This window comes from Castanea sativa, chromosome 6 (genome assembly GCF_040712315.1).
Source record: "Castanea sativa cultivar Marrone di Chiusa Pesio chromosome 6, ASM4071231v1".
NCBI classification, from domain to species: domain Eukaryota; kingdom Viridiplantae; phylum Streptophyta; class Magnoliopsida; order Fagales; family Fagaceae; genus Castanea; species Castanea sativa.
In genome coordinates this window covers 42216095-42287615 of record NC_134018.1, presented here as the reverse complement: position 1 = coordinate 42287615, position 71521 = coordinate 42216095, and the positions used below count along the sequence as shown (strand labels likewise).

The 71521-nt window shown below is 38.3% G+C and overlaps 5 protein-coding genes across 9 annotated transcripts in view; 3 read left to right on the top strand and 2 right to left on the bottom strand.

The window, feature by feature from the left end:
- Positions 1–1847, bottom strand: part of LOC142639993 (uncharacterized) — a 4391-nt gene extending 2544 nt beyond the window's left edge. The window contains exons 1-3 of the mRNA XM_075814110.1: positions 773–1847; positions 507–682; positions 328–401 (exon numbers count right to left, since the gene is read on the bottom strand). Coding sequence (XP_075670225.1) covers positions 328–401; positions 507–682; positions 773–1847 — 1325 coding nt within the window. The remainder of the gene's footprint in view (positions 1–327; positions 402–506; positions 683–772) is intronic.
- Positions 1848–19306: 17459 nt separating this feature from the next.
- On the bottom strand, positions 19307–20602 carry LOC142640666 (uncharacterized). Its single transcript, XM_075814854.1, has one exon. It carries the CDS (start codon positions 20551–20553, stop codon positions 19489–19491), a length of 1065 nt encoding a protein of 354 aa, XP_075670969.1. The 5' UTR covers positions 20554–20602; the 3' UTR covers positions 19307–19488.
- An 8143-nt stretch (positions 20603–28745) lies between these two features.
- Positions 28746–34797, top strand: LOC142641613 (peroxisomal nicotinamide adenine dinucleotide carrier). Of its 2 annotated transcripts, none has more exons than XM_075816083.1 (11): positions 28746–29143; positions 29291–29368; positions 29609–29683; positions 30627–30757; positions 30984–31038; positions 31831–31947; positions 32989–33057; positions 33124–33231; positions 33328–33396; positions 33997–34051; positions 34284–34797. In XM_075816083.1, exons 1-11 carry the CDS (start codon positions 29063–29065, stop codon positions 34472–34474), a joined length of 1029 nt encoding a protein of 342 aa, XP_075672198.1. In that variant the 5' UTR covers positions 28746–29062; the 3' UTR covers positions 34475–34797. The 2 variants fall into 2 exon arrangements, with proteins under 2 accessions (XP_075672198.1, XP_075672199.1); XM_075816084.1 differs by having other exon boundaries at positions 28997–29127.
- Positions 34798–35949: 1152 nt separating this feature from the next.
- On the top strand, positions 35950–40119 carry LOC142641033 (signal peptidase complex subunit 2). The gene is made up of 5 exons (XM_075815387.1): positions 35950–36268; positions 36393–36544; positions 36667–36748; positions 39487–39629; positions 39771–40119. The coding sequence occupies exons 1-5, from the start codon at positions 36164–36166 to the stop codon at positions 39865–39867; spliced, it is 579 nt and encodes a 192-aa protein (XP_075671502.1). The 5' UTR covers positions 35950–36163; the 3' UTR covers positions 39868–40119.
- A 5396-nt stretch (positions 40120–45515) lies between these two features.
- On the top strand, positions 45516–51069 carry LOC142639039 (uncharacterized). Of its 4 annotated transcripts, XM_075813132.1 has the most exons (6): positions 45524–46087; positions 46226–46275; positions 46447–46562; positions 48153–48201; positions 49068–49291; positions 49522–51069. In XM_075813132.1, the coding sequence occupies exons 4-6, from the start codon at positions 48174–48176 to the stop codon at positions 50872–50874; spliced, it is 1605 nt and encodes a 534-aa protein (XP_075669247.1). In that variant the 5' UTR covers positions 45524–46087; positions 46226–46275; positions 46447–46562; positions 48153–48173; the 3' UTR covers positions 50875–51069. The 4 variants fall into 4 exon arrangements, with proteins under 4 accessions (XP_075669245.1, XP_075669247.1, XP_075669246.1 ...); XM_075813131.1 differs by lacking the exon at positions 48153–48201 and having other exon boundaries at positions 45973–46087; positions 49048–49291; XM_075813130.1 differs by lacking the exons at positions 46226–46275; positions 48153–48201 and having other exon boundaries at positions 45516–46087; positions 49048–49291.
- Positions 51070–71521: the final 20452 nt, after the last annotated feature.

Genomic DNA, 71521 nt, shown 5'->3' with positions numbered 1-71521 from the left:
TGGAATATGGTCCCAAAATGTCAGCATGAATCAAATCAAATCAAAGCAAGATAAAGAAGTGCTGGAAGAATGAGTAAAAGGCAATCTGTGCTGTTTAGCTAAAGGACAAATGTGACAATCAAAAGGCGTATTTTTATTGCAAGAATTGATTTCAGGTACAATATTATTCAACAAAGTCAAATTTTGTGCAGATGGATGACCTAATCTATAGTGTCATAGCCTAAAAGCACTATCAGAAGAATCAAGACTACAAGAATTAACATTTTTTATATGAAAACAGGATGACAACATTGACAAAGCCTCAGAAACAGAATTTGGTAGAATGACCTGTGGAGTGCACTGCAGTGTGTAAAGACCTCCTTGCTTTTACCCAACCCAATCATCTTCCAATGCTGTAAGTCCTGGAGAAAACAATAATTGGAAAGAAAGATACAGCAACAAGAAGGATTCTAGATCAGTTTGCTAATAGAAATAAGATTGAACGAAAAACTAGGAATGCAAAGAACATTCTCTAAGATTAAGGAGGCAGAAACTTGAACAGTGCCTATATGAGTCACGTTGACCATATCACCATTGGGTAATCTAACAGAAATATGAACAGAAGATGTAATGGACTTAAAAAAATGAAGAAAGTGAACCATGTGGTCAGTAGCTCCACTATCAAGAATCCAATCAGTGGAGCCTATATGTGAAGTATTGACACTTGAAGAAAAAACTGAATACTCAAAGGATGGATAGAACCAAATACCTGACAGCTCTTGACCTTAAGAACCAAATGGAAGTTGAGAACCAAGAGAAGGCTGAGTTATGATGCTAGCAACCTGGTGAGTAGTGGTCAAACTTGCTTCTGGTGGGGCTTGAGTACCAAAATGACATTGTGAATTCAGCAAACCAACCAACTGTTGATACTCAGCTCTAGTGAGGGAGACAGGTTCATTGGAACTATCCTCAGTTGCAACCAGATTGCTTGCAAAGGTGTGAGACTTGTTCTTGAACTTGTACCCAGGAGGATAACCATGTAGCTTGTAACACTTATCAACTACATGTCCCATGGCACCACAGTAAGTGCATTGAGGTCTGCCACCAGCCTTTGACTTATTGAAATTCTTGGCAAAACTACCAGACTTAGATCCCAATGCTGCCAATGCAGCTGCTGTCTCAAGCATAGCCTTCTTACCAGAACCAACTTTTTTTTGCTTCTCATCTTGAAGTAAAAGAGAGAAAACTTTACTCAAGGAAGGTATAGGATCCATATGAAGAATCTGACTTCTGACAGCTGCATAAGTCTCATTCAACCCCATTAAGAAAGACATAGTACAATCCTCTACTTGATGTCCACAGGTACAAGTCCTATAATTGGTAAATTCATCCCAAAGACCCTTAAATTTGGTGTAGTATGCATTAATGGTGAAGTCTTCTTGAGTCAAAGAACTGATTTCTTTTCTCAACTCAAAGATTCTAGGCCCATTGCCCTGCCCATATCTGTGCTGCAAGTCAATCCACACATCTCTGGCAGTCTTGAAATACACTATACTTGGTTGTAAATCCTTAGAAACAGAATTAAATAGCCAAGCCAAGACAGTGTTGTTGCATTTACACCAGGCTGTGTAATAGGTATGATTAACAGATTGAGGTTTAAGAATAGAGCCATCAATAAATCCTAATTTGGTCTTGGCATCCAAAGAGATGAGGATTGCCCTACTCCAAGTGTTATAATTCTCCTTAGTAAGAGGTTGAACTACCAATGAAACACTAGGATTATCACCACTGGATAGGAAATATGGACTGGAAGAATTTTCCCAAGGTTGAGCAGTACGAGCCGTTGCACTAGATATACTTTCAGTCATACTTAGCGCAATGATGAAGATACAGATTCCCAAACCAGAATTAACAAAGGTAAAGAAACCAAAATTGACTCTCTATAGAGTTCTTTAAGAACAAGAACCAAATCAAATCAAGATTCAATATACAATCTTGATGAAATCACAATAGAGAACTGCAAAGTGTGAATTGAAACCCTAAGATTGAAGAAATTTACAATCTTGATGAACACACCGCAAATTGGGAATTGAAGCCCTAAAATTGGAAAGAAAACAATGTCCAATTACAAAGAAAGAAATCTAGGTTTCAATATGCTAAAGAAGACAAAACCTAGAAGAAGATGAACTTAGTGCAAGAATCAATTAGAAACACAACGAAGAAGAAAAAAAATTCTAATTGATCTGAAAGAAGCACCAAGAAAGAACGGAAAGATGAAAATTGAACTAGGAAGAATCAGAGAATACCAGACTTGAACGATTCCCTGAACTAGTTCAGCTCTGATACCATGTTGAAATCAAGATGCAAGCTCGAAGGTTCATCAATGGAGGAAATGACAGACATGCAAAGAGAGAGAGAGAGAGAGAGAGAGAGTGAGTGAATGAACATTACGGAGCTTGAGAGAATGATTTCTGATAATGCGAAGAAAATCAGTAGGCTAGATGCTTCGGACTTGAAAGGACTACTTACTCTTTCGATGGCCTGGAAAAGAAAGAAAAACGATCAAAGGTGACCGGGGTTGCCGGCCAAGAACCCTCCGATGACAAAGTTAGTTTTCTCTCTATATCTTTATATAGTGTCCTAAAGACAGTTATCAAACTTGTAACCTCCCCTGGATTCAAGGAAGTGTGAGGGTTCAAAGATAACTTCCATAACTGCTTAGGAGTTATATACTTCTCACATAACGGTCACTGGAAGTTATACGTGTGATAAGGAGTTGTAATATACACTCGGAAATTTTCCTAAATGTGACAGCCTCATCCGAGGATCTTCCTGTCAAGCGTACCTAGCTTAGGAATAAGGGTCGTTCCTCCTATGGACGGATTTTGTTCAGGACAAGCTTTACGACTCTCTAGGATGAGGCGACTTGTTCCCTGATCATAAGAACCTCGTCCAAGCTTCTTCCTTCATGGATGAGGTAGTTATTAGTGAGGTTTTCGGGGCCCTTGCTTCGCTGGCTTTGTCCTGGACGACCTCTATGGACGACGTCGGGGTTGGTACTTTATCATACCCTATCAATTTCTATATGTTATAAATATCTGACTCTGTTTCTTTATATACCAGAAACAGAACAATGAAAGTCAACTATTACAACCAATACAACCATGACAAATGGCAGATGACAAACTAACTAAAAATGTTCTGTAAACTACACCCGTACTAATATATACAACACTATGTTACTGTAGCTTAGTACTATTATATACAAAATACAACATAGAACCACTAAAACTAATATCTACCAGATATTCTATGCTTATAACAAATATCTACAAGACACAAATATCTACAATCTACAAGATATTTAACACAATCGAATACTAGGAAAAATCAAAACAAAATAAATTCAAACTCATTAGTTAATATATATGAACAAGAAGCTCTAACCAAGTCGTATGAGTCATTAAAAATTTAATGTAACTAAAACTACATGTAAATGGTCTTTTCAATAGTCACATAACGAAATGGAAAAAGATAATTTCTAACCGATCTTAAGCCGAACTTTTTCCCAAAAGAATAATTACTTTTCATTTCTTTCTCGTTTAAATATTTTAATTCTTTAGTTAAATGTCATACCTAAACCTATAGTCACATGTGATATGGTTTGTTAATCCGTTTGATGCAATAAAAAGTTCTATAGAGATTATATAATTAGATTCTCCAAAAAAAATGTTAAATATAAAAAGTCAAATATAAAAGAATTCATATAAGAGATTATATATAATTTAATTAGCGTTTGTCTAGGATTCTAAAGAGGACCAAACGTATTTAATCGGAAATTTTTTAATGTTGAGTTTATTTAGTCCAACAGTGAGTTCTATTAGTAACAATTTGATACTCTTCACAACTTTTAAATTAATTATATATATATGTATATATTGGTGGGTTTTTTTTTTTTTTTAGGAATATATCGGTGGAGACAAAACTGAATGTAGGAAAGAGATTAAAAAAAATATTAAAAAATTATATTTGACTGTTATATTGCTAGATTTGTTACTTCTACGGTATGGTTCATGCTCTTTAGAATCACATCTTATTCATGACAAGATTAATTTAATATTATTATGTTATTTAGGCCAATAGAATCACATACACGCGTATTCATAGATTTAAACCACACACACATCTTATTCATTCGTTGGACCCCTCCCAACTTTCCACGGTACAAGGTCAAATTTGATGGGGCCACTTTCTCTAAGATTGGAGCTGCCGGTTTGGGTGCTGTTGTGCGAGATCACTCAGGAAGCGTTATTGGTGCCATGACTGAAAGAGTCCAACTTCCTTCGTCGCCAGCTGTGGTTGAAGTTGAACTGTGCATCTTTGAAGTTTCTGTCGATGGTGATGCAGAGGTCATTATAAAGGCCATACTAGCAGGTGACACAGCCAATCCGGAATATGGTCATGTGATTAGTAACATTTTGTCTGTAGCTGAAGATTTTCGTTCTTGTAATTTTTCTCATGTAAAACGTATAGGCAATACTGTTACCCATTTTCTTGTCAAAAAGTCTGTTTTTGCGTTTGAATTGAATCCTCTCCTGATGATATAGCTCATCTAGTTACTTGAGACTCATTGTAATCTGTTTGAGTTTTATGAATTTTCTTGGCCTTCAGGTCTGGTTTCTCAACAAAAAAAAAAACATGCGTTACATAAAGTTAGTGTTTTCGATTTTTTATTATTTTCTTTTTGACCATATCAAGCCCGTGCCATTCTCAAGCCTAAGAGCACTTGCAGCAGTGGGGCTAAATAGCTATATAGCTATTTTAGCTTCATCAAAACATCAAAAAGAAGCATGTAGTAGTGGAGCTAAATCTATATTTTTTTAGCTCATTGCTACAGTGCACATCTATCTATAAATGTGCACTGTTCATGAGAGCTAAAAAAAAATTTAATTTTTTATTTTGTGTTCACATTACCTTTTTATTGTGGTGTTTTTATTGTAGTAAGATGTATTATTTTATTGTGGTAGATATATTATTTTATTGTGATGTTTATATTATTTTATTGTGTTGAAAGCTAAAATAAATCCACTGCTGCAGCATGTGTGTAGGTAAAATAAATAAAATAACTTTTGGTGGAGCTAAATTGCTAAATTTTTAGTTCCACTGCTGTGAATGCTCTAATACCACAACTAATCTTGAGAAATTCTAAACGCCCCATAATAATTTTATGTTAAGTCATATTATAATGTGTCAAAATATAACAATTGAAAGCTTTTGTGGGGTTCCCTAAATTTAAAATAAAATAAAATAAAATAAACTTTTGAGGGACTAACTTATGATAGGACCACTTCTCCAAAAAAAAAATTATGATAGGAGCAAACTACAAGAGATGAAGTTGTGATGGAAAGTGTAAGGACCAAAAGCTCATAAAATCAATCTTCGAAACGTTATTATTGCTCTATTCACTTAAGAGTCCTCATACAATACATTTGGTAGAGAGGGTTCAACAACAAAAAGCCTCCCCCTCGTAATCTCTTGATTCCTATTTATACTATTCTTTGCTTTCATCGTAGCCTTACACCTTGCAATCTGCGGTCCTTTTCCCGTGACACTTGTCCGTCGGCAATGGAACAAGATTCCACTTTGCATCCCTGTACTGTTCAGGTCATGTCCACATTAATGCGACGGATAGAGGAGATGCTTGCTAATTAATGCGGCCAGAATGGTTGTTGCCCAGCATTTAATGCAACTTTGCAACCTTCCAAATCAGCCTATTACAACCAGATATTTGTAACATGCCCCTTATTTAGTTATCGTCCACGCCACCTCATCTTCGGGCACACCTGGAGAGACCTCATCTTTCATTCTAAATGTTGGCCTTCCTTTCTTCGGGTCTTCGGGTTCTCAGGTCCTCGGGTCCTCACAACAGCCCCTTTAATACTTGAGTTATGAATCATGTATTCATAACTAAGTTTTAACTTCTTATACACGCTTCTTACCCATTTTTTGCTTTCACACGTACATACGTCTCTTCACTGCCCCATGATCCGCATCTGGCGCCTCGTATCCCACGTTGAGGCATTTATGGTGCCTGACGCTTCTTCTCCCGCGCACGTTCTACGGTTGGATGAGAAATGTACGGTTCAGATTCTGCTCTTAATTATGAGCGGGAAAGTTACCGCTCTTATTATTTCTTTTTACCCCATTACCTCCACTTCCCCCACCCCTATAAAAGCAACTTTTTACGCTGGATAAAGCTCATTTTGCCATTTCGAAGGATTGAAAGAAAAGTGAGCTCCCGAGGACCATCCTTAAGCGATCTTCAGAGGTGTGTTCATTTTCCTTTCCTTTTGTCTCTCCTTGCTTACTTTTCTCCTCTTGCAGCGGGGGTTAATGGGTAGATACGCTAAGTTAGTGAATACGGATGAGGCGAAGGCCGCTTTTAAGGACCAATATCAGATCCCCAATGACGTAGATATTACGTATTGTGAGATAGAAGATATTCCACTGGTGTCTCGGCCACCTGAATCCGTTTTGATTCCGATGATTGCATTTATTGAGGGGGGTATGGAAATTCCTATGGGTAGAGTAACTAGGGATTTTCTAATAAACTATAGACTTACCCCTTCGCAATGCTCCCCAAATGTCCTTAGGATTTTAGGATGCGCGGATGCCCTTAATCGAAAACTGGGAACCAACTTGACTTGGCAGGATGTAAATTGGGTATATAACTGCCAAAAAGGGGATAGGACTAAATACTATATGAAGTGTAGAATCCCTTCTGTTAGGCTGATTTCCTGTTTACCCGATTCAAGCAAAGGGATGGATGAAGATTATCTCGTCATCTCGGGCAATTGGCATGACGGATTGCATTGCCCTACCCGAGAAGGGGTACCAGGTAGGGTTCCCGAGGACTAACCTAGCACTTAGGACTAACCATATTCTTTTCTGTGCTTTACACCACACTACGTATTTGTTTAAATGACTTCATTTTTATTGCAGACGATTACCATACTGCCCCGAATCTGTCTGCCGTGAACCGTGCTGACTTGAACAGGATTCTTCGATCGGAGATATTCGTTCATAGGGACGGACAGCTCCGAGCAGCCCACCTCATCCTCGGATACAACCCCTCTACTAAACGCTTCCAAAGCCCGAAGAACGTGATAAGAGCAAGAGATTTAAGGCTAGCTCAAATTGACGTTGCCGCCCCGGGATTTTTATCAGCCGTACCTCCCCCTGCAGGAATTCAGGACGCACAACTCCCTGCTTCACTCGCCGCCCAACTGATCCATCCTCCTTTGGAACAAGCTGCTAATCCTGACGTCGAAGAAAGAGCTGCCACGCTCGAGCTCCCTTCTCTCGAGGTGACAGAGGAAGACTTTGAGGTGTTCTACCGCCCAGACGCTCCTTCCAGTTCCCAACCGTCCACCAGTCAAATGGGTTTCCAAGAAAAAGAGCCCGACCTGTTGGCCCTACTACAGGCACATGCAGGCAGCTCCTCGCCAGCCGTGTCGGTTCCTCCTCGTCCCGTTACTCCAGCTGTTACTCAGGCACCCCCCTCGGAGGCAACAGATAAAAAAAGCAAAAGGGGTCAGAGTAGTAAACATGTCATAGACATCGAAGAGGGGGAAAACCTTGACCCCTCTGTTAAAGATACCAGGGCTACAAAGGCCCTTTCCAAGAAAGTTGTTCCTACTGGTTCGTCTAAGGACCCCAGTAGTGAGCCTACAAAGAAGGCGTTAGCCTGGCGACCCAATTTCACTCTCAGTTCGGGCAGCCCTGTCATGGATGACGCGAACCTGAGGGACCCGAAGAAGGGAAGCTCGAGCCTGGTGGCCGAGTGTCTAGAGAAGGCTCTGTGCCTCCCCGAGGATATGGCAGAGTTACGATCCTTCCGTAAAAGGGAGGTTTTCTTGTCTTTGAAGCAGGACTTGGCCAAGGTATTTTTAAGCCTTTGCACAGTTTATACATAAGTTTAACTCTTTATTATGGCTAACTCTTCTGTTTGTACTTGAATACATCATAGGCGGTCCAAGCTTCATTTATGGCTGAGGAATGGGTAGATCATTCACTGGATCTTGCCCGCAAAGCTGATCAGAATGCCGAGGCGGCATTGAGGGCACAAAAAGAAGCTGAGTTGAATTTGAAGGAGACCCTCACTCACCTGTCCGAGGTAGAAAAGGCTCACAAGAATGCTGAGTCAGCCCTGAAAAGCTACGAATCTCAAGCAAACCTTGCTCTTGAGGCTCAAAAACAAGCCCAAAGTAGGCTCGCTCTAACTGTTGTTGAGCTTAAGCAAACGCAAGAGAAATTGGCCGCCAAGGAGCAGGAGCAGGCAGTAGCAGAACAAGCTGCGTACGATGCAGGAATAAAAAAGGCTTCGGATAGCCTGACTGCCCAACTCAAAGGGGTTGCTAGGGCGTTCTGCTTGGAGGTATGGGGTCAGGCCTTGGACGCTGCTGGGGTAACTGCCGATGCTGAACTTCGAGCCCCAGACAATGTTTACTACCCCACAGCACTTCGGATTGCTCCTGTTCCCCCTATGCCACCAAGTGAACCAGCTGAACCTATTCCTGTTCCTGATCCTTCTGATGCTGCAGCCTCAAAGGGCCCTTCTCCCACAGTACATCCAGTGGAAGAAACAATCATGGGTGATGTGGCCGAAGAGCCAAAAAAGAAAAAGAAAGACAAAGAAACAGAGAAGAGGAAGGACAAGCAACATGTCGCATAGTCAATCTATCATAGTTGTCTCCTTCTTTTGTTGTTGTTGCTGTTTTGCTGTTTTTTTTTTTTTTATACGGATGTAAGGGGCTGTATGATTGCCCCAATTTTGTAATGAATACTTATTAAGGAATTAACATTTGGCTCTTCTCTTTTTGTTTCACATACGAGTCTTACTACAATATGCTACCATCCGATTATCACTTTACACGAATTCATAAGCTTACCTTAAAAATCATAATACTACTTTAAATTGTTCATCATACTTGTGATTTGAAGAAACACAAAAAACTTAACCTGGATACCATAATCCCACTACTTAATCTTTTTTGACATTTGAAAGAGCAGGCATGATAATGAGCGACGAGGCTTTATGATTCATTTGTGCTAACGCTTTAGATGTTTGGGATCCTTTAGCCCGAAAAAGAACAAAAAATCAGTTTAGCACTTATGCTCTCGTAAGCGTTTTAATTCCTCTTAGACTTGTAGTCCGTGGAGCCGAACAGGCGCTAAGGTCAACTTTAACACTTATACTTTTTGCAAGTGATTAATTTCTCTTAGACTTGTGGCCCGAGGATCCGAACAAGAACTAAGGTCAGTTTAACACTTATGTTTTTTGCAAGTAATTAATTTCTCTTAGACTTGTGGCCCGAGGAGCCGAACAAGAACTAAGGTCAGTTTAACACTTATGCTTTTTGTAAGCGATTAATTTCTCTTAGACTTGTGGCCCGAGGAGCCGAACAAGAACTAAGGTCAGTTTAACACTTATGCTTTTTGCAAGTGATTAATTTCTCTTAGACTTATGGCCCGAGGAGCCGAACAAGAACTAAGGTCAGTTTAACACTTATGCTTTTTGTAAGTGATTAATTTCTCTTAGACTTGTGGCCCGAGGAGCCGAACAAGAACTAAGGTCAGTTTAACACTTATGTTTTTTGCAAGTGATTAATTTCTCTTAGACTTGTGGCCCGAGGAGCCGAACAAGAACTAAGGTCAGTTTAACACTTATGCTTTTTGTAAGCGATTAATTTCTCTTAGACTTGTGGCCCGAGGAGCCGAACAAGAACTAAGGTCAGTTTAACACTTATGCTTTTTGCAGGTACGGAATTGAAATGAACAGAAGCTTCATATAAAAGGAAATTCTTTTCTTAATAATAATATCGTCGTAAGTTATTTACATTCCAAGGGCGAGGAATCACCCTCCCATCCAGATCCTCTAAACGATAAGCCCCTACACCTGTTACTGAGGTAATTCTATATGGCCCCTCCCAGTTAGGACCCAACTTTCCCCAGGCAGGATTCTTTGCTACCCCCACTACCTTTCTTAGTACCAAATCTCCTGGTACCAAGGGCCTGGTCCTAACTCCCTTGTCATACGTCTGCTTGAGCTTCTGTTGATAGTTGCCCATCTTCACATTGGCTATTTCTCTACTTTCCTCAATTGTATTCAAACAATCATTCATCAGATCATGATTGCTTGCTTCGTCATAATGGTCGGTCTTCAGGGTGGGAAAACCTGACTCTAACGGTATTATAGCTTCCATCCCATACGTCATTGAAAAGGGAGTCTCGCCTGTCGATCTTCGGGGTGTAGTGCGATAAGCCCATAGTACATGAGGTAATTCTTCTACCCAGCCTCCTTTAGCGTCATCCAATCGTTTCTTCAAACCTGCCAAGATGACTTTATTTGTTGCTTCGGCCTGTCCATTTCCTTGGGGATAGTACGGTGTGGAATATCCATTTCTTATTCCCATTTCTGCGCAGTACCGCCGGAAAACTTTACTATCAAATTGAAGACCATTATCAGATATCAAGGTGTGTGGGACCCCGAAGCGAGTTATGATATTTTTCCAGATGAATCTTTTTGCATCCACATCCCTAATGTTGGCTAATGCCTCGGCCTCCACCCATTTCGTGAAGTAATCCGTGCCGACGATGAGCCATCTCCTATTACCTGTTGCCCGAGGAAACGGCCCGACGATATCTAAACCCCACTTAGCAAAGGGCCATGGGCTGGACAACGGATTTAAGTTACCTCCTGGTTGATGTACATTGGGTGCAAACCTTTGACATTGATCACACTTCTTGGCATACTCTTGAGAGGTTCTCTGCATGCTTGGCCACCAATACCCTTGGGTCATGGCTCTATGAGCTAATGATCTTCCTCCAGTGTGGCTCCCACACACACCCTCATGCAATTCTTCCAGCAAAGGTTCCACGGCTTCAGGATGTACGCAAAGGAGGTATGGACCTGCATAGGAACGCCTATAGAGTTTTTTCTCCTCCGATAGCCAGTAACGGGGTGCGCTTCTTCGTATCGACTCGGCCATCTTTCTATCCTCAGGTAGTATTCCGTGCTGTAAGAAAGCTATAATTGGGTCCATCCAGCTTGGGCCTACATGAATGCTGTGAACCCGTACTGCCGGGATGCTGGTTAAGCTAGAAGACAGCAAATCCTCCACCATAACCATACGCGGTAACTTCGATCCCAACGAAGTGGCTAACATTGCTAATGAATCAGCATGAGAGTTATGTCCCCTTGGGACTTGCTGTACCTTGAAACTGTCAAACAAACCCAACACCCCTTGGACTCGTTTCAGATAACTTTTCATCCGCTCATCTTTTGCCTCAAACTCCCCATTAACTTGCCCGACCACCAATCGGGAATCACAGAACACCCTCACTACTTTTCCTCCCAAATGTTTAACCATCTGGGAGCCCACTAAGAGAGCCTCGTACTCGGCCTCATTATTAGTTGCTGGGAATCCCAACCTCAATGACTTTTCAATGACTAGTTTCTCGGGGGATATTAACACAACTCCAACCCCGGCTCCCTTTCGATTTGATGCCCCATCCGTGTAGACTTCCCATGGAGTGATGTTTTCCGTTCCAATGGACATTATTGACATCACGGCATCTTCGGGATAAGCTTGACCGTCCGTGAACTCGGCTACGAAGTCGGCAATGATTTGCCCTTTGATAGCCGTCCGGGGCATATACTTGATATCATAAGCTCCCAGCTTGGTTTCCCACTTTGCTACACGACCCGTATAATCCGATTTCCGTGTGATAGCTTGTAGAGGCAATTGAGTGAGTATCACCACGGTGTGAGCTTGGAAGTAATGAGGCAATTTCCTTGTTGCATGCACCACGGCTAGAAGCGCTTTTTCCAACGGTAAGTATCGCTGTTCAACTTCTTGCAAGGACTTGCTGACATAATATATTGGTTTCTGGACCCCGTCATCATTCCGTATTAAGACAAGACTTACGGAATGATTTGTGACGGCTAGATAAGCATATAGCACTTCTTCCTTCTCGGGCGTTGAAAGTATCGGCGGTCTAGATAGGTATTGCTTTAAATCCTCAAAGGCCAAATTGCACTCGTTAGACCACTGGAAATCTTTCCACCTGTGCAAAAGGCGATAAAATGGGCGGCACCTATCTGCCGACCGCGAAATGAACCTATTCAAGGCTGCAATCATGCCAGCTAACCTCTGCACCTCTTTAGGGCTCCGAGGAGGATGCAACCCTAAGACAGCCTTAATTTGGTCAGGATTAACTTCAATTCCCCGATGAGTAATCATGTACCCCAAAAATTTTCCCGAGCCCACTCCGAAAGAACACTTTGATGCATTCAAACGTAATTTATACTTTCTTAACACCGAGAAGGTCTCCTGCAAATCTGTCAAATGGTCTTCTGTCTTCTTACTTTTGATTACCATATCATCGATATAAGCTTCCATGTTACGCCCTAACTGCGCATCGAACATTCTGGTCACCATTCGTTGATAAGTGGACCCTGCATTCTTCAGACCAAAGGGCATTACTCGGTAATGGTAATTACCATTCAAGGCACGAAAAGCTGTCTTCTCCTGATCATTCAGTGACAACGGGATTTGATGATACCCTTGGAACGCGTCCAAGAAGCTCATTCGGGGGTGCCCTACAGTTGCATCCACCAATTGGTCAATTCTAGGAATAGGGAAGGGATCCTTGGGACATGCCCTATTCAGATCCGTAAAGTCAATACAGACTCTCCATTTTCCATTCTTCTTTTTCACTACGACAGTATTAGCCAGCCATTCAGGATAGAAGATCTCCTTGATCGCACCAGCTTGCTTTAGCTTACCAACCTCCTCTTTAACTGCCTTGGCGTGCTCGAGAGATGCTCGCCGAGGAGGCTGCTGTCTAGGCGTCGCATGAGGGTTAACATTCAAATGGTGGCAGATAACTTCTGGATTAATTCCTGGCACATCATAAGTCGTCCATGCAAAAACATCAATGTTATCTCGCAAGAATTGAACTAACTCTTCTCTTTCCTGTATCGGCAACTTGGATCCGACCTGAAAATACTTCTCTTTATCTTCCCCAATAATTACCTTGGTTAGCTCCTCGGCAGACCCTTCATCTTCAACTGGGCCGACTTCCCGAGCAGCCTCCTTTAATTGCTATGATGTCTCAGGAACTTCCGCCTCCAACGAACCCCGTCCTGTGCGAATAGTGGCAGACATTAGACATTGCCTAGCCACCGTTTGACTGCCATGTAACACTCCCACGCTTCCCCCTGTAGGGTACTTCACCATCACATGTAAAGTTGATGAAACTGCCTCCATTGCATGCAACCAGGGTCTAGCCAAAATGGCCGTGTATGGAGAATATGCCATAACAACTATGAAGTTTACCTGTACCTCGGAACCCTCCACCTGCACGGGCAGCCTAATCATTCCTCGTGGGATCACCTGGTTTCCATCAAAACCAACCAAGGGATGGTCGTATTTTTCCAAGTCTTCCTCTTTCAACTTTAACCCATTGAACAGGTCCGGATACATAATCTCGGCACCACTTCCATCATCCACCAATACACGTTTCACATCATATCCCCCAATACGAACCATGACCACCAAGGCATCATCATGGGGTTGAAATGTTCCCTCTTTATCCTTATCAGAAAAACCCAAAGTAAGCGCCACCGAGGATCTGAGTCTTTTGTTTGTTTGATGATTCTCTTCCACGTCTTCAGCCCCACATTTGTTTTGAACGGTCATAACCCGAGGAAATTTCCCAAAGTCTCCTCTTGGCTGGGTCAAGATAACGTTAATAGTGCCTAAAGATGGTTGAGGGGCCTGACCCCAATATTTCTGAGTATCTAGTTGTTCCTGATTCTCATTCGGCTTTGCCAACAAGTGATTGATCTTCCCGGCCCTAATCAATTGATTTAAATGGTCACGCAACGTCCGGCATTTCTCCGTGGTGTGTCCCTTGTCCTGGTGGTAATGGCAGTGGAGGTTTTGGTTCCTCGTAGATGCATCTCCACTCATTTTGTTTGGTGGCCTAAAATAGGGCTCATGCCGAATTTTCTCCAGTATGTGATGCACAGGCTCCTTAAATAGTGAGTTAACTAGAGGAGCCTCGGCGGTCCTCGGATGGCTTGTAAAGTCTCGCTTAGGCCGAATACCTTGAAACCCTTCCACCCGAAGATCTTTCCTCTCTAGATACCCTTTCATTTTGCCTTTGCTTTGCATCTGATCCTCTTCCACCCGCTTATATTTATCTATCCGGTCCATAAGCTGACGCATGTCTACCGCAGCCTTCATTGTCAAAGACTTCCTTAACCCATGTTCCGTGGGAAGACCCACCTTGAAAGTTCTCACAGCTACACTCTCCACATCCCCATCGATTTCATTATACGTTTCCCAGTACCGGTCAGAATAAGTTTTGAGTGTTTCACCGTCCCTCATAGACATAGACAGTAGAGCATCCAAAGGTTTTGGAATCCTAGTACAAGTTATGAACCTTGCTCCAAATGCCCTAGTCAATTCCTCAAAGGACCTCAGGGAACCCTCTGCCAAAGCATCAAACCACCTCATAGCCACGGGCCCCAGGCTGGAGGGAAAGACTCTACACATCAATGCCTCATTATTCGAATAAACGGCCATCTTCTGACAAAAATGACTAACGTGCTCTACAGGGTCAGTCCTTCCGTTATACACAGTAAAAAGGGATTGGGAAAACCTACGAGGTAGCTTTGCTCTGTTTATCCTTGTCACAAAAGGGGATTTGGCAATTTGTCTCAGGGCTTTACCCATTGCATCACTCCCGTCCTCGCGATATATTCCATCAGTATCGGGCATCTTCGTCACTTTCAGCTGCTTTGCCCTAACACCCGAAGACACACTAGCACGGGTCATACTTCGAGTAGGCTCAAACATTGGGGGATGAATTCCTCCTGGGTTCGCTTCCGAATTATCACTGGAAGAGCTAGCATCATCCTTGCGTCTCCGCTTCTTACTATCCAAACGCTTGCGTAAGTACGCTATCTCAGATTGCATCTGTCGCAACACGTCGTCGCGAGACATATGCCCCTCAGTTAACGATCGTTGCTCAGCCCTATGATCGCCATCATATGCCTTCACCACCCCCGAAGTATGTCCTTTCCCTTTATCACGTTGGAGACTAGCAGCTACGTCCCCCCCTCGTGAGCTTACTGATTCTTCCCCTTCCAAATACACCTCCGCCATATACTTCTAAATGGAATATGCTACGCTGTTGTTGTTCCCACAGACGGCGCCAATTGTAAGGACCAAAAGCTCATAAAATCAATCTTCGAAACGTTATTATTGCTCTATTCACTTAAGAGTCCTCATACAATACATTTGGTAGAGAGGGTTCAACAACAAAAAGCCTCCCCCTCGTAATCTCTTGATTCCTATTTATACTATTCTTTGCTTTCATCGTAGCCTTACACCTTGCAATCTGCGGTCCTTTTCCCGTGACACTTGTCCGTCGGCAATGGAACAAGATTCCACTTTGCATCCCTGTACTGTTCAGGTCATGTCCACATTAATGCGACGGATAGAGGAGATGCTTGCTAATTAATGCGGCCAGAATGGTTGTTGCCCAGCATTTAATGCAACTTTGCAACCTTCCAAATCAGCCTATTACAACCAGATATTTGTAACATGCCCCTTATTTAGTTATCGTCCACGCCACCTCATCTTCGGGCACACCTGGAGAGACCTCATCTTTCATTCTAAATGTTGACCTTCCTTTCTTCGGGTCTTCGGGTCTTCGGGTTCTCAGGTCCTCGGGTCCTCACAGAAAGTTATTCAACAAAATAAATAAATACAAATTTGTAATGGCAAATTTGTCCACAAAATCTAAAATATGTTAATTTGAACAAAATTGTAACAATTTCATTTTAGTTCAATTTGAGCATTTAAGGCAGGTATAACAATTTTTCTTCACTCCGTAGAGGTGGTGGTGCAAGAATTTTTCTTTATACCCCAGGACAAGGTAGGTATAAATTTAGGCTACCTCGTCTTTTATATATTTACAAAAAATTTCCATGTGCTATTAATATTTAGTCTCTCTCTCTCTTGTGGACAGTCGCATGGCATCATCCATGGAATGGAGGAATCCACCTACAGCACACAGGCCCAAGGAAGTGCTATGCTGATGGGCTGAGCTCAAAGATCGATATATATATGCACTATCAATACATGACTATTGACTCCCATAAAATAAATTAAAAATACTACAAGACTGTAGACTGTAGTGCATTTATAGGGGATAGGTTTTTAAGTATCTAACTGGACTAAGCTAGGCACCGGGCAGTCCAGCCCAACCAAACTTGTACAAAGTTTACACTAAAGTACATTTTGGCCCTTCAAGTTTAGGGTTATTCTCATTTTAATCCTACAAGTTTCAAAATTAATTTTTTCATTTTCATATTGACATTGCCCTCTATTTCCATTAGTAGGAGGGGAGACATCCTATAAACCAACAATTATAACCTTTATTTGCAAATTTTAAAGAAAAAAAATTATGCAGTTTTTTTTAAGAAAAAAAAATTATGCAGTATTTTTTTTTTTTTTTAAATTGATATAAATTGAGATCATAAGCACAAATTTGATAATATGTAATGTTATAATATATGTGGAACCCTCCCCACCAAATTACTTACAATTTCAAATAACTTAAAAAGAGAGATTTGGAATTGGAGGGATAAGATACCCCCTCCAAACCCCTCCTCATTAAAAATATTCAGATAGGTTCCCTCCATTAAAACAAGCTGGTAGTGCTTACAACAATCAGTATCACTGGCAGAGGGAATTCAGGTCAAACACTGGCCAAAATCTACAACTTTATATGCTAATTATACCTCAAAACTAAAATAAAGATCAAACAGTATGTGGAACTGGGTTTATGATGGAGCCGGCCATAGGAATCATGAGTCAAATTTACAACCCTTTGGATTAGCTTTTTTTTCCATTTAACTTTAAGCTTTTTTAAAGCCTCCCCCTGTTTTTTCAAGGTACAATTGCAAGTACTTTTATCAACTTTCAGCAAAGAACGAACTTAAATAATTGTCTATAGGGTGTGATCTGAGTCATCTGACCTTGGGCTGAATCAACTCAATTATGAATAGCTGAGTTGTCATCACCAGCTTTCAGAAGCCCGTGCCCTCACATCCATAATAATTAAATTACTGAGCAGTATAATCCTATAGAAAAAAATTATAAAGTTGTTGATAGCTAAGAAATTTTCCAATTCACACACCCAATCGACACCAACATCAAAAACTAAACCAGTCCATTAATTCTAGAGCTCCATTTTCATCAACATCCACAATTAAATTACAGAGCATTATAATCCATTTAAACTCTTTTACAAAGTTGTTGATACCTAGGAAATTTTCCAATTCAGAAAGACTACTGCCCCCAACATCAAAATTAACTCCAGCCCATTAATTCTAGAGCTCAATTTTCATCATCCACATGCCTAACAGTACCCCTTCTGCCCTGACTTGAAATCCCATTATATTTCAAGCTTTCCCTCAGGATTCCATTATTCATACCAGTCGGCCAGATAAATACATTCCATTATTCATAGCCTGACACTAATATCAACAATCTTCCTATCCTTGTAAGACATAATACAGGATCCATTTGGTAAAATAAAACATTTTAAGTATCTAGACCCAGCGATACATGTAGACAAAACCCTTTCTTGAACTCTACACAACCTTTGCCTCCATTTCCATCTTGTATTGCTTTTAAGCAAATTTGGCAGTGGCCCAGACCAACATCACTAAACTACATTAAAGATTTTGGACATATCAGCAGAACAGGAATACAGATAGGCTGAGAATAGAGAGGGACTAGAAAGAAAAGAGAAGGGGGGAAGGGGCCAAGATACAGCAAAACTGTAGTTAGGATATCATATGCATGAACAAATTTCAGGTGCTATTGCAATTTTAGTTCCTGGGTGTCAATTCCACAGTAGCACAATAAATATAAACGTCGCTTCATTTCTTGAGCATTGCCACTACTTCAAAACCCATAAACACAGAAAGTCCAAACTACCTGCTGCAAAGTTGCACAGCAGAAGGTATAGCTATGGATCAAGAAATTACCAACGCCACTTTTTTTTTTGACAAGTAAATTACCAATGCCGCATTTGGTGGAGGTGGAATGCGCAATACATATATATATAGACCACCCAACCTAACATGACAATCTAGTAAACTAAATCTAATTATTAATTGCAGGATTTAGATGAATTAGCAGTCCAATATACAAGTAAAGAGTCACTTTCATACTTTTGTTTCAAAGACTCATGATCTGGCATGTGCAAAGGCACTAATTAACCTATTATTTTATATAGAAAATCACCCTTCTAACTTACTGATGAAGACAAAAAAAGTTAACCAAATAAATATAGGTGCAAAACCCATCAGCAAAGCACATAAAACAGAAAAGAGGAGACCTTCAGGAAGCTTTAAAGCTAGGAAGCACGGACATGGAGACTATACAATGACACAAGCAATTTTTGAAAATTCGAACATAACACAGAGGGTACAACACCGGTATGACACAGGTACGGCACCCCAAATGAAATGTCCATGCTCTCTAGCTTTAATGCATCTATAGCACTACTTAGTTCAGATATTGAACCATGGTGGCTCAACGAACATAGCCATTCCTTTCCTCATGGACTCATTATCCAGTTACTTGAAAAATCATTCTACCTAAGTGGAACTCAAAGTCATCACCCACCCAGGTTTAAATTCCACACAAATCCGCGGAAGACATGTCTTCCATGTTCTTGTTCAGTCTTCAACTCAAAAAAAGGAATCAGAGTAGTAGACTCCAGAACACAATAATATTTTTAACCATCACGATTTCCACTCTTCTTGTTCCCTGTCAAAACACTAATCCAATAATGCCAACTTCTGTTCTCATTTTTTGAAGGAAAATAAAACAAATGCTAGGAGAGAATAAACGAGTTCGATGAAAGTGATCCCACTGCCAATGTCAATTTCCCAGCTTCATATAAAAGTAATGCCATCGGCCAACCGATGGCAATAGAGCCTCATTGTCATTTTTATGTTCTAAAATCAAACATAGTAACATCAGTAACAAAGCATATCTTTAATTTTTAATTTTTGAATAAACATAATAGAATTTGAAACCTATGACCAAGTTAGGCGGGATTCGAACTTATCAGCTTGAGCTTAACTTGATCACACACAATATTCTAACACAATATCCTAATCCTTCTTGTCAATCCAGTGCTTCTAGCATTAACAAATTGGTAACCACAATAAAATAGAAGATCCATCATCATTTATTTACTAGACGAAAATTCAAATACTCAATCCAGCAATAAAAAAAAAAAGTAGTTGAACTAGAGAGCAAATTCAACATCACATATATATACATATATATACCGCGAAATCACAAACCGGAATTCAACTTATTTTAGCCTCTCACCGATTAAGGTCATTCAATAATCGGCACGATAGTCACTTCTGTAATCGCTGTAATCGTCGCGAGCAGCCATGTCATTCTCAACCCTGTCAGCGATCTTCTCCTCTTCGTACTTCATTCCCTCTTCCAAAGCGAGCCCACCGAGCGCTCCAGCCACCGCGCCCACAGCCAATCCCGTCCCCAACCCGAATTTGGAAGATTTGGGCTTTTGATCATAGGGCGAGTAATCCACTGGGGCAGATGGCCCACTGGGCCCGCCAGGCCCGTAATTCACTGGCCGATCGAAGAAAGGCCTGGGAGGTAGAGGCGGTGGCGGAGCACTGGAATAATACCCAGAATAGTAACCTGAATAAGCGTCGGGATACTGAGTTGGGAGCGATGACGTGTACGGCGGGGGAGAGTATCCTCTGTAGTCGCGCGTAGGGGGAGGGGCACAGGGGTAATAATAGCTTGGCGGAGGGGCAATATGGTAATCCGGCGGAGGCGGTAATGGCCGTTCGCGGAGCGAGAGCTTTACCCGGATCTTCCCCTGTGGACGACCCGAAGGGCGCGTGAGGACGAACGTTCGGATCCGGGTCGGGTCGTCGCTGTTGTCGATGTCGCCGAGCGAAATGCGGAGAGTGCCGACCAAGGGCTTGGGGGTCTCGGAGGGCTTGGAGTGGAAGATCTCGAGGGTGAGGAACGACTCGTGGAGCGGGAGCGTGAGGGGGAGCGTGAACCGCTCGTTCCAGACGGGTCGGGTCGACCCGGACTCGTCAGATTTGGTGGCGAGGCGGCGGTCCGGGTCGATCCAGAACACGGCGTACGGCTTGAGATCGCCGTTCTTCCAGTTGACGTTCTTCAGGTGCTTGGCGGAGACGATTGTGAGCTCCAGGTCTAGAAGCTTGGGCGGCGATGGGCGAGACGAAGCCATTTTTGGGATAAAAAGCGGTGCTAACTTGCGCCGTGTGGGTAATAGATATTTATGAAGAAGATATAAAAGAGGGTGAGATATCAATGTTCTGATTATCGGTCCTCTGGAGTAATAAAGGGGAGTAGTTGGCTGTGTCATATGACGATCTTGGCCTTCATTGCTTTGCATATCCTACAGTCCATATGTCCCAAGCTTTTGTTTTTTTTTTTTTTTGGTAAACATATGTCCCAAGTTTGTGTCATTACCCAAAAAAATAATGTTTAATGTTTAATCCTTATATTTGACCATAGTCTAAAATCCAGTGCATAACATTTTTTTTTCAACTAAACAACAAAAAATTGCCAGTTGCATAACCAATTGCCACTTGTTTCTATTAAAAAATAAAACCAATTGCCCTTCATTCCTTTCATGCAATAGTTAGCAATATACTAACTATTGCATCTTTTGTAGCTAAATAACTATTTTATTGACCACCGGGCCTTGTAGCCTAGTGGTACCTGATTCCATTGTAACCTTGAGCTCGGGGGTTCTATCCCCTATAATTACCTAGCAAAAAAAATAAAAATAATTACTTTATTGCTCAACGGGGAAAATACAAAAAGGTTTTAGGCCTAGAACCATCTCTATCTAGAGCATTCACATTTAGAATTTACTGAAAATTATATTTTACCATCTTAAAACCCACTTTATCATTTATATCATACCATTTTTCAACACACTTTTATTTTCTTATACAATACATTAAAATAATATATCTACACAATAAAATATATTATCCAAAAAAATAATCTCCTCTATCTAATTTGTCTTTCTTCCTCTCTCTCTCTCTCTCTCTCCACCGCGAACAAACCCAGATCAGTACCACAGCCACCTCCTACACCCAACACCAATCACTTACCCAGTCCTCTGCCCAGCAACAATCACCCACAACATGGACCCAAATCACTGCTACATCACCAGCCACCCCAGCAAATCACAACAACAATCTCAAAACAAAAATTTGAAGAAAAACCCACCATCAGCAATCCATGTCGATCTTTAAAGTGATCGGACTTGCCACTACCGCTGAACCCCAACAAACCACCACCACAACCAAACTCACCACCAACAACCACAAGAAACAACCACCAAGAGGAAAAGAAACACAAAAAATTGTCAAAAACCACCATCACCGATCAAGGAAATTGCCAAAAAATTGCCAAGAAACACAAAAAATTGCCAGAAACACACCAAGAGAAAAAGACACTTCAAACCCACGATCGAGGAAATCACTTCAAACCCACCATGCCGACTCGCCGATCTCCACAAGCCACCGATCAACAACCCCTAGCCACCAATTAGCAAACCCAAGCCATCAATCAGCAAACCCAAGCCACCGATCAGAAACCCACGCCGCTGATTTGAAACCTAGGCCGTCGAAAATACCCAGAAAAACGCCATCACCGCTGTGAGAAACGCTATCACCGCCAAGCCTTCGTCGGACCTTGCTTCGACCAACAGTGAGTCAGAGAGTGAAAGATGGTAAATGAGAAAACAGAAAGAGAGAGTTGAGAAAGAAAAAAAGAAGACGTCTCAGCCCTAGAGAAAAAGAAGACAGAGGAGAGAGAGAATAAAAGTGATTAAAAAATGTATACAATAGTGCTACAGTGCCATTCTACGTGTAGAATGGCACTGTAGCAACATTGTAAAAAATTTTACAATTGTTCCCATTTGAAAGTCCGGATGCTGAGCTCCTTTGGGCCTGAAATGCCAGATTTTCCTTACATTTGGCATTTGCTAGGCCAAGTGCGAATGCTCTTAGAGCAAGGAGAATTCACAACCGAAGCAACTAGCTAGACCAAGAAACTAAATCAACTCATTGTGCAAGGAGATGAACATGGACATTCTCCTTTCTATTTACATGAGAAAAAGAAACATTTGCAAAAGATTTAGCTAAATACAAAATATTATCATATATGGACTTGATATTCTAGTGAGATATAAATTCTAAGTTATTGAAGAGCTCAATAACATTTAGAGCATCACCTTCCAATATTATCAAGGGTGGAGCTAGGGGGTCGAAGGGGGGCAGTTGCCCCCCTGGCCCTCCCAAAAAATACCCTTAGTTATTATAGCTAATACTTATTAAATATCTCTAATCTACTTTTTGTTTTTGGGTTTATTAAATGTCACTTTGTTTCTTTAGTCTTGTAACAGAGCGCAACTTCTAAACGAACCATTGAGGAACCTTAAGTCCTCTACTAACATGTTTTGTACTGAATTTTTTAGTTTGTCCCTATCATATTATAATTTGAACCTTTTATAGGTCCACATTAACCAAAATAATATAAATTCACATATATTACACTTAGTATTTATCTAACTAATAATAGTTTCATTCATAACTTGAATTTTGGCTCTAAAAAAAATTAAAAATAGATCATTCATGTAAGAAATATCTCAATAGATAAATACAATATTATGAATAAGCATTTTTTTGAAGAGTTTTTTTTTTGTATAATTACATTAAATATCACTTAGTATTTAAATGAATAGTTTTTAATTTTTCAAATTGGTCTCAAATATTATATATTCACATAATGTGCATAAATGCGTGTATCATGTATAAAATTTGCCCTCCCTCAACTCAAATCCTGACTCCGCTACTGAATATTATATTTCTATAATTTTCCTAGAAACACATGTGATAGCTATATTATATTTCTACTAACTATTGCACATTGTCTTAATCCTATTTAACTAATTTATAAAACAATTTCTCTTTATACTTAAATAAAAATCATACTTCTAAGAGATTTTTTGTTCTTTATCTCTTTGTTAGAAAACCTTTTTTTTTTATGATGGTTGGGAGGGGATATTTTCAAATTTTGAAATAGGAAGCTTTTTTTTAAAAAAATTTCAAATTATGCCTTTTAAGAAATGGTAATAAGTTTGAGGTAAATTTGTTAAATCAAATCAAAGATAGTAAGAATTTACAAGCTTCTACATAATAGGGCATTGACTATATATATATATATATATATATATATATATATATATATATATATATATATATATATATTTTTTTTTTTTTTTTTTTTTTTTTTTATAACAGGCCATTGAATATTTGAATTGCAATCGGATTGGATTGTGATATATATATAGTAAGATATAATTTCATTGAAAGCCAAATCTTCCATTATCATTAAGAGAGATTTGTCTTGATAACTTTCTCAAAAAAAAAAAAAAAAGTTGTCTCGATAAGGACATGACAGATTTTAACAACAAAATTCGTCATTGGTAATAATCATGAGTTAATAACTTCTTTCTTTTCTTTTCTTTTTTTCTTTTTTTTGAGAAACACACACACATATATATATAGGAGTAATAACTTCTTTCTTTATAGTAACATTTTTATAAGAGAGGTGCTACGTCCACAACATTTTTACAACAAATCATAGGTGGTTAGTTGTTATTGGTTCAAATTTGAACCTAACACTTAGGATTTGTTGTAAAAATGTTGTGGACATATCATTTCTCTTTTTATAATTAGCATTTACACGCATACAATATTTTATTTTATATGTACCTTTACATATATGTTATTGCTTCTACCAAGAGTATTATAATTAGGGCAAATTACAACTTACCTACTTGTGGTTTGGCCGAAATTTAAGTTGCCTACCGATAATTTGAAATTTGACACCTTACCCACTTGAAGTTTGACTGAAATTTAAGTTACCTACATGTAGTATAAAATCACAAGATGTAAATGTTCCATTGGATTCTTTTTTATCTCATTTGATCTTATATTTTTATGTTTTTTTTTTGTGATTTTAGAGGAGGGGACATAAAAGTGGAGCAAAACTACATATTTAGCCATGTTTTTAACAGATATGGATTACAAAACTCTAACTAAGATAACCTTAAGTGGGTAAAGTATCAAATTTCAAATCACAAGTAGGCAACTTAAATTTTGTCCAAATCACAAGTGAATAAGTTGTAATTTGCCCTTATAATTATAAACGCTTAGAATTCAAACATTCCATTTCTTTTAGAACTATTGAATAAAAGTTTTTAATTTTCTTTAGTTATTATAACAGTAGGGTCACGAGTTGGATTCTAAACCTAAAAGGTAATAGGATTAAGGCCCAATGAGGCCGACACAATGAATTTATAGAGAGTGGATTGGAAATTGGGCTTTGATAAGTTGGACAACAATTATAATGAATCCATATGACAGGAAAAACCAAGATAAATAGGTTTATATGCAAAATAACTCTTCCTCGACTAAGTCCAAGGAGAATAGCCCTTGTATATGTCTCTCTTGAGCTCGATTACAATTTCAGTTTTTGTTGCTACAATGTTTTCTCTACAAATTCTCAGATAAATCTCAATCCTGGAGGATCTCTTACATTATATAGCCCCTTTTCTTTTATCTTGGCCCTTCATTTGTTGATTATGTAGGCCACTACTCTAGTGTTTATCCCATCAGACGCCCTCCCAAATCTTTTGTGAGTTGCGCCCTTCCAAATCTTCTCCACATAAATGCGGCCAGGGGTTTGGTGGGGTGCATTAAATGTGGTGGCAGCTACCATCCCTCCAATCATGTCAAGGCTAACCCTTTCTCTGAAGTTCTTTCTCTACAGTGTGGTCTCCTCTAGTGATGTGCCATTGACGTGGCCATGGCTCGCCTCTCTGGCCTCACTATCCAAGGGTATGGTCTCCTCAGAACTGCACTGGACTCCTCGGCCTTGGGCATAACATGTGGCATTACTACCTTATTAAATTGTTGTATCCCACAATAGCCCCTCAAAACTCCATTCTTTCCCTCTTGTCCGAGGAGAAAAATGGGGTTTTGACCTTGGGTAATTTGTTCCACACACTTCTTTGAATTTCCCACGTGAGAGCGTCACTTCACATGCCCTGTAACTGCTCCTGGCGTTTTGGAGTCCGTAACGTCTCATTTAATACTCCAGGCGGCACCTTGTCCCCCACGTCCTACGGTGAGATGAAGATCCTTACCCCGCCCAATTCTACCTCCCATATAAGGTGCCTAGGGGATTCATTTCTCCCATTTTCCAAACCTTTAAACTTTCAAGAAGCTCCTGAAGTAACTCTTGTCATTACTTTCGTAAGTTCATTTATTCTTAGGTTCTTTTATCCTCGGCTTTCTGTTTTCTATTTATTTCTTCGTAAAATTTCTTCTCATCCTCCTTAGTCTGCTTAAATGGGTAGGTTTGCCCACTTAGTAGATACCCTCGCAACGATGGAGGGGTTTAGGGCCCTGTATCATATTCCCTGAGGTGTCTCCTTGCGGTATTGCCCTCTAGGTGGGTGGCATACCCTCAGAAAAGAGGAGGAGGTCGTTATTCTCATCATCGCCTTCATAAAAGAGGGAATGAGGCTTTCCATGGGTAGGGTAACCAAGGACTTCCTGATTGTCCATATGATATGCCCTCATCAATGTGCGCCCAACTTGTTTAGAGTCCTAGGTAGCATAGATGCTCTTAATGAGCAAATGAGATTAGGCCTCACCTAGCACGACGTTGTCTGGATGTACAAGTGTCATCTGCTTGCAGATTCTAGCTATTACCTTAAGTCTAGGTCTTCTGACGTTAAGCTTATCTCGTGTCTCCCCAAATCAAACAAGGGCATGAAATATGACTTTCTGATCGTCTTGGGTGAATGGCATGACAGTCTTCACTACCCAACCCAAGAGTGAGCACTAGGTGGGGTACCTTAGGTTTAGGTCCTTTAACATGAGGATTAGTTTTGTAGTTTGTTTCCTTCTAACTTATGACTTGTTTTTTTAATTGTGGTTTTGCTTCTCAGGTTTTTTCGTAGATAAAAGATACATAGCTCCCAATCTCAACTTTGTCAACGTTCCAGATCTCAACCAAATGCCGAGGTCCGAGGTGTTCATGAGCGATGATAGACAACTGAGAGCTGTCCACCTTATCCTTGACTTCAAACCCCTGTCTGATAAGTTTCAGGACGTAGGCAACGCGATCAAAGCAGGTGATCCTCTGTTGGCTTAGATTGACATTTCGGTGCTCGGAATCCTAGCCCGAGAAGGTATTGTGAGGGTCAAGCTGCCCTCCCATCGTTCTCCTCGTGAAGAAGTGGTTCCGAGAGAAGAGACAACTTCTTCACACCTATCACTTGAAGCGAAGATAGAACAATTTCAGCTCAAGTAAAAGAGGAAGGAGCAGGGAGAGCCTGTGATTCAGGTCTCGAATTCGGAAGACGAGCTCGACAGATCTTCGGGCATTCGTGCATCTAAATTCATTGTTGAGCGTGTAGCTAGCAGTTCGAAAGAAGAAGAAGAAATGCTGTTGGAAAGGAAAAAGGGGTCTCCATGACTCCTCGCGGGTAGGGCCAAGGGTTTGGCACCCAAGGATGCCTCGGGGTCTCAGCTTCCTCCTTCTTCTCCAGCTAACCCCTTTGCGCCTGCCAATCTGAAGAAGAGGAAGAAGGACAAGGAAGTGGCCGAGGAATGGGAGTTGGTCCCTCTTGATGAGGGGGTTCTTCTAAAGATGCCTAAGACGGCCAAGGGCAAGGGAAGGGCTTCCTCGGCCAAGAGTAAGGAGGATCGGTACGTGGTCGAGGTTCACCCTCTCAATCTGGTATGGAACCCTCAGTTAGAGCTGGATGGGGTAGCTATACCATGGAACTCCACCATTAGGGAGTTCTAGAGAGGGAATGCCCATTACCTCGCCAACTTTCTAGAGCGCCCTCCTTAGCCTTTTTCAACTTTGCCTTCAGGTCCACCACCTGCTGCTTGGCCATGGCCAGCTCTATCTCTGTGTAATTGAGTTTTTAACGCTGCTCCTCAGCTTGCGTCTGAGCGTTTTTTAGGCCAGCCTCAGCGCTTTTCCTCCCTATCTCCTCAGTAGTTAACTTTGTAGTAAGCTCCTTGTTCTTTTGCTTAATGGTGCCCAAAGCCTTGCTGGTCTCTGCGCGAAGGTTGTCCACAAGCCTAACCTCGTTCTGGGCATCTTTCACCCACTCTTCGGCCATAAATACCTCCTGGATGGCCTGGACAAAAACAACAAAGGAATGCTCTATCAAACAAGAAAAATATAACCTAGCAAGAAGTTAGTAAGGCATGGCGACAAACTTACTAAGCAAATTGTAGGGTCACGAGTTGGATCTTAAGCCTAAAAGGTAATAGGATTAAGGCTCAACAAGCTCGATACAATGAATTTATAGAGAGTGAGTTGGAAACTGGGTTTTGATAAGTTGGACAACAACAATAGTGGATCTAGATGACAGGAAAAACCAAGATAAACAGGTTTATATGCAAAATAACTCTTCCTCGACTAAGTCCGAGGAGAATAACCCTTGTATATGTATCTCTTGAGCTTGATTACAATTTCAGTACTTGTTGCTACAGTATTTTCTCTATAGATTCTCAGATGAACCTCTTTCCTGGAGGATCTCTTACATTATATAGTCACTTTTCTTTCATCTTAGCCCTCCATTTGTTGATTATATAGGCCACTACTCGAATGCTTGTCCCATCAGACGCCCTCCCAAATCTTTTGTAAGTTGCGGCAACCAAGACAGCACTATTCAGAGGTCTTCTCCACATAAATGCGGCCAGGAGGTTTGGTAGGGTGCATTAAATGTGGTGGCAGCTACCATCCCTCCAGTCACGTCAGGGCTAACCCCTTCGCTGAAATTCTTCCTCTACATTGTGGCCTCCTCTAGTGACGTGCCATTGACGTGGCCATGGCTCGCCTCTCTGGCCTCACTGTCCGAGAGTATGGTCTCCTCGGAACTACACTGGACGCCTCGGCCTCGAGCATGACACATGGCATTACTATCTTATTAAATTGCAGTATCTCACAATAACAATCACTAGTATCCTAAACACAATTCATATGGAAAATTTCATCATATCAAAACCACCTCATCATATGTGTTAGGATGACTAGATTTTTCTTGACATCATTTTGCCTAAACTTAAGGAACACCCTAAGAACACAATTGAAAATGAAATCCACAACACATGAGAAAATAAAATGATAACATGAGAAAATAAATTTTTTATAGAGTTTCAACCTATGACGTTCATTTAATATCTGCTTCTAATAAATGTGCTCTTTATCATCAAATCAAGACGCTAATAAGTTTTTTTGTATAGATCGAAATTGAACCTCAAATTTCTTATTAACAATAAAATATTTATCTATATATTTTCTAGAATCAAATAATTATTACTTTTTGGTTTATAAGATATATTTGTGAACATTGTTTACTATATGAGTGTGAAAATTTTTGTATTATTTATAAAAATTTTCATTAAAAAAAAAATCACAAATACCACCGGACAAGTTTTTATTTAGCTAGAAAGTAGGAACTAATAAATACTTGCCAACTCACACATTGCTAAAAATGTTTTTAGTACGTTTGAAGCGGAGATCCAATGAAGGCTAAAATAGTCAAATCAAAGATCATTTGCTTTCTTGAACGGAACAACAAGCAGCCCATGCCTTTGAGACTTTGAACTCTGATGGCGAACGACCTCAGAATGTGTTAAATACTTCGCTACAGCCAAATCTGACATAGTCCCTCAGACTCTCTCTCTTTCACTTTGTTGTTTATTTGATCTTTTTTTCTTTCAATGCCTTAAAAATTCATCTTTCCCGAGAAAATAACTTCCCAAACAAAACATTTTCCCGAGAAAAAAATGTCTGACGCTTTGATCAATGGACTCTCCGGAGCCGGAGGCGGGATCATTGCTCAGCTCATCACGTATCCTCTTCAAACTGTACAAAATTCAACATCTCTCCGATTTTCTCGTTTCGTTTTTCAGTTTTTCAAAGCTTGACTTTCTTCTTCTTCTTCTTCTTCTTCTCCTTCATGTAGTTTTAGTTTTGATAAATTTAGCTTTTTGTTGTTTTGAATTGACTTGTAGGTGAATACTCGTCAACAAACAGAGCGTGATCTGAAGAAGGAGAAGAGGAAGCTCGGAACAATTGAAGAAATGTGCCAGGTCTCTCTCTCTCTCTCTCTCTCTCTCTCTCTCTCTATGCGGTTATTTAAATAATTATATAATTATGCTGCTTTTGGAAAATTGTTTTGATTTGATTTCCGTGAAAGTGAAAATAGGCTTTGGTTTCGTTTTCCCTACTTTCTTGGCAACCAAACAGAACTGTACCTTCAATTTTATTTAAATTTTAATTGTTTCATTTTGTTTAGTTTGAATTTTACTTGTAATTTGGGAAATTTGTAGGTGGTAAAACGTGAGGGATGGGGACGATTGTATGGAGGGTTAACACCATCTCTAGTCGGCACCGCCGCGTCTCAGGTGAGATTTCTTGTTAGCTTTTTCTTTGAATTAAGCTTTGGTTGCTCTGCTTCATCATGATTTTACTACTGTAAAACTGTAATATTTTTTTTTGGTTGTGGAACCTAGCAAATTGAGTTGGTTATGTTATATTAGAAAGTAATTGGGCTTTTTAGGCATGAACTTGTTAGTAGTACTAGGATGTGTATTGGGGCAGGATGGGGATAGAATAGATAGGTGTATTTTGTGATTTCCAAAGCATATGGTATCAATGTGGTCCCATGGACTCTGTGGAAAATGTGCCGGTGTTGCGATCATTTTCTGTAACATGTTATCTACACTGCCCTTGGCTTTTAGTTTGTCTTGTCGCCTGTCGGCCTAAAAGATTGCTATCCATAACCAATCATAAATTTGTTATTAGATTGTTGCTTAATGTTAATCCCCAGTGTGTTGCATCTTAGTTTTTTTAGTTTTAATTAGCTGGTACTATTTGTTTCCAAAGAGTTGGTTTCAAATTCGACTATCATCAGGCATTAAGATTTTAATGAATTGGAGATGAGTACCTACAGTTGTATAGCCCATATGTCTAGTGGACCTCCAAACTTTATATCATGGACTTTACGTTGTCTAGTAATGGCTATCTAAAAGCGGAGAGAGCTCATTTTAGCTAATTAGTATTAATAATTTTGGGCAGTTTGAATAACAAATTTAACTGCCATTTTTTCTTAATACAATTGAAAATTTGTTATGAAGACTACCCATATAATTTTATTATGTTTTATTTTTCCCTTGCATCTTCCATGGCAATCTTAACTTCTCTAGTACCACATGATACAGAACATGTTAGATCCTTTTGGCTCAAAAATGAGTTTCTAACTTTGTATATTGACCTGCATTCCATAAATCTGCACTTAATGGTTTTAGAGTACTGGCTTCTTATATACTTACAATTTTCATGGTACAGGGTGTTTATTATTATTTCTATCAAATATTCAGGAACAAGGCTGAAGCTGCTTCACTTGAACGTATGAAAAAAGGGGTCGGGGATGGATCAGTTGGAATGCTTGCATCACTTTGGGTGGCTGCTTTATCAGGGTAATTGATTTAGTTTACAGACTCCCAATATCTTCAGTTCTTTGTTTTCCTGTGAGTTCTATCCCCCCCCCCCCCCCCCCAAAAAAAACAAGCATAGCAATCAAGTCTTAGTTGCCTCAAATTTGATTTTGTATGATAGTTGTTGTATTGTCATCTCCCTTCCGATTATTTGTTTGAATTCATGTGATTTGCTGTGTAATAGTTGCTTGGAAATTTCCTTTTGTAGGTGTGTGAATGTGCTTTTGACAAACCCTATATGGGTAGTTGTCACACGCATGCAGGTAAAAAGCAAAGTGACATGAGCCTCAAACTTTTTATTCTTTAAATGCATTAAAATATGAAAGTGAAACAAAATTTTGAATTCTTCATATTTTTTCGTAGCCAACCCCAAAAATTATAGGTCTAAGCCTTGTTTGTTGTTGTTGTTACTTTTATAGAAAGTTACATTTGAAAATAGTATCGGAAGTACTTCTGATTAAGTTTTTCCATGCCAACTTCATAGCACTTCACATGACCATTGAAATAATATTCCTGATATCTTTGTAAGTATAAGAAGTCTACTAGTGTTGGTTATATCATGGTTTCTGTTTCCTAGGATAATGTTATGTTGTACTGATGGTTGGAAACTCATATGGGGCAAAGTCTCATGAATTTAGCAGGGAACATTGAGCTGTAGATATAAATCTCCCCCCCCCGGGTTAAACCTTGTCTAATTGCAAAAAAGCACTGCAGGATAATAGCCTAAAAAAATATCTTTAATTCCTGTTTTTAAGTATTAACCTATATATATTTTTTGTTTTTATATTCTTTCAAAATTTCTAAAAATTCCGTATGAATTAATAATCATTTTTTGGTTGGATTACTAATGTCACAAGGCATACTCTTGTTTCAAAATTTAAATCTTATGATATGTATTTTCTCTGATTTAAATAACTAATTTCATCAAGCGCACTCTTCTCCGTGATTGGAACTAATTTGAGCAAACTGAAACATAATCTCTTCCCCCAAAACTCTGAGCTAGTCTACAACTTTGGTCTTTTTAATTTTATTACTTAACTAATTTTTCCCAGCAGACGCATACAAAAACCTCAAAGAAGATTCAGCCTGATCAGAGTCAGATGCTGTCAGTAGATCCAAACGAAACAATTCTTGCTGCAAGTGAGCTTCCTCCCTATGGAACTAACCATGCGGTAGGTACAATAATAAATTTTTATTTTTATTTTTGTTTTGAATATTCCCCATTTATGGTTGACATTACAGCTCATAAGACAACCTCTCCTATTGGTTCCAAACTTCTATACAGTATGCATGAAAACATTCATGATTCTGTCATAGTCATATATCACCTAAATGAATCATATTTTGTGCTGGTAGAGGATTTGCTATAGTGAAATGATAATATTCAAGATATTTTATGCATTGGATAAAGTTTTCTCTGAACCAGGTAGGAGGAATATCCTCCAACTGATTTTTTTTTAATAAATAAATTTGTTTTGGCCTCTAGGGGAGGGGGCAGGTGGAATTCGAACTAGTGACCTTCGTTTCATGAGGCATGGTCTTCAGCTGATTATGTGGCAATTAAATGACCATCCACGTGTATTTTAATCACATGACTCATTTATAATTTAAACAAGTTGCATGACTATTAAATAAGTGTGATTTATGTAACATGTGGATGATCATTTGAACCACTCAGTGTCTTGGGTTGAAACTTGGAAGAACTTTCATCCAAACTAGCTTGGAGGAAAAATTTGTCCTTTTATATTTGTGATTGGAAGTATGGAATTATTTATCCATTGTATTTGTTAACATTATCACTGTGTTCCAAGATATTTGACATCTAGAGTGGTCAGCCAATTGCTTGATGGTCTGATCAGTTTCTTGAAGAGAGACTTACACCGAAATTTACAAACATATAACTTTAAGTTCAAGTACTGATCAATTGGATCTCAGAGCATTAAAAGTAGTGCATTAGTAGCGTATCTTAGGAGTAGAGAAATTAAGGATTGGTTTGATCATTTTAAAGTGCTGCTCATGTTCTTTGTTTCATTTGCTGGGTTTCTGACTTGTGGACAGCTTGCAATATATCTATATCTATACAGGCATAAAATTTTGGATGACAGGCATAATTTTTTGCTGTTGACTTCTTCATGGACATAAGTTTTATGATTCATATGATGTGGGGTTCAATGCCTCTTTCTTTTTTGTAATCTAACGAGGAACATTAACAGATTCAAGAGGTCTTTGACGAAGCTGGAGTTTGGGGTTTCTGGAAAGGTGTATTCCCGACGTTGTTCATGGTACGTGAGAAGTGACTCTTGCACGTGCCAAGGGGCATCACTGATTCTTCCTGCTATTGATCGCAGGTGAGCAATCCTTCCATTCAATTCATGCTGTATGAAACCATGTTGAAGAAGCTGAAGAAAAGACGTGCATTGAATAGGAAGGGCAACAATGGAGTGACTGCTGTTGAGGTTTGGCCATTCTATTGGTTTCTATTTTAGATCTATATTGCTTCCTTCCCCCTCAAATGCTACTTTTTGAACTGATAAAATGTCTGGTTTTGGTAGATATTTCTTCTTGGTGCTTTGGCAAAACTCGGAGCTACCATTGTGACATATCCTCTTTTAGTTGTTAAGGTATACATAGCTGCTTCTTGAAATGAGCTTATGAAGCAGTGTAGACTTAAGTCACAAGTTGAATGAATTGCGATTAATTTACAAATTCTTGTTTTGGACCAAGCTTTCCCAAGTTAAACTCTGTGAACCTGATTGAAATGTCTTAAATTCGACTAATTTTGATAAAGAAAGCTTAAGTGGGTATATTAGTTCCTCCCAGTCCCAGGTATCATTTCATGCCCTGTTTTTTAAATTTTAGCTAAGTGTTTGTGGCGGGCTGAGACAAAATTGTCTCAGTAAATAACAGGCAAAAAATATCTGTCCTGAAAAAAAAGGAAAATCTTGAAAAACTATTGGATTTCAGCAGATGTCCTGGCTGAGATTTAGCTTATGTCTGTAAAACAGGAAAGAGAACTAGTACACCGAGGCATTTGGCCATCCAATAATATATGAAATGGTATTGCGAACCTTGATATTTGTCCTTGCCTTGGTTGTAATAACTAATAACCTTTAAGTAGATATATTGAAGGATGCTTTCAAAGACCAAAGTATTATTTTGACCTATTTAAATTTGCACCAATTTGTTAGTAACTTATCTTGTTAATACTCTTGCAAATGCAGTCGAGGCTTCAAGCGAAACAGGTTTCTACAGGAGATAAAAGGCATCATTATAAAGGTTTGAATTGTTTTGATGATCTTTACTTGAACCATGCATTCTAAAAGTATTATTTCCTATAGTTGTATGTCTTCTCTGCACTCTGTAGCATGATTGAGTCTATTTGATTGGGTTGTCCTTGAAATATTAGAAAAATCTTTGTTAGGGTAATGTTGATAATTCTAGGCAGAACCATATTTATGCTAAAGAGATCGATTTCTCATTTCTGTGGGTATTTTATTCTTCAATTCAGGAACATTGGATGCAGTTCTAAAGATGATCCGTTATGAAGGCTTCTATGGCTTTTACAAAGGGATGAGTACAAAAATCGTGCAAAGCGTTCTTGCTGCTGCTGTTCTATTCATGGTTAAGGAAGAACTTGTGAAGGGTGCTCGGTTCTTGCTTACTAAGGATGCTAGTGCAGTCAAATCAAAGCCTCTATGATATTGATTCCTCCCCTACATTTTTTCTTTTTCTTTTCACAGTCACAGTGGGGCGTCACTTAGATCATTGTTTATTTAAAGTGTGAGACAGCACCAGAAAACATGTATGCCAAAATAAAATCATGTAAAAGGATATATGATTGGAAATATTATATTAGGATTATAATCCTGTTATATTCTTTAAACTTCCTAATGCGACACATATCCTTCTTTCATTGTGGATATGTCATTATGGAAATGGAATCAAGAACACCTAGTGCTGTTTGGTAAGAGATTTTTAGTAACATTGTTGTTGTTTTGTGAAAATACATGTAGATTGAAAAAGTGTGTGGAAATACATGTAATGTTGTTTAAATACTGAAAATTGTTGTTTAAACAAGTTTGCCCAAAGTAATGTCTCATATTTAAGCTCTCAGTTAACCACCTCTTCTACCACATAGGGTGTGGCTTGATGGTAGGAATTCTTATTCCATGGCTTGATGGTAGAAGTCTTTGTTTTAGCACCTAGAAGTCTCACCATTGAATTGGCATTTCCTTACGTACAAAGTGTTTAGGGGTCTAGGGAGAAAAAGATTCGAACTGCGGGGTTAGTAGCATAATGTAATTATTTATGAAAAAAAAAAGTTTAGATTTTTAATTTTTCAAAAGCATTTTTTAGAGGAGAAGAGGCGACCCATAATTATTTCTATGTTCTAACACTTTTCTTTGTGGTCTATAAAAACTAGTACTTCTTTCCAACAACCTAACTGTTGATTAAAAGACACCAACTTTTCTTATGTGCAATTTTCCATTTGGAATTGTTTTACATTAGTTCAATACCCAACTCTACACACGTCACTGCTTAAAAGAGAGAGAGAGAGAGGAAGAAAATGACTTGCTTTCCTATGTGTGGTTTGCCACCCTAAAAATAAGCCCAAAAGCATTTTCTATTATTTGACCTACATATAAATCATTAATATTTTTTTTTACGATTTTAAATAATTATATAAATAAAATATTTCATTCAAGAAAACAAATCCCAAAGGAAGATTTTTTTTTTTTTTTTCCTTCTGATCATCTAGGAATCTTAAATTGAAAAACATACCCAAAATTCAGAAACTAGATAGTGAATGTAACTTGCTTGAGTAGAAAAAGGTTATTTGGAAATTTAAAATAAAATCAACCAACGGTAATTAATGGCAGTCAATGGACAATATATGAAGAGAGAGAGAGAGGAGTGGAGTGAATTATGAAGCAGAGAAGTTATCATTGTGAAAGTGTTTTTTGTAGCAAGTAATTTTTTAGAAAATATTTTCCACTTTATAGAACTTATTTTCCAGTAATCAATTTTTTTTTTTCATTTACATCTTTTGCATATCAAATACCAAAAAAAAAGAAACATATATATATATACACACACAAATACATTGTTGGTTTTGTATTTTCATTTTTACACCCGGCTTTACCTCTTAAGTCACCTCCTAGGCCACAGCCCACACCATAACTCAAAGAGTCAATAGACTTCAATACATTATACGGTAAACGTTACCATATTTAAAATCAGCGCATTACGCACCCTGGCGTACGATTAGATGACACCAGCTCAAATATATTAAGACGACATTGAATCCACACACACACACGCTCAGTCGTCTCAGCTCCCCCATTTTACCTTCGCTGCAATTTTCTCAGCCCAAAGAAACAAAAGAAAATGCCAGACAAAAAACCAGACGCCGTGGCCACCAAAAACCCTAAGAAGGCCAATCTCTTAGACCACCACTCCATCAAGCACATCCTCGACGAGTCTGTCTCCGAGGTAATTAAACCCTAAATTATAGATCTTTGAATAATCAAAATCAAAATCAATTTCTTCTTATTCTTTTCGTAATTTTGATTTCAATTTTGATTTTGATTTTGATTTAAAAAAAAAAAAAATTTAGATCGTAACGAGTCGTGGATATGTGGAGGACGTGAGGATGAGCAATATAAGATTGGTGATGGGAACGATTATCATTGTCATTGCTCTTGTTGCTCAGTTTTACAAGAAGAAGTTCCCTGAGAACAGAGATTTTCTCATCGCTTGCATCGCATTATATCCTTCTTCTTTTTTCCTTTGTTGATTTCTGTTTGGCTGATCAGAAAATGTATTTTTCTGATGTTAATTTTCAATTATTGATGTTAATTTTGAAGTTTGTGATCCTTGACTATGGGTACGTATGTAGTGTTCAATGGGTTGTTGCAGTTGATCATATACACGAAGGAGAAGAATGCGATTCTGTTTACCTATCCTCCTGCGGTGAGTTCTCTTTTTTCTAGATGGAAACTTAGAGCTATAATTGTAGGCAACGTGTTTGTATTTAGATTTTAGACATATTATGTGTTTGTGAAAAGAAAAAATTGGATAACCCGATATATATGCGATGAGATAAATGTTAGTAACTTAATTTTAAAGGATTCACAAAGAGTATTTATGTATACTTCTGTGGAGTGTCATCTCAGCTAGGGAAGTTAAGAAAAGCATAATCTTTCTGAATCCGTGGACATTTTACTAACTAGCATCATGATTGCCTTTACATATTATAAATCTTTGTGTAAGCATATACATTGTTAAGATGATATGTTGTTGATTGTCCCAAAACGCTGTTAGAAAACGGTGCAGTGTTCGAACTTAGAACCACTTGCTCTTATACTACGATAAATAACTAATGTCCTGAAAGATTTAGCTGTTAGGAAATGGTTAATATATAATCATTTAACCATAATTTTGACATGTGAGACTTTGGGGAAAGTGTCCACAATCTGCTTTATAAGCCATTTTGCTCTTTTTGCCAATAGTAGTGCAACTTAGGATGGAGATAAGTGGATGTTGATTATTTTGAAAATTCTTGAATGAATTAAAAACAACTGAGCTGTAATGTCAGTCCCTTGGGTCTTCTTTTTTTTTTTTTTTTTTTTCCCTGTAAAATTTGTTTAGTGGTGTTCTATGCTTCTTAGATTAGTTAAGAACTTCCCTCATCAATGAGGTAATGCTATTATTCTTCTTTCCTAAGTTGTCTTTCAGTGGCAATCTAGTATCTCTTACACTATGTTTGGTTTGAGAGGAAGAGGGAAATGAAGAGAAATTAAACTTTTTCCACTGTCTGGATAGCATGAGAGCAAAGAAAATGAGCTAAATTTGTTAAAAAATCTATAACTGGGGCCCACATTTTTTTCCATCTCCCTTATTCTTTTTCTCTTCTCTTCCATTCTCTTTCCTCAAACCAAACATAGGGTTAAAAAGTATTCTCATTCCTTCCATAATTGATTTTGATGATACTGACACTGCTTGCACAAGATAGTCAACTGGAGGCATAACTGTTAAATCATTGGAGTTTAGTTTTCTAGATGATATACTGTATTCTTCAAACTAAAGCATCAGTTGTATAATTCATATCCACTTGTACTCGTAGCTTCTTAATCTCATAGTGGCTTTAAGGTAAAGGCATGGGATTAGATATGAAAATTATTATATTTACTTCTGTCTGTCTGTGCCAAAAGCATCTGTTTTCCTCTCTCTTTATCAATGGAAGCCCTTATTGAGGATTACATAGTTTGTTCAAGGGATAGAATGCACTGTGGTTGTGGATTAGAAGCATTTGTAATCTTCTTTTGTAAGGCAATGTACTAGCATGAGTTGGTTTGGAGAAGGCATGATGACCTGGAGAGAGTAAAAGCACTTATCCAAAAAAAAAAAGACCTGGAGAGAGAGAGAGACATCTAGAGAACTTCATTCTTTAGCTTAATCCTTTAATCTTTTTTTCTTAGTAGTTGAGATGTTAGGTTAGATTTTCTGTAGAAAAATGAACTGCCGGGAACTCATGCTGTATCTGAATTCAGAGGTGGCTTTGTTTGGAGGGGTTAGCTTGGTTACCAGGGTTTGGTAATTATGATCGTGTTCTATGAGTGAATGTAACAAAGAGTGAGAACATCTTATCTTTCTTCCTTTCTTGTTATCCAGGGATCTTGACCTTCTGGTAGTTATCTTTGACTTGGTTGGATTCTTTATCCCCGACGTTCATGAGGGATCTGTGGTTAGTATGAAAAGCTGGAAGAAAGAGTTGTAGGACAACTTGGTGCATTAGGAAGATAACACGATTTTTTTTTTAAGTACTAAAATTTCATTAGAATGGAGAATGGTTTCTTTCATGCATAGGATGTGTACTCAAGAATCTTCGTTTTAAGAATCTTTAAAATGAGGAACTAGTATTGCTAAAGATAAAATATGCTATATGTCTTACTTATCAAACAAAAAGATAAAATATGCATGTCTTTCTTAGATCGATGTTTATATTGAGGTCTTTGTACTAATCCATTTAGCAGAGTTCCTTTTTTGTAGATTTTGGATCCTTTAAGGCATTTGGATAGCTGTTTTCTGTAGGATTTTTATGTGTTATTTTTCTTTACTAATTGAATTATGTTTATGCCAATGAACTCTAGTTCAAACAACACCTCCTTACTTGCAAGAAAGGGTGTAGGGTAAGGCCCCCCCCCCCCCCCCCCCCCCCTAAAAAAAAAAATCCTTGAAAAAAAAAAGGGAATTCTTCTTACCAAACAGGGTGGGGTGGGTGACAAATTTTCTTTGTCGTAAAGCCAACTTAAGATACTCGTTATTTAAGCTCTGTTTATTTATTTTTCTAGATCTTTCCATTGCAAACTTAACACCCTTTTTGAGGTCTAGCCTTCATGGTCTTTTAAAGCCACCTGTAAGCTCAGAAGTCTTGGAATGGTAATAGATGTTTCTTAAGGCTAGAAACTTGTGCTTTATCCAAGTAGAAACAAATAGAAAGGCAATTTCTCCAAATATTGGCTTCTTTAGTAAATCAACAGGCTGCTAGAGAAAAGAAGATATTTCTGCTAATTTAATACCTAATAAGACTCCATCTGTTTACATTGCTTGGTTGTATCATGCATCAATGTCTTCTAAATTTGTCATGCTTGACTTCAGACATATTTTCATCTGCTTCCCATCTTAGTTGTTGCAATTTCTCTGTGCAGGGATCCTTTACCAGCACTGGCTTGGTGGTGTCTTCCAAATTGCCCAGATTTTCTGATATTTACACACTTATCATAGCAAGTTCAGATCCTAAATCAGTTTCTGCAAATGAACCTGTACAATTTACCAAAAGTGTTACTCAATGGTCTCTCTCTCTCTCTCTCTCTCTCTCTCTCTCACACACACACACACACACAAACACTGACATTGACCTTTTTGTTTTTGGACGTTTGAAGTGCATTGGTATACACCCTGTTCATATTTCTAGTCTCTTGTGATGTTATAGGTTCACAAAGGATGGAGTTTTGGTGGAGGGCCTGTTCTGGAAAGATGTCGAAGCATTGATAGATCAATATGCAAGAGAACCTAAGAAGAGCAAGTGATTTTAAAGCTTCAGACTTCAGACCTTGTCTGATAGATAGGGCACTGGTTGGCAGAAGAAATCTAGTTATATTTTGACATGACTATAGATGGTTGCTCATTGATATAATGGTCGTTGGCATTGATCATCATAGAACCAAGCAAATGGAATTATAATCTCCAGCTTTATGAGACATTAGACAATTTTACTCCATTATAGTCAATGTGTTTCAACTAGTGAAATTAGCAATAATTGCTATATGTTTTTTCTCCAATATTTTTCTCAATTTCTTTTTAGAGTTATCTCACTTCTGCTGATGATACACGAGTTTTCACAACAGTCCAACTCTATGTGATGCATGAGTTAGATGGTCCTAGTTGTGTGGCTAATGCTAGAGAGATGGGAAAGCATAGTAAGTTTTAGATGTTTTCCAGAACTCTGATCCATGTCAAATGGACCAAACCCACTTTGGGTTAAACTGAACAGGGAAGAACTTCTGGTACCATGGCTGAACTTTGGGCCCGCAAGGATGAACTCACAAATAGCCCAACAACTTTGGATTTTTATTTTTCCGTGTGGAACTAGATACGGAACTTATATCATATTTGCTCATAAACCTTTTCCCTTAAACTTGTGATAAAATCCCTTGAAACTAATTGTGGGGCCTCTCGAGGACCTTGCTCAACTCAGCTATTGAGCATATCTTTTGAGAAGTAACATGTGTGAACACTTTAGCCAAAGTAGGAATCTCCTCACAACTATTAAATGTTATGTTATATTTGATAACTTGGCGTGTGTGGTGGAACCTCTGTTGCCTTTAGGTAAAGGGATTTTTTATTTATTTAGTTTTTTATTATTAGAAGAGATAAGGCTAAGCTATTTTGTAATAGAATGATTTGCGGTTAATGTATTATGTCTCCCTTGATACCAAAAAAAAAAAAAAAGCACATGTAACTAAAGGTTAAAGGCATGACATCTCACAAAAATGGTATTTTGTGTAATAGTTGTATATAACATTCACTCTCATATTATTGGGGTGAGTTTCAAATATGAGATTTATTCTCATGTGAAAGGGTTGTTACATGTAACCATTACATAAAATAATAAATTACAAATGATATTACAAAAAAATTAAACATTCTATTAATAGCGTGTTTGGTTGTTTGTACACTAATTGGCTTCTCGAAGTACAAGGCAAACATCAATCCTTCAAGGAAAGCATATCATAATGGAGGCAACCGGTTGGTTAAATGTTAACTATGAACCCATTTTTCAAAATTTGACAATACTTTAGGCAATAACAATACTGATAACGTTAATATTTTGCTTTGGTATCTATTCTTTTACACATAAGATTCACTTTGAGAATGAGGGTGTTCTGATGAGCAATTGTGAAAACAATATGTTGACGCATTAGAATTTTCCTAATAATCACTCATGTATATATAAAAAAAAAAAATCCTAATAACAAATTAAATAATATTGAATGTTCAATTATGAATTATAAAGTATCTTTTAAAAAGAAAAAAACACTCGTGAATGATTCATTGTTTCAACTTTCACGTTCACAAATCACCTTTTAATTTTTTTTTATATAAATATTAAATTAATATATTAAAACACTAAATTATCAACAATATAACAAAAAGTAAGAGTCCAGGCCAGGTTACAAATAATTGTCATCGTAGAAAATTTGGTAAAAAGCAGGAAAAGTTAAATGGTAGTTTGATTAATGTCATCGTGTGGCATATACCGAAGCATATGCGGATCATATATGCCAAGGAGGTCTTTTTCCCCGGCCCGCCCCCCAGTAAATCAAGTGGTCGGGCAATTTTCTAACTATCTTTTTCTATTATACACACCATTTTCCCTACAATTTCATAAAAGTGTCACCTATTTTATCCCTTGGCTTAGTTTTTCCCACCTATTACATATTCCTTCTTTTTTTTTTTACCTATTACATATTCCATTTTTTTTTATTGAGAATTACATATTCAAAATGTTAAATGAAGAAAAATGTCAACGAATACACTTAGGATATTGGTTAATAATTCATTTAAATAAAGTTTTTATAGAAAAAGAAAAAAAAATTAATGTTTTGACATTTTTTTTCATTTTCCATAAAAGTAGTGTCAAAACTTTCTTAAAATAGATTGTTAACCAATGTCTTAAGGGTACTTGTCAGCATGACCCTTAAATGAAAAGAATTACATTTTAAGCATATATTTCAAATATAATATTTAATACTAATGCATGACTTTTTTTTTTTTGTTGAGAAACGACTACATATTAGGAGATAAAAAGAGTACTTGTATTATTTTATGAAAAATTATAGGGACACAAAAAAAAGTTCATACCTTTTGCTATAATTACATGACGAGTTGTGAGTAATGGATGTAAATAATGGGTCCACACTTTCATCATTCATAACTCGCCATGTAGTGAGTTGTAGTAAAAGTTATTGACTTTTTTGTGTTCTTAATATTAGTATTATTTGTACTATTTATAAGAGGATTCCCCTTTTTGAATTGGACTTTTGTGGTTCAAAAATACTTCTTTTTTTATACAAGATAGAAATTCTACTCTAGCATATTTAAATGTATATGTGTGTAAAACTCTCTCTTAAAGATTTGAATCTCTCCTAGGTGACAACCTTAGAGAGAAAAAACATGAGGACAATCTAGTAAAAATATATCGTCAACTCCACTTAAAACATCTATAAAATGGGACACGCTCTTACTAATCCATAACTTTAAAACAAACTTATCCAAAAAAAAAATTTTAAAAAGAAAATTATGAGATTAAACAAAAAAAAAAACCTCATCACATGGGCAAAACATGTGTAACAAAACTATTTTTATATAAAAATGTTTCAAACGTATGACATCCCAATAACTATTTTAATTTTTAATACCAAACATATTACTAAAAAAGTTTCTCAAAAAAAAAAAAACCTAAACTAAAAAAAGAAAAAGAAGAAGAAGAAGAACCAGAAAATGGTCATAAAATTTGAATTAATTTTCTGTTACTTATGGAAAGCTCTGATAACTAGCCATTACTTTTTCTACCAAAAAAAAAACTAGCCATTACTTTTTATTTTCCCCCTGAAAACTTTCTATCCGTGATTCAACAAGTACCAAACTCAAGTTTTTTTTTTTTTTTTGGGAACACAATAATGAATTATTAAAGTCCAATGGGACCCACAGAAGTAGATATTTCATAATTTGACACTAACCTAAGGTCCGGATGTGTAGGTAACACAGTACAATAATTATTATCTAGATGGTTGAAATTCCAAAAATAATCATTCCCTTTCTTCCAAAACAGTCTCCAAAATAAGGAAAAGAGAAATAGTGGACCTTAATATATAATTAATTGCAATTTCGGTTAAGGTTAATCTATTATGAGTCTGGTTAATATATCTCTTTTATTTTAAAAAATATTTTATAAAAATTGAAAAAATTGTCATAACAATAAATTATTTTATCATTTTTTTTATAGAATATTTTTAAAAATAATTTATTACTAATATATGTCTTGCACACGTTAGTAAAACTCTTCCGTTGGAAACTAATGCACAAGGCTTTGCCAGTTGCCACTCCACCTCTTAATTATTCCAACCTGTCCCTTTCAATCACCTAAACTTTTAATTAAACAAAAATGTCGGCTAAAGCATCTGACATGGTACTCTTGGTCCCACCATATTTTTGGTCTGTGTGTTCTATGACCCACTATGTTGATGCTGACGTTAAATTTTCAGATCACATCACATGCAAGTAAAGGAAAATGTTAAGCAAATCATGAGTGGTGGAGCAGTTAACTCCCCCATTTTTATTTTGCCATTCGGGACTTGCTACGTGCTATGATCCACTACGTGAGCAAATTATTTTGCCATTCGGGTCTTTTAGTATTACTTTAATTTTAACTAGCTTCCTCATGCTTGCTTTACATGTGCGATGATATTCTTTTTTAATTTTGAGTTTAAACTGATTTTCAATTTGAATTTACCTATTATTAGTGAGATTACATAAAAAGGATTTTTTTCTAAAATTTATGATTTGAAATGGAGTAATTTATTAGGTTTAGTATGTGCTAGTTTTTAGGAAAAAATATATTAAATATGCGTGAAATATATTTAAATATAGAGTGTGCTAATTTAACTAAGATATAACGGTACAAAAAAGTGTGTAAAATTTATACATTTTTTTTAAATGACTAATATTAATTCATGCATAATTGTGTAAATTTATAACTTTGGTACAATATATGTGTAAATTTACACTAAAATTATTTAGTTTGTATTTAATTGTTTATTCTTTTTTTCACGTATTTTGAGGACACAGGAAAATAGTGGATGATGATTGTTTCTCGCGTGAAGAAAGATAAATAATGTTTCTAAACAAAAATAATAATAAAAAAATAAATAAAATTGACATCTTAATGAATATACCGCAAGATTGATAATCTAATTTGAGGTGAGTATGTAAAATAGAAAAAAAAAAAGTTTTTTATGCTAAAATAGACATGAATTTTTGCACGAGCTGATGCAAATTCTCTAACTTTAGTTACAACTATCTTATGTGACAAACTGTGATAGATTATTTGTCATTTTCATATAAACTCACAATTTTTTCTCTATTATTTATGGTTTTCCATTTGAAAAATTATTGCAAAAAATTGTAGCTTAGTTTGTGGTAGCAAAATTATCGATATAAATATAAAAGGGAGAAGCAAGAGCCATGTTAGGGATATTATAAATTTTACCCACTCATACTTATTATCAAATGAATCTGTGAAATAGGATTGGCATTTTTTTTTTTGGTAAACTTTAAAGAGTTGCACAGTAAAGTCAAACAAACTTTTTTTATTTACTTTTATTAATTTCTAATAAAATACCAATTTTTATTTATTGGTAATACGTTACTAATTGACTTTACCCTGACCATATTCATCCAATCCGATCACAAAAGCATTTTAGAAATTAATCTTCATAATTTAATGTGTCACATTAATTGGCATATAAATTTATAAAAGTTATATTATATAGCAAAAGCATTTTACAAAAAAAATAATCTTCATAAATTGATGTGTTTGATTATCAGCCTAGGTCCAATGCTTTTGTATACTAGAACAGTCAAAATTGTGACACATAGACAAAAATAAATACATAAAGGATCAAGTGCGCAACAAAACTTTTTATATTTTTTATTTTAAAGATAGTTATAAATAATATGTTGGTAATGTCGTAACTCTCACAATTCTTTCCTTCACCTTTTAACTCTGAGGTGCTAATTAACCACAATTTTTTTATTTTTGAGAGAGTTTCAATTTATAATATCCACTAACATTGAAATATCAATCAATTTTTGGTGTTGACAAAAATTAAGTTTCAAATTTCTTTCTTATTGATGGAATCTTCGCTAGGACAAGTTAATACTAAACGTTAAGCCCAATCTTTGCCGACCCACCCTTCAATTTTCAAAGATTACGTTATAAAATTTTGTATTAGTATAAATTTTTTCAAAAAGGCAATCATGCCCCGGACTTGAAACCGACTCAAAAAAATTGTATTTAATAAACAGCTTTCCGGTCCGGTCGGTCATATTTTTTCGTTTTTTTCCAACGAACCCAGGCGCTTCTTTTTATTTATCGCTTTACCATATTTGCCCCAAACAAATTTTTTCTGTGGGAGATATTCTTTCTCTCTCTAAAAATCTTTCTCTCTCTTCCTCACACGCACATATACCTTATCGCCATCATTTCTTCAAAATTTGAGCCCCGTTTCTAGGGTTTCCGATTGAGATTTGATCCGAACTTTCCGGGAAAATTTATATTATTTTTTTTCTCAGAGATTTGCTATGGCTAACGAGAAGATCAACGGTCAAGATCGCGTGAACCAATACGACGGCGAGGAATATGAAGATTCGTCGTCGTCGATGGAGGACCCGGTTTCATCGTGCGGGGTTGGATCCGGAGCGAGTTCGAGCGGTTCGCGGGAGAACAACGAGTCGAGGAGCGAGATTGGGCTGACGGAGCGTTTGACGGATATTCTGGTGGACGAAGGGGACGGAGATCTGTTGCTTCAGCGGAGCGATCGAGAGGACCGCGTTCTTCAATGGCTGCAGGCTCTGGATTTGCAAGTGATGGGAGCTTGTCGAGCCGATGAGAGGTTGAAGCCGTTGTTGAAGATGGACGCTTCGAATGGCGTCGCCGAAGATCGCCTGCTGGCTCATTTGAGTCAGGTATGTTGCTAATTCGAATAGATTCTTTTTTTTTTTTTTTTTTATAAAATTTTTCTGATAAAAATTGGGAAATTTCGATTTGGTATCATTCACTGGTTCTGTGGTTAGAAGCTTTGTTTTTGGCGTGATTCTATGTAGGAAATTGGTGTGGTGGCCACTGAGGCTTTGCACGGTTTCACGAATTTGGCGTGAGTGAAAATTGAGAAATAAATTGATTGAGCTTAGGGTTTCATTGTTGATTTTGTAGTTTTAGCTATAGGAGCTTGTATTTAATGCGATTTTTATTTTAGGTCTTTCTGCTATTGACACTTTGAACTAATGGATGCTTTTTTTTTTTTCAAATTTTATGAAAACAACAGCATTTTGAGCCAGCAGAGGTTGGTATGTTAGCGAGGTGCTTCTGTATCCCTCTTGTTTCGATTCGCGTTGGAAAGATCAACAAGCAAGGGACTCTCATGTGCCCAACCGCTATAAGGTAATTTCAATTACATTGATATCAGTGAGTCTATATATGTTTTGTATGCTCGTGATATGGATTGAAGTGAAATTAGTTGGATATCGTTGTGTCTTTGCTGTTATCCTCTTTTTAATGCAAACAATTTGATTGGATTTACTGATTTAGCATTTGGCATTCAATAAAAATGAATGATTTGTAGTATCTATTGTGTTCATTTCATGCAGTAAAGTGTGGTTGAAATGAAATTACTCTGTCAATTATTATTTTTAGCATGATCCTTCAAGTGGGCATGCTGTGCTGGTGATTCTTTTTCAGTTAGGATTTCGATTTTGCTATCATTGTCCATGGTGTAGACATTAGCCACAGACGCTCACTTTGTACTGCACAACAATTTCCTGCTCGTTAAATATACAAACTTACTGGTTTATATTTCTCTTATTATTATTATCTCATTTTAATTTATTCTTCTCATCAAATAAGATAGGAGGGACTGGGTTTGTTTCCTTTCCCCTATGTTTAAACTGTCATTTAGTGCTCTGACACTTTGGTTGGTTATATGCAATGGTGATGCTTCTTGTAACTCCTTTAGTTGAAAATACGTACATGGATGATTTGTTAAACCTTTTTGCAGCTATTTAATGGTAATTGATTGCATTATGCTATACAATTAGGCTTTGGTTATTCCATGCAGGCAGCTGGTTTAAAATATACCTGATTTTAGTAATATCAAGATGTTTTGCAGTGTATGGAACGAGTTAATATACCTGTAAGTTTGTGTATGTGTGATATAATTTCAGTGATCATAATTAATAAATTTTCTGTTTTTAGCCCTTCTGAGTGCTTCGGTTTTCAGCAGATACTTGCACAACTACTTCTAGATGTCCAGGTTTATTATTAACTTGGCAAAATGAATTGTAGTTTTGTTTCCAAGCTTTTTGATAGTCTTTTTACTTTGCCATTTTTGTATAGTGTATTCGGTAGTGCTAAGTTTATTTACTTTTCATGTTCTTGTTTCAATGGGTTATCCCTTAACTCAAGGGGACAAATAGTATATTTAATTATTTTCCTGATGAAGATGTCTAGGTTGCATGTTTACAATGCATAGAAATGCCCATTCATTTTAGCCATGTAATTGCTGTATGTCCAAGATTCTATTTATTTTTATGATAGACTGCTGCATCTTGATATGACATTGCATAGCTGTGGTTGCATTTTGACAGGGGGCAACACTGGAAGTTAGTGTGTTGATTATACTGGTTATGCTGATTATAAAATAACAATTAGATGCAAAGCCTTACTCCCAATTACTCATTCTGTATGTTAATTATGTCATAGATTGTAGCCGCTTTAAATTTTTCTTACGTATTCTTTGGTGTCTTGTTTAGAAGTATATATGTATTATTGGTTTGGGGGTGAGGGGAATAGAGGTTTTATGATGGGTGTTGGAACTCTTCCTCTAGTATCAAGTTTCATACGAATACAATATTTTTGGGAAGTAGGTGTATTGATGGTTGTTGATGATTAGTAGAAATTGCAGGAATCTATGTTTTGGCTTATTGATGGTGACAATGTTCATTCTTCCAAATAAATATATCTTTTGACTTGTAGGTAAAGTGGGCGTATTCTATAATGATCTCTGAATTAAGAGGAAGTAAAGGTAGTTTCATGCTCCTATATTATATAGCTTGCTGCTGCTTTCTGGATCAATAGGCTTGGCAATTTAATTGGAATAGAATTTTTGGGTGTGAAAGGCCTCTTCTTAGATACTTGTGAATCCAAGTTAATTTCCTTGTTTGTATGTCGCTATCATGGAATTTATTGATTTAAAAATGGTATACTTCATGCATTATACATTTCAACATCTAGCTTTTTCCTTCATTGAAAAAGATCTTCTGTAGTGAATTTTAGCACTTGGTCTAAGGACCATAAGTAACTAATAAATTTATGTCGTATTTTGAATTCTTTGTGCCTATGATTTCTTTAGTATAAGTAGTGTATCTGTCTCTGCTGAAATATGATTATTAATTATGGATGTTTGGTAATTAATGCATCATTAAGCTTGTTTGGGATTGATGCTTCCATCATCTAAGCTGGAGAGCATGTATGGATTTATTTAGTGGTGTTATTTTCACAGCCAAAAAAGATTGGGCCCAATATGCTTTAGGGTCTCTTTAAAGTGATTGAGAGATTATATTTAGCACTAATTAGTATGCAGACAGTACTGTAAATCTGATTATCTGACAAAGCATTAATAGATGAAATTCGGTTAAAAAGTTATTTGTTTATTATTTGTAATTCATGAGATCTATATAAAAAGTAGTAGTGATATTAATTTTTTATTGGACCTTTTTCTTTTTATTATATAAGTAGATTTTATAGGCTCTTTCATGTTATCTAGATCATATGTCGTATTTTTGTGTTTATTTACTTTGTTGGATGTTGTTTTGCTTTGTTTTCACCATTCAGTGCTCCTAATATTATTCTCTTCTCTGCATTGTTGCAGGGGAAATCTGAATCTTACAGTTTTGCCAACATCTGATCTGCGCCTCTCATTCATTGGGGATGATGGTCAGACGGAGAGGTTGTTTACTGGAGGTAGTAATTCCCAATGTGCTGCTGTGGCAGTGGATGAAATCCCAGCAGATAATTCTGGCCGTTCCTTCGTTATAAAAGTCCCAGGAGGCAGAGTTTTTTACTTTTGGTTCTCAGAGAAGTCAAAGCTTTTGGGAATTGATTTGCTTGCAAAGGTATGAATGACTGATAATTCACATCTATCCACATATGCCAGTATGTATTTGATAATTTGATTGGGCCTTCACCCACCAGAGGTTGCCCAGAATTGTGCTCTAGTTGCCAAGAGTATGAAAAATGCTAAGTCCTAACGTTTTGTCTTATTCAGCCAAGTGTAAGACTGATTTTTACTTGTTGCTAGCTCTGTTAAAGTCGTTAATTATTTTATCCTTTTCCATTCTAACAGATGAAGGATTTACTCAAAAGGAAACCTTCTATTGCTGAATTTACGGGAATCAGTGAGTCACGCCTTAGCTGCTTTGCAACTCATCTTCGTGCTTATCTTGTGAGTTCAACAGTGGGTAGATCACGAGCGAGTTCTTCAGGCTCATCCATTCCTCCCTTGGATACCACTACCGAACTGTCTGATATATCTCAGAATGGACAATTCTCATCAATTTCATCTAAATCTCTGCGTTCCCGGCACACTGGCAGTCAAGCAGTAAAAACAAATACCTTTTATCAAGGTAGCCTCAGCCCAAGATCAAGTTCCTTTAAAGATGGCCTGCCCAAATGCTTGTCTTCTTTAAGGAGTGCTGCCAGGGAAAAATTGCGCCGGAGAGGGGACAGCCATCTTTCAGCAGTTGACAATCTTACCATTACTTCAACAATCACAGCTGATGCATCCTCTTCAAATAATTCTGAAAATGAAAAGTTACCGGAAACCACCCGGGGGTTGTCATTCTCCCCATCCAGTTTTCTAGAATCACTAGGGAGCTTGGGTGTTCCACCAGCTCTAAGCCCCACATCTCAAGTCTCTTACATAGGTTCACCCCTTTTCACCCCCTACTATTGTTGGTGCCCTCCTCGTGGATCAACTCTGCAATGCTCAGCAGCAACTCAACAACTTCCTACCTCATCCAATGACTTGCCATCCCTTCCCCCACTTTCTTGTTTATTACCTGCTTCTATGCCGTCCAGCTTGTTGACTTCTACACCGCCTTTCAATCTAGGTGAAGCTCCCTTGAATTTCCCAGCTTTGCTGCCAGACCCATTATTCCGGTTTCCAATACAAACTTCTCAGCAGATCCCAACCTTCACGCCTTTGATGTGTGACCCAATTGTTCACATTCCAGTTATTGATGTTTGCTCTTCAGGTCAAGGCTACCTTGTTAGTGCTGGTCCCGCAATTTCAACTTCCATCACTCCATTGCACCCAAAACTTGTGAATCCATTGATGAATGAAACTGACTCCATAGTGGAAAAGGGTGCAAGAGAGACTCTGCGGCTGCTCATCAGTGGATCAACCCAGACTAACCCACCGATGATGGATGTATTGCCTGCTGTTCTAACAAATGCAGATCAGAGTCGAAGTATACTTGTTACTGGGAGCCGGGGTCTCTACTGTGGAACGAGAGATGTTAATGTCATTGCAAACAGCTTTGCTGCCATGGGTTTGGTGTCACTCCCTGGAAGATCTGAAGGAGACAATCATGATAATACAGAAACACAGCCAGTGGAATCTAGTGGTTCAGGTGGATGTTGTTTAGATGATGCGGGAACCGCCTCTTGTTCAGATTTGAGGGAAAAAGATTTCTAAAAATGCTTCTGACGGACAATGTTTTCTTCTTTTGTAGATCCTGTTTTTGCTTCCACCGATGTAGATATGTGGCCGTAGCTTTTGCCTTATGAGCTGTAATTAGTGGAAAATCCACAATTTGTTCTCTTTTGTGTTCCATGCGAACTAGTTCTTCTTGATTAGAATGTCAATAATTTGGATTTGTTTTTGTTGTTATCTTCCTGTTCTCATGTTGTATGATTTGTCGATCTTTGTACTTGTTTCTGAATTCTCTTTACAATCAGGTTCAGTGTGAGAGCGGGAGTTATTATAGGACATGAGTGACGATGTTATTGTTAGTGAAATAAGCAACAATGACCCTCCTCTTCCCTGTTATTATTGGTCATTTAAGATAATGGAATGTGTCACCAATTGAAGACCTAAATAAGAGTGGAAGAAATCAATTTGTTGGTCAGGTGCATGCGCCTTCATTCCCATGTAACAGGTTTAGTACCTTTTTGCATCCAACATATGGAGCACTGTTTAGACAGCGGAGTATCTGAGTTTGCTAATACTCTTGACGGACAGTTCGATTGTTTTCAGCGCTGCCCTATTAATACTTCTTTTTCGTCTCTCCTTCGTTCTTCTTCATTCTTTTGGCTGATGTTTTTACAAGTTCTGGGTCTAAACTGCCAAACTGTCGAACCAAAACGCTTTGGTATTTTTATAAAGATTTCAATAATAAACATTCAAATTTACAACATGGCGTAGTCGAATGTAGGTTCACAACTTTGGTCGATCCATCACTATGTAAAATTGGGTGTATAAATAGCATCCTTAAATAAAAGGATCTTGACAAAAAGTACCAAAATGCATGCATTTGTCAAGGTTTAATTTTTTGCTGTATTCAATCAACCTTTTGTTTTTAATGGAATTGAACAAGTTTTAGTTAAAAGAGGTTTTTTTTTTTTTTTTTTTTTTTTTAAATTTTAATTTAATTTTTTTATTTTTTAGAATACTAAGGCTGCGTTTGTTTCGGCAGTAAATAGTTTCCGGGTGTAAAATGATTTCAGCTGAAAACATTTTCGGGAAAAGAAAATATTTTTAGGTGTTTGGTAACAATTGAAAAAATACTTTGAAATTTTTTTTCAGGTGTTTGGTTGTCATCTTGAAAATATTATAGAAAATACATTTTGTATTTGTTGCTCACATTTTCTTAGCTTCCAATCAATATATAAAAATCTTTTCTCAGATAAACACAGAACAAATAAAGCCACAGAAAAAAATAATCATCAAATTTGGGAGAGAAGAAGGAAGAGAGAGAGAGGAGAGATCGTGCGATCGAAGGATTCGATCGCGCGGCGGAGGCTTCGATCACGCGATCGACGGCGGCGGAGGCTTCGATCGCTCGATCGACGGCGGCGGAGGCTTCGATCGCGCGATGGACGGCGGCAGAGGCTTCGATCGCGCGATGGACGGCGAAGGCGAGATTGCGCGATGGAGGCTTTGATCTTTGCTTGATCGCGCGGTGGGGATCGATCTTTGCTTGATCGTGCGGCATTGGATCGATCTTTGCTTGATCGGCGGTGCGAGGCACGGCTCGGACGGCGAGATTGCGCGGCGTTTGGGCTGGCCGGAGCTTGGCTGGGCTGGCCGGAGTTTGGCTGAGGTGAGCTTGGAGATGAGTTTTGGACTGTGTGAGGAGTGTGCTGAGCTCTCTCTTCAGTGTGATTTTCGGAAATGGTTTGAAGGTAAAATCAAAGTGGAAATGATTTTCCGTTGGAAAGGGCTGATTTTCCGGTCAAACTGGAAACGATTTTCCGTTGACCGAATTTTCCGTGGCTGCCAAACATATGTAAACGGGTAAAATGATTTCCTGAAACTGTTTTCAGTCCAAACAAACGCAGCCTAAGTATTTTTAACAATTTTTAACACACACGGGAGGAGGAGAGAAGGTTGCAAAAAAACTGATAGTAGTGTATATCTAAAAGGGCCTAAATCTTAGATACACAACACATGCTTTAAACATTTTTAATTCTAAAACCCTTTTTAATTCATACTCATTTTCTAATGTGGTAATTGTTAACCCTCTTTAACTCACCCTCATTTTCTAACGTGGTATTTGTTAATCTATATATATAATCGAAACCTCTGAACCTCTTATAATGTTTCACGTCAGCACAATATTTAAATAAAATTATTATTTTTAGTCCAAACTTAATCAGGAGTGGAACTCTCTCTCTCTAATAAGTCCAACTTAAACTCAAACTCATCATTATTATTATTTTTTTAGATAAAATTATTTTTATTTAATCAAAACTTAACAAAAAGTGAAACTCTATATCTCTAACAAGTCCAACTTAAACTCAAACTCAAATTTTGCTAATCTATATAAAAACAAAAATTATGGTAGGACAAAAAAAAAAAAAAAAAGACTCATGTTGATAATCGTGGGTTTGGTTTTTGGGTTGAAATTTCTACAAATTATTTTTTTATATTGTACATGACAGACAAAACATCTATATTTTTTTGGAGAAAAATAAAAAATGCAACCTATGTCTTCCAGCCTAAGGAACAATAAATTTTTATTTGGTATGTTATATATAAATTTGTTGAATTTGGTTTGGTTCTAAAGTAGAATTTGGGGATTCTATAAATTTTGAACTTTTAAGTCTTGAGATTTTTGATATTTGCGTCTCAGTAGATTGATCTTAATTCTTCACCTTAAATGTTTTTTATTTAGGTTCATGTGATTTTTTGTTTTCTTATTAAAAGCTATATTTTTGGTTGATTAATTATTTGTTTGGATTAATTTCAAATTTTTTTTTTTAGAATGTTTATTTACACATTGTTGAATTTTTTTCAGAGTCAATAGTTTTTTTGTGCATCACATGAGTTAGCAATTAGTTTATATTAAGAGAGTGATACCTGCTAGATTACTATGTAACATATTCTTGAATAGGAGAGTATTGTTATATACACAAAATTTTACTCTAATCTAATGCATATGTGTGTGAAGTTCCCTCTTAGATACTTGAATCTCGACTTTACCATTCACATTCCATAAAAACTTATACTTATTGAGTGACTATAATAAAAAGTTATCAAGAGTATACTGTGGTAGTTTTTTCTTACTATTATACGAACAAACTCACCTCCACCGTCACTATTTTTGCCCAATGTTTGGTGTCACTTTCTCAAATAATAACTCTCTTTACCCCCTCTGTTTTTTGTTTTGGTTGGTTGTTGTCATTTCGTTGGTCGCCACATCTTCAAGCAAATTACCTAACCAGCTTATAGCATGGTCACATCATTCACGCACAAATGACATCATAGTGCCATGACTGAAAAATAGTATTATTTAAGCCAAACGCTGCTAGATACGGTAGTTTTGGTTAATACTCTTGGATACAAAGTTTTGGTTAATTATAGAATATTCTTGGAGTATTATCAATGTATGCTTCTCTTTCATATTTGTGAGTTTTATTAATTAAATTTATAGTGGGACCTATAATTTATGTGAAAGGGGAATACGTATTTATGATACTTCATAAATGAATATTCAATAATTTTTTTTTTGTAGTTTTGAATTGTGACTTGTGGGTTTATTTGGCTTATGAAAAACTTTTTAGCTTGGAGTTTTATCTATGATAATCTTGTAATTATATGATATTTGATTTAAACATATATTGTAGAGATGAAAGGTCCAGGAGTATATATTAGGCCATGGGCCTTGTCCAAGGACATATAGTGGTCTAAGGACAGATAGACAATAGGGAAGACGTAAGAATCAAAGTGGCACGAGCAAACTATGACTCGAAGGTTTGAAAAGGTAGTCCGATGAGGAATGCTTCCTCAGCTAAGCAAAGCAGAGGTTAGAAAGATTGGTTTGTCCTCGAGGGCAACGCTTCAGAAGGTTTTACTGATAAGGATAAACATTAGGGAAACATAGGACAAAAAGAAGCTAAGAAATATTTATGGAAAAGCCGCTACCATTGCATTGAATACTCTGCAGCTAACCCTCGCATTAATGTGGAGGTGATATATGAACAGTGGCCAGCAGCCTTAAAGCTACTCCTAAAGACTTCAGGAAGGTGCTAATGGGATAAGGATCAAAGCCAACAACTTGACCTACATGTGGACGATGGAGATAAAGAAGAGGGGTATATAATAGAGAAAGAAGCCCCTTGCAGGGGGGATGAGAGATTTGAGAGAAAAACACTGTAGCAACAAGAACTGGACTTGTAACCAAATTCTATATATATATATATATATATATATATATAAGAACTAGTCTCCTTAGATTATGCTGGAGACGATTTTCTTTAGGCAAAACCAGTTTAATCTTGTTTTCTTATCATCTGGGCTCACTGTAATTATATCTAATTCATTAAAGCCTAGTTTTTTAGCCCACTTTCTACAAATTCATTGTATTGGGCTCTTTGAGCCTAGATCATTTTCTTTTTGGGCTTAGGCACCAAACTGCGTCCCTACATATATAATATAATATTATTATATGTATATATGTGCTATGAAATTAATTATTTTTCTTATCAATAAATAACGAATAATAATTTAATATTTTGTGAATTTATTTACAATTTTTTTATAATCTAATATCAAGTTTATAAATAAATAAAAATCAATCTATCTAATCAACTTACATAATATATTTTCAAATATAATTTATATATTAATTATTACCTAAATTTGTGAGAAAGTAAACAATTTTAATATTTAGGTTTACTATATAAGAAAAATAATATATTAGACAAATAGTTTGTAAATGAGCTTGAGCTTGTTAAACTTAAATAAATTTTAAATATGTGGGGACTAAAAGGACCTAAGTAAGTATTTGGGCCTTGGGCTTTATTAATGGGCACTAGTTTGTTTTGGACTAAAAGCCCCCTAGAACTGCAGGTTGGCCCATGAGTCGAGAGTTCGAGGATTCGTCCGAGGACGAATCTCTCCTCGGACAGACCCACGATGACCCTGGAATTTGCCAAAAAGATCAAGGCAGAATTCTAGAAAAACCGTTGGTTAAGAGGGGGATTTAAGCACCCTCCGGACGCAACGGTGTGAGAGAAATATTTCAGAAAAATGCTGCCCCTCCACATTAAAGACCCTGCACCTACCTCCCTGGCCGCATTAATGGGGAAATGACCCCTGAATAGTAGAAGTCAGCCTTCTTGCTATCATTTGAAGACTTCTAGAGGGTGATGGATGGGACAGGTGTCTAATAGGGTGATTTGCTTTACACGTGGATGAAGAGGGCAGAAGAAGAAGTATTTAAGGAGGGAAGAGAGTAAAGAAAACAGGAGGGTGAGACAAATATTAAGAACTGTAACCTTTGAGAGAAGAAAAGAGAAATAATATATAAGTTGTCCTCGGCGTACGTCCGAGGAGGTTCATTTTGCCCCGTTTGTCTATTATTTGCAAATACTGTAATATTCTAGCCTGTTCATCAAGTTTCAAATATCACTAAACTAGATTGCGAGCCCACACTCTACAAATTTCATTGTTTAAGGCTCATTGTGCTTGAGCCCACGTGTATTTTTAGGTCCAGGCGCAATTGTGCACTTACAATTGGCGCCGTCTGTGGGAATCTAGTGTTGAAGGAACTAGAACATCATGGCAGGCTTAGGCTTACACTATGCAGAGTCTCAGGGATCGCAACCTGAGGATCTTTTCGAGCGTCTTGAGCGCCGGAGGGATCGAGAGGGTAGCGTTCACACCGAGTATCCTAGAGCGAGTCATACTCACGATGGAGGAGACAGTACCACCCGTGAAGATGGTGCCAAAGCCATGCAAAAGGAGATCAATCATCTTAAGAGGAAGTTACGCCGCGTCAGACGGAGGCATTCGTCATCCTCATCTAGTCTTTCTTCAAAGAGATCCCGGGGAAGTAGTTACAGTTCAAGGTCATGGTCGCCCCCCAGCAAAACATCATCTTGTGTAGCGAATGGCTCACCAGGTCATAGGCACAGGAAGCTCCCCTCCAGGGGCTTGGGGAATGATGCTATGAGCAGGGCGTTGCACCAACTCTCCAAATCACCATTCTCACGTAGGGTTGAGAATGGGAGACTCTCCAGAAGGTTCACCTAGCCTACCTTTACCATTTATAACGGACGGACTGACCCGGTGCAACATGCGAGCCACTTTAACCAGAGAATGGCAGTGCATTCTCACAATGAGACCCTGATGTGCAAAGTCCTCCCTTCTAGCTTGGGACCTGTTGCTATGAGGTGGTTCAACGGTCTAAAATATGGGTCTGTAGGTTCGTTCGGGGAACTGACTAGAGCATTCGCATCACGGTTTATTACATGCAGCAGAGTTCCTCGACCGTTGGACTCGCTGTTGTCTATGGCTATGAAGGAGGGCGAGACATTGAAAGCGTACTCCGACAGGTATTGGGAGATGTTTAACGAGATAGACGGTGATTTTGACGAGGTGGCGATCAATAATTTTAAAGTAGGCCTTCCAACCGATCATGACTTGAGGAAGTCCTTGACCAAGAAACCCGTACGGAGTGTACGTCGCCTCATGGACCGTATTGACGAATACAAAAGGGTCGAGGAAGACCAACAGCAAGGGAAGGGTAAGACGAAGGTTATCCCGCAGGAGAGAAGGGATTTCAGGTCGGACAGATATCACAACAACAAGACGAGGAGAGATTACTCTGTGCAGTCGGGCTCGGCAGCACCTCAGACAGTTAATACTGTATTCCGAGAACCAGTGCACCAGCTACTGGAGAAGGTCCGTAAGGAACCCTACCTCAGATGGCCCAGTAAGATGGCGGGGGATCCTGCTAGGAGGAATCAGAATCTCTTTTGTCAGTACCATCAAGACGTGGGTCATACTACTGAGAACTGTCGGACCCTCTAGAACCACTTGGAGCAGCTTGTCAGCGAAGGAAAATTAAAGCAGCACCCGTACCAACCTAGCGGACAGGGCAGTTAGTCTGGCTCGAATAATCAGAGGAATAATTCATCTCGGCCTCCTTTCGGAACGATCAACGTTATCTTCGCTGCGCCTTGCAGGACGGGCTCATGTCCCACCAGGGTGATGGCAGTTTCGCACTCCCAAGCCGAGAAGGGGGGCTCCAAGCCGAAGAGATTGAAGTTGAATGTGCCCGTCTTGGGATTTTCAAAGGAGGATAAGGCTGGGACCATCCAATCCCAAGACGACGCCCTAGTGGTTACTCTGAGGATAGGGAATTATGATGTAAAAAGGGTGATGATTGATCAAGGCAGCGGCGCGGATATCATGTATCCTGACTTGTTTAAGGGGTTGAAATTGAAACTGGAGGACCTCACCCCTTATGACTCACCGTTAATAAGTTTTGAAGGGAATGCCGTTATACCAAAGGGACAGATTCGGTTGCCCGTGCAATCTGGCTCGGAGACGGTTGATGTGGATTTTATTATGGTCGATGCATATTCCCCATACACAGCCATCCTTGCTCGGCCCTGGCTGCACGCTCTGGGGGCTGTTTCCACCACCTTGCATGTTAAGGTTAAGTTCCCTTCGGGGGAGTGCATTGAAGAGATTCTCGGCAGCCAATTGGTGGCCAGGCAATGCATATCGGCCGCAGTGTTGCATCAGACCGAAGTGCAGTCTTCGACCTCGACTGTGAAAGACTTATAGCAATTAACGACTCTGGATGCGCCCGATGCGGTGACAGCAGAGGAGGCCATATGCAAAGACCTGGAGAAGTTTTTGATATCGGATGATCCCGAAAGGTTCTTCCAGGTTGGGGTATGTTTACCACACCATGAGAAGATGGAATTGGTGGAGTTTCTAAAGAACAACATCGATGTTTTTGCCTAGGACCCCTATGAGGCTCCGGGTGTTGACCCAAGCTTCATTTATCACCATTTGAACGTCAATCCTGCTATTCCTCCTAGAAGGTAGCCCCCTCGGCGTTCCTCCAAGGAGCATTCTGAAGCCGTTAAAGAGGAGGTGCTCTAGCTCAAGAAGGCTGGGGCTATCAAGGAAGTTTTTTATCCGGAGTGGTTGGCGCATACGGTTGTGGTAGAAAAGAATGGAAAATGGCGAGTATGTGTAGACTTCACAGATTTAAACAAAGCCTGCCCAAAGGACTCGTTCCCAATGCCACGCATCGATCAGCTAGTGGACGCCATTGTCGGACATCCTCGGATGAGTTTTTTGGATGCCTTCCAGGGTTATCACCAAATTCCACTAGCGACAGAAGATCAGGAGAAAACTGCCTTCATTACTCCAACAGGGAATTATCACTATAAAGTGATGCCGTTCGGGTTGAAGAATGCTAGGGCTACTTACCAAAGGATGATGACCAGAATGTTTGAATTGCAGCTGGGAATGACCATTGAGATATATGTGGATGACATGGTAGTAAAGAGTAAGACGATATCTGTGCACGTGAAAGATTTGGACGACACTTTTCAGGTACTTAGAAAGTACAGGTTGCGTCTTAATGCCTCGAAGTGTTCTTTTGGGGTGAGTTCTGGTAAGTTCTTGGGTTATATGGTTACTCATAGAGGGATAGAGGTGAATCCGGCATAGGTCAGAGCCATTCAAACCTTACAGCCACCTCGGAATCCAAAGGAAGTTCAGAAATTAACCGGAATGATCGCTGCTCTCAGCAGGTTCATCTCGCGGTCAGCTGACTGATGCAGGCCTTTCTTCCAACTGTTGAATAAATGGAAGGGGTTCCAATTGTCTGAGGAGTGCATTGTAGCCTTCCAACAACTTAAGGAATATCTTTCCCGGCCACCCATTATGTCTCGGCCTGAAGTAGATGAGGTCCTATTTGCGTATCTGGCAGTGGCCGTCCATGCGGTCAGCCTGGTCCTCATAAGGGACGACGATGGGGTGCAAAGACCGGTCTACTACGTCAGCAAGACGCTAAATGATGACGAGGTTCGTTACCTACTTTTGGAGAAAGCACTTCTAGTCGTAGTTCATGCCACGCAGAGGCTTCCTCATTATTTTCAGTCCCACACCGTTGTAGTTTTGACCCAACTGCCTCTCAAGTCAGTGTTGCGTAGTGCCAACTACTCTGGAAGGGTGGCTAAATGGGGAACTATTTTGGGAGCTTTTGACATCAAATACATGCCACGTACCTCGGTGAAGGGCCAAGTTCTTGCAGATTTGGTGGCAGAGTTTGCTGAACCATTGTTGGAAGAAACTTTGAAGGAATCACACATGGATGAGAAATCAGTTGGCATGATTACGAACGAAAGACCTTTGACTTGGAACGTATCCGTTGATGGGGCAGCTAACCAGAGAGGGTTTGGCATCGAACTCGTCCTGGTATCCCCCGAAGGGATTGTCTTCAAAAAATCCCTAAGGTTGGCGTTCTCGGCTACTAATAATGAGGCCGAGTACGAAGCAGTCTTGGTCGGCATGAACATGGTGCATAGGATGGGCAGAAAGGAAATTCACATGCTCTCGGATTCTCAGTTAGTGGTCGGCCAGGTGACGGGGACCATGGAGGCTGGGGACCCAAGAATGCAATAATACTTAACCGAGGTCAAACGTTTACAATCTAAATTCGATTCCTTTATCTTGTCTCACGTTTCTAGAAGTGAAAATACACATGCAGACTCTTTGGCTACCTTAGCGACATCCTCGGCTCAGGGTTTGCCTAGGATTATCCTTGTCGAAGATTTGCTAGCACCAGCTCTTACCACTGTTGGTGCAGCCCAGATCCATTTGATAAGGCCTGGACCTAGTTGGATCGATCCTATGATATCTTTTTTGAAAAACGACATTCTTCCCGACGACAAGTCTGAAGCAGACAAGATCCGTCGAAAGGCACCATATTTCTGGTTGTCCGAGGATCAGAAATTGTATAAACGGTCCTTCTCCGGACCATATTTGTTATGCGTGCACCCCGAATCAACGGAGGCGCTTTTGGAAGAACTGCATGAGGAAATTTGTGGGAGCCATACTAGGGGAAGGTCCCTAGCTCATAGGGCCCTGACTCAAGGATATTGGTGGCCCAATATGCAGAGGGAAGCTCAAGACTATGCAAGAAAGTGTGACCAATGCCAGAGGTTCGCTCCTAACATCCATCAGCCTGGAGGAGTCCTTAACCCTCTCTCCAGTCCTTGGCCTTTCGCTCAATGGGGATTGGACATAGTAGGACCATTTTCGAGGGCTGTAGGAAATAAAAGGTGGCTGCTTGTGGGGACCGACTACTTCACCAAATGGGTAGAGGCTGAGCCCTTGGAAAATATTAGGGACATCGATTCCAAGAAGTTCATCTGGAAAAACATCATCACTAGATTTGGGGTACCACATACACTCATTTCGGACAATGACGTTCAATTTGATAGTAGAGCTTTTAGGAAATATTGTGGTGACATGGGCATCGTAAATAGATACTCCACTCTAGCTTATCCTCAGGGAAACGGGTAAACCGAGGCCGTTAACAAGGTCATAGTTAGTGGACTCAAGAAAAGGCTGGACGATGCGAAGGGCAGATGGGTAGAAGAACTACCACACATTCTATGGACGTATCGAACTACGCCGCGTAGATCCACAGGAGAAACGCCATTCTCTATGACTTATGGGGCCGAGGCAGTGATACATTTAGAGTCTGGTTTCCCCACACTAAGGACGAGTACTTTTAGCCCAGAAAACAACAACGGCCTCCTGGAGAAGAGCCTAGATTTAGTTGAGGAACGGCGAGAGATAGCTATGGTCCAAATGGCTAATTATCAGCAGAAGCTTAAACGAGGGTATGATGCCCATGTGAAGCTCAGGCCACTTGCGCCTAGGGATCTGGTTCTGAGAAAGGTTGTAGGTACTGCTAGAAACCCAGCTTGGGGTAAACTAGAACCGAACTGGGAAGGACCATATCGGATTATTTCTGTAGCAGGCATAGGGTCATATCGACTAGCTGATCTAGATGAAAAAGTTGTACAACGCCCGTGGAATGTAAACAACCTTCGAAGGTATTATTATTAATAAAAGGCACTTTTGTCATTTGTGGTTAAAATTATAGATGTATATGGACTTATCAATTACAACTCTCGAAATATCAAACAGAAACTTGGTAATGCATGGTCCTCAGACCACATACCTTGTGGAAATTGATATATTCTTAAATATCAAACAGAAACTTGGTAATGCATGGTCCTCGGACCACATACCTTGTGGAAATTGATATGTTCTTAAATATCAAACTTAAACTTGGTAATGCATGGTCCTCGGACCACATACCTAGTGGAAATTGGTATATTACTAAATATCAAACAGAAACTTGGTTAAGTATGGTCGTCGGACCACATATTTTGTGGAAATTGATATATAATACTAAGTGTCAAATAGAACTTGGTTTTGTATGGTCCTCGGACCACATACCTTGTTAAGATTGATATCTGATTGTTTGTTGAATAGAACCATGGTTAAATTGAGTCTTAAGTTATATATCTTTAAGTGTCAGGCAAAAATTTGGTAAGGTAGGGTCCTCGGACCCCACACTTAACTAAAATTAGCGTTTCAGGTTACAAATTCTAAGTATCACATGGGTTTGCAAAGTGAGGTACTGCTTACCAGCTAAACCAGATTAGTCTTTGTTAGGTTCTTGGACGCTTAACTTCACAAGGCAAATATGTGTATTGCTGTTTAAAGTTTTAATTGTTCAACTGCTGAAAATAGACTTATTTATCTCATTCTTTCTTTCGCTGTGTGCTAATGAGAACTTTTATGGTAAGCATAAAGATGAAAAGATGAAATAAACACAACTTAGATCAGAATCAAATAAAATTGTCTTTCATTAATTATGTCGATATACATCATTACATGAAAAATTTTAAGTACAGAGAAAAAGAAGCCCTAGGCACGACCCTAAGCTTTTGGAGGAGGGTCTTGCTGAGAAGTGCTGGTAGCCTCAGTGTCTTTTAATTCCAGCTCAAAGGAAGACATAACTTGTTTTCCTTTGTCTGTTGTAGTGGTTGGAGGGATGATAGGCTCCACACTTTGGCTTAGGACCTTCTCAGCACCACCGCTCCCTTCCTTCTCTTTATTGGAACCTGAAGGTTCTGTAGGATCCAGAATGAGCTCTAGGATCACAAGAGGAAGAGCAGGAGGAGCTGCCTTAGGGGGAGGAGCTGTCTTAGGGGCAGGAGCAGCAGTAGGAGCCTCTTCTATCTCCTGTATGTCCAGGGGAAGCCAAATGTTCTCGGACTTCCTCAACTCGGAGGCTGAAGGAACCCCTGCTACATTTAGGGCTTCCCCCCAGACCTGCTGACAGTACTCTCGGCACACAGCCACGAAAGCCTCTGTCAGCTGGTCTTCCGTTGCAGCTACCCCTTCCTTGTAACTTGCCTACTTCGCGGCCTCCAAAGAATGCTCGAAGGTGCGAGCTTCCTCCTTCATTCGCGCAAGCTCCTTCTCCAAGTCCGAGCGTTCCTTCTGGGCTTGGGAGAGCTCATCATCCTTTTGATGAAGAAGCTTGCGCTGCCTCTCCACTTGAGTCCTCATTGTTCTTAGGTTGGCCTCGGCGCCGTCTCTTTCTCTTCTTAAGTTGGCCAACTGAGAGGAGAGTCTCTCGTTTTCTGCTAGGGCCTGGCCTAAGGACTTCTCAGTCTCCAGACGAATCTCCTGCTCCATTCCGGCCCTCTTCCGAGAATCCTCCACGAATTTCTCGGCAGCAAAGACCTCTTGAATGGCCTGTGACAAAGTATCAGAGAGTTAGATGCAGGAAATACTTACTACTGATCCGATATTATGAAAATGAAATATTCATAAGTGAAACTTACCAGGGCTAATTCCCTTTTTAAAGAAAGGAACAGCTGAGGTTGGCTCATTTTTTCCAAGGCATCCATATCCTTGGGCAGCAGAAGGGGAAGTTCCAACGCCTCAGCCAGGTGGTGGGTGTGGCCTTGTTGGAATGCCCTAATGCTGGACTGGTAAGAGATTGGTGCTCTGTCCAATCTCAAATCAGGAGACCAGGTAGCCGGTGCTCGGCGCACTTCGACCATATCCCTGATTTCCCCACTTTCAACTGAACGAGCATGTCCCTTGCCCTTGTCCAGTTTCTGCTGCTGAGTTTGTTGTGGCTGCTGTCTTGGCTTCTTCTGCTTTTCACCACCAGCCTCTTCGGCCTCCCCCTTCCTTTTCTTCTTGGGCTCCCCAACTGGAGGTTTAGGATCGGCTGGAGGAGGAGGAGGTGGCAAGGATGGAGGAACTTGGGACCCTCCTGCTTTTTTTTTGGGCGACTTTCTCACCTCTCTTCGTTAGAAGGCCTTGGAGCACGTCCATATCCTCCTCCTCGGAATCGTCATCGGGATGGGCAACTATTAAACCTGCAACTCCGGAGGCCTCGGCGGGCTCTTCTTCCTCGTTAGAGAGCACGACAAACTAGTTTCCTCGGGGTCTTTCGACGTCCTCGAGCTGAAACTGGTCTATCTCGTCGTCTAACGTGTGCGACGAGGATACTTGCTCCTCCGGAACAGCAGTTGCTTGAGAGTGCGTCGAGAGAGGGATTGCCGCGATGGGTCGCGTGTATAGGATGGTGTTGAGGTCGTCGGGAATGTCGTGGTCGGCAAGAAAGTGCGGCCTTGCTACGTTTATTCTCTTGCGCCTCCTATCCCCCGCGATAATCGCGTTCTCTATCTCCTGGAAATCCGAGGATATTGGGTTGTACCCTAGTATTAGGTGAGCCGCTCTAAGTTGCAGGTCTTCACTCACGAACACTTCTGAGCGCAGTACACGGTTTAGGTCAGCAACGTTGCAGTGGCTCAGATGAGGGCGCACGAGTTGTTTATCTGCAAGAAAGAATACCAAAGAAGCCAAATATGGTCAGATCTGCAATGCATATGAGAAATCGAAATGCACAATGTGTAAAAGGAAATAAATATTAGAAGATTTTGAGATTAAAGTTCAGGGTAGAGAAATTAACTCCTAAAGAGCCACACCTGGGTCTCCCCATACGACTGGGCAGTGAGGGCTGTCGTGCCAGTTGCCTGAGGCGATGAGGTAGTCGACCTTCATGCCTTTATTAGACTTGGGCAGACAAGAAATTAACCTAACTACACTAGACCGGGATTTAATGTAATAACCTACGTTTCTAAGTTTATGGCACTCGTACATGAAGACAACATCATGCCAAGTGAGGTTCAAGCCCATCTGCTCATTTAGAGCGTCGACACTTCCTAAGACCCTAAATACATTGGGTGCGCACTGGTCTGGGCACAACCTGTGGTTGCGAAGGTATTCCCTAGTTACGCTTCTCATAGGGAGGGTCATCCCACCTTCTATGAAGGCAATCATGGGGATAATGACCTCTCCCGTCTTCCTAGAATCACCTATGGCTTCCGCCGGACAGTATTTCAAACCCACGTCACTGGGAATATGGTATTTGGCCCTAAAGCCTTCCATCCCAACGGCGGTATCAACTAAACACTTAAATCTACCCATCTAAGAGAAAGGAAAGGACAAGCTTTAAGGAGGAATGTGGTTAAGAAGGAAGCCGAGTACAGAATCCGAGGAAAAAAAGTAGAGAAAGTAAGGACTTACGAGTTTGTAGTTATGCGAGTTTCCACGGGTTTCTGGAGAGAAAAGATGATGACTGATGCTTTGATGTGATAGAATTCTGAAGAAATGAATGAAGGCGCAGATTTTCAGGCGTTATGACGTGCGGGAGGTGGCCTCAAAATTGGATGCGTCCCGCCCAAATTTTCAGGAGGTGACAAGGACCGTTGGATATTCATCTCACCGTTGAACATGGAGACAGGGTGTAACTTGCAGTCATAAATGCGCGCGTTTTGGAAATCGAAGCGCCAAACGGCATTTTTTAGGAATGAAACGACCCCCACACGTATGGTGATGTACGAAACGTGTGAAGGGAGCTCTGGTCGGATCAAAACCCTATTTTTCTCCTCGGATGAGGAAAAATAAAGTTTTGAGGGGTTATTGTGGGGACTAAAAGGATCTAAGTAAGTATTTGGGCCTTGGGCTTTATTAATGGGCACTAGTTTGTTTTGGACTAAAAGCCCCCTAGAACTGCAGGTCGGCCCATGAGTCGAGAGTCCGAGGATTCGTCCGATGACGAATCTCTCCTCGGACAGACCCACGATGACCCTGGGATTCGCCAAAAAGATCAAGGCAGAATTCTGGAAAAACTGTTGATTAAGAGGGGGATTTAAGCACCCTCCGGACGCAACGGTGTGAGAGAAATATCTCAGAAAAAGGCTGTCCCTCCACATTAAAGACCCTGCACCTACCTTCTTGGCCGCATTAATGGAGAAATAACCCCTGAATAGTAGAAGTCAGCCTTCTTGCTATCATTTGAAGACTTCTAGAGGGTGGTGGATGGGATAGGTGTCTAATAGGGTGATTTGCTTTACACGTGGATGAAGAGGGCAGAAGAAGAAGTATTTAAGGAAGGAAGAGAGTAAAGAAAAGAGGAGGGTGAGACGAATATTAAGAACTGTAACCTTTGAGAGAAGAAAAGAGAAATAATATATAAGTTGTCCTCGGCTTACGTCCAAGGAGGTTCATTTTGCCTCGTTTGTCTATTATTTGCAAATACTGTAATATTCTAGCCTGTTCATCAAGTTTCGAATATCACTAAACTAGATTGCGAGCCCACACTCTACAAATTTCATTGTTTAAGGCTCATTGGGCCTGAGCCCACGTGTGTTTTTGGGTCCAGGCGCAATTATACACTTACAAAATATATAGAACTTTTTTTGAGAAAATAAACGTGATAAGTTCAAACTCAATTTGTATTTGAAAAAAATCAAATGAACCAATCCTAAATTTTTTATATTTATCTTGGATAAAGTAATGTTAAGATTTCAACTTTTTTCACAACTTATCTATATGGATCCACCATTGTTTATTGTTCAATGTTCAAGTTGTAATAAAAATTGTGGCAAAAGTTGTGTTCTTAATATTTTCCATCGTGTATTGTCCAACTTACCGTCACTTCATTCGTGAAAATAGGATTTCTCTTTGTCTACTGAAACTAAAAATTTTTCAAAGTGGCTTGTAAAAAGATTTCGGAAAGGTAATTTGAGCCATCAAATAAAAGGGGGAAATGACAATGACCTTGGTGATTGATCACAGAAGGGTTATTTACATGGCTTCATCCTTTGCTGACAAGGCTTACTGAGAGAGAGAGAGAGAGAGATGTTTGGTGTGTTTTGACTTTGTGGTAAGAGCTGAGGTAGTAGTTATAAAGCTGAGATTCTGAATTTCGTGGCAAATCTTTGCATACGTATACTCTTTCTTAATTCTTGAAAAAGAACTATGTTTAAGGCAAATGTTTAATTCTTTTTTAATTATCAAAATCAACTCAATTATATATTTTTAAAATGCCATAACTTTGTATTAGATTGTCCATTTAAAAAGGATTTTTATAATATAACTTTTCTTATTCACTCTGTTTTCTGTAGAAATTTGTGATAATTAAAGGAAGGAAATAGAAAAAAAAAAAAAAAAAAAAAAGTAAAAAGAGAAGATAGAAAACACGAAAGAAAGTTTATGTGGTTCAAATATATCATAAGAATGATATTGCTTTATTAATAGATTATATATATAAGAAAATTGGGGGTTGAAATAATAAACATTTATTGCAATAAAAACATTTTGGAACGCAAACTTTGAAATGGAAAATCCTTACCTCCAAAAAAGCTAGCATTCCATTGGAAAGGAAAATTTCAAAATTATTGAATACTCCGAGAGTACCATAAAAAATACTTCCTCCTCTCACATGAATTGTAGGCCCCACCATAAATTTAATTAGAATGACTCACAGTTATGTGAGATGAGAGAGTACGTATTTGGTATTTCGGGAGTACCCAGTAATTACCCGGTTGAAAAATAGAGTCCATGGCAAGGTTCCCAAAAAAGAGAGTGCATGAAAAAGTATAAAAACGAAAACATTCAGGTTTAAATTATCACTTTCCAATTATAAGTATTGAATTAAAATAATAATAATCCATATCTACAGTTTTGGATTAATATAAAATTTGTATATTTACAACTTCAAAATAATATCTTCATGTTAGATAGATTGTGATTTTGTCTAGTGTTATACACTATTAACCAAAAAAAAAGTTTTCAAATAATTGGTACATATGGTATTAATCTATTGTTATTTTTTCTAGTATATTTAAAACACGGATCGACGGTAAATTAAAATATTTTATCATGCTTTGAGTGATCCACTTTATGATTCAAGAATCGCAATCTATCATATTCTTATTACATAATCAAAGGTTGAAATAAAATTATACAAATTACAAACTACAATTAGTGAAGCATAAAATGTAATATTAAGAATATGTAAAGGTTTTTTATTCAATTTTTTGGAATTTAAAAATATTGTCCTTTAAAAATTGTCATAAAAAATAATGGTAAAAAAAGAGTCAATTCACCGTGAGTTTCTACATCTACCATTGCAAACATCTCTCTCTCTCTCTCTCTCTCTCTCTCTCTCTCTCTCTCTCTCTCTCTCTCTCTCTCTCATGTTAAAGATACTATAAATTTTACATAGTAAAATTTACAAACTAACATGATAATGAATCAATGAATATAATTTGTAGATTTCATTATAAAAAAACTAATGGGTGGGTTTCAAGATATAATAAATAAATGTCTAAATTATTTTTTTAATGATTTGTAACACATTAATTTGTAAATATTATGTAGTAAAATTTGTAATGAGTAATGCTAAAGATACGCACTTTGGGGTGGGCAAAAAATACTTTATATCATTGTTTGAGAATGTCGTGGTCTATGGTGAAGGCCACAACCCACAATCTCCAACTTGGAGCAAACGCTAGTCAAATGATAACCAATTTTAATGAATTAGAGGAAAGTTAAGAGTTTTGTAACTCAACTGGTTGGCACCTCATAATATTTTTGTAAGAAATATTCAAGTTTCAAATTCTCACTCTTCATTCCAACTATCCAACTATTAAAACTAAAAAAAATAAGGCTGAAAAGCCAGCTAGAATATGCAAGTGATGTTCATGCAATCGTATATACCACATAAGCAATTTTCTTAAGAACTCGACCCCATGTTGTAGAATTTCTGAAGATTATGAGGTGCCGACTGCCGAGACGAAGCGTAACGACAGCTTAGATGGTTCAATCAAAATTGGGGCCATTCGAGAAAAACATCTCCAAGGCCATGAATAATCTCCAAATGGATTGATTGATTTGTCATGTGCATTTAAAGAATGAAGCACTGTTATTGAATAGAAGAAGATGCCCAACAACCCCGAGGGCTTTTAACATCAAATGTAGATTGGACCTTTAAAGGACATGTACATTCATGTGATGTACCAGATGTACACGTTTGCTCCCTCTAAGTCTTCTTCTTCATCACCATGCTTGAATCGCTTTAAATAATTTGGTTCTTTTATGCATGCATGTACTGTATTCGTTCAGGAACATTTATTTTACTATTTTAGTATTTGGCCTATTTTGCAGAATTTTTTTAATGAACATAAAATACCAACACGAGAGATTGCGACGACATATGTAAATAATGGTTCAATCAATGGGGCCATGTGTTCGGAACATAAAAATTCCAATTCGATGCTACGAATGTACCCATTTGAATTGGATTGTCATGTGCATAAATACAAAGGACTATTATTGAAAGAAGCAGCCAGCTCTCATATGGGTTCACTTAAAAGCATTTAAAAAAGTTTAGGGTTGGAAGATTGATTGAAGAGTGAATACTATAACTAATCCATCAATATATATATATATATATATATATATAAAAGCATAAACCTCATGTGGATAAGCATGAGATCCTACCAAATGACACATTTTATGTAAAGAGAATTAAAATATTCTTAAGTACCATATCATAGATAAAAACAAATTAAATATTGATTTTTTGTTTCATTTGGTTCGATATTTCAAGACTTTTCTAATTAAATTTTTTTTTTTTGTATCATTTGATTTAATGTTTCAAGACTTTTTATCCTTCACATATAGAGACCTCACGTGAAAAAGCATGAGGTTTCTGCTAGGTGGCGTATTTTATGCAAAGATAATTGAAATATTCTCAAATGCCATGTAATAGATAATAAGAAATTAAATATTGACTTTTTGTTTCATTTGATTCGATGTTTCAAGAATTTTCTAATTAAAAAATAAATATTTTTTTGTATTCTTTGAACTATAAAAGTAAAGACCTTATGTGGCAAAGCATGAGATCCTGCCAAGTGCCATATTTTACCAAAAAGAATTGAAATATTCTCAAGATAAGAACAAACTAATATTGATTTCTTGTTTCCATTTGGTTTGATGTTTCAAGATTTTTCTAATTATAAAATAAATATTTTTTATATCTTTTGGTTCAATGTTTCAAGACTTTTTCATCCTTCACACATACACACAAAACTCTTTACATTTTAATTTACAATTTTCACCTCTTGTACTTCTTCCCCTTTATATATATCCACTCATACCCTTTCATGCCATCCCATGTCAAATACACATAGACCAAAAACCATGTTATTTACCTTCAATCTTTCGACGACACCTAGCTAGCTTTAACATTGTTGTTTCATCTAATCCTAACCTGTATGAGTTGGCTACAACCAAAGAAGGGGACTTGCATTTTATATTGAGTGACAAAAGCAATTACGATTTTGATACTAAGTTCGGACGTTGTGGATTTGTGGGTTTTGTAAATAATGTGATTGAATGTGGGTGTTTGGGGTGTGTATTTTATTTAAGAATTAAGGAGAAAGAGAAAAATACATTATGTATCAATGAACTCATTACTAATAAAGTTTTATAACAATTATGCTATAATATAGATACAACATTATCCAAAACTATTTTTCATAAAACATTACAATATTATCTGTGCATCTCAAAGATAACTTACTAGTTTAGTATTAATGGCTTAAGATTGTTGAGTGAAGCTACAAAGAAGTACATCTAGACTTTTTTTATCATCAAAGACCTTACAAATAGGGATTGAGATTCAATGAAACACCACCTATCAAGGGCATGAGATTAACTTTTTAACTTTTAACCTCAGCCTTCGATAGTTATTGCACCGGATTTGAATCTATAAGTACAAGCTACTATTTGATATGGTAGAAACGATACTTGAAAGAATTGAACCCTCTCCCACCATTGCTGTTTTGACTTTTACCATATCACGCCAGAATTGCTCGTGTTGTGTTCCACTATAAGTGCACCTCTTCTTCATTTGCTTTCAAGACTTAAAATAGGATCATATACATGTAATAGGTTGAGTTTTGAAGAATTGAAATAGGATTGCACATATGAAGTAGTTTGAGTTTAAAGCTAGTAGGCAAAACTTAGGTATAGTTTTTTAGGTGTTGTATCTTAAATTTTACAATTAAATTCAACCATATAGTTGCATTTAACAATATAGTGCAAAAATGTGTTACCTTTCTTTAAGAATAAATTAAATTCAACTATATAGCTCATTGGCCAATAAAGCCTCCTAGTTGAATTTAATTTGGGGAATTTAAAGTACTATAGTGAGTTAGGTATTTCATAATTTTAAATAGCTCATTTAATGAAATGTGAGGCAATAAAAAATTGTTTTAAAAAAATTAGTTTATTTTTTTATTTGATAGAGACTGAGACTAAAAGTGTATTTATAAATAATTTTAAAAAAACCTAGCTAAAAAGATGGATTAGACAAAATTTAGTTTACGTTTTTGCTTACAAGATGAGC

Excerpts from the sequence above, each read along its gene's own strand:
- LOC142641613 (XM_075816083.1), top strand. The coding sequence starts at position 29,063 with ATGTCTGACGCTTTGATCAATGGACTCTCCGGAGCCGGAGGCGGGATC. Across the intron at positions 29,684-30,626 it reads TCGGCACCGCCGCGTCTCAG|GGTGTTTATTATTATTTCTA; the intron begins GTGAGATTTCTT and ends TTCATGGTACAG. Across the intron at positions 33,058-33,123 it reads TATTCCCGACGTTGTTCATG|GTGAGCAATCCTTCCATTCA; the intron begins GTACGTGAGAAG and ends TATTGATCGCAG.
- LOC142640666 (XM_075814854.1), bottom strand. The coding sequence starts at position 20,553 with ATGCAAAGCAATGAAGGCCAAGATCGTCATATGACACAGCCAACTACT.
- LOC142639039 (XM_075813130.1), top strand. The coding sequence starts at position 45,704 with ATGGCTAACGAGAAGATCAACGGTCAAGATCGCGTGAACCAATACGAC. Across the intron at positions 46,563-49,047 it reads ATGTGCCCAACCGCTATAAG|GGGAAATCTGAATCTTACAG; the intron begins GTAATTTCAATT and ends GCATTGTTGCAG. Across the intron at positions 49,292-49,521 it reads GAATTGATTTGCTTGCAAAG|ATGAAGGATTTACTCAAAAG; the intron begins GTATGAATGACT and ends CCATTCTAACAG.
- LOC142641033 (XM_075815387.1), top strand. The coding sequence starts at position 36,164 with ATGCCAGACAAAAAACCAGACGCCGTGGCCACCAAAAACCCTAAGAAG. Across the intron at positions 36,269-36,392 it reads TCGACGAGTCTGTCTCCGAG|ATCGTAACGAGTCGTGGATA; the intron begins GTAATTAAACCC and ends AAAAAAATTTAG. Across the intron at positions 36,545-36,666 it reads CTCATCGCTTGCATCGCATT|GTATGTAGTGTTCAATGGGT; the intron begins ATATCCTTCTTC and ends GACTATGGGTAC.